At 41.9% G+C, this 72,089-nt stretch overlaps 2 protein-coding genes across 3 annotated transcripts; one reads left to right on the plus strand and one right to left on the minus strand.

Annotated features, from left to right (window-relative positions):
* The first annotated feature begins 6,483 nt into the window (after positions 1-6,483).
* On the plus strand, positions 6,484-11,014 carry klf5b (Kruppel like factor 5b). Its single transcript, XM_069706973.1, has 4 exons — positions 6,484-6,801; positions 7,673-8,585; positions 8,725-8,784; positions 9,157-11,014. The coding sequence occupies exons 1-4, from the start codon at positions 6,625-6,627 to the stop codon at positions 9,333-9,335; spliced, it is 1,329 nt and encodes a 442-aa protein (XP_069563074.1). The 5' UTR covers positions 6,484-6,624; the 3' UTR covers positions 9,336-11,014.
* Positions 11,015-12,507: 1,493 nt separating this feature from the next.
* klf12b (Kruppel like factor 12b) lies at positions 12,508-54,190 on the minus strand. Of its 2 annotated transcripts, none has more exons than XM_069707032.1 (6): positions 54,046-54,190; positions 36,391-36,473; positions 29,365-29,902; positions 25,749-25,884; positions 18,427-18,584; positions 12,508-16,983 (listed from the first exon to the last, which is right to left on the minus strand). In XM_069707032.1, exons 2-6 carry the CDS (start codon positions 36,454-36,456, stop codon positions 16,802-16,804), a joined length of 1,080 nt encoding a protein of 359 aa, XP_069563133.1. In that variant the 5' UTR covers positions 36,457-36,473; positions 54,046-54,190; the 3' UTR covers positions 12,508-16,801. The 2 variants fall into 2 exon arrangements, with proteins under 2 accessions (XP_069563133.1, XP_069563132.1); XM_069707031.1 differs by lacking the exon at positions 54,046-54,190 and adding an exon at positions 53,755-54,013.
* Between the last annotated feature and the right edge of the window lie 17,899 nt (positions 54,191-72,089).

Genomic DNA, 72,089 nt, shown 5'->3' on the forward strand with positions numbered 1-72,089 from the left:
GGGCTTGAGGAACAGTAGGTATCTTTAAAGCAAACGGATGTCCCAGTCGCTTGTTTGTCTTGATGACACTTTCAAGTGTGAATCAGCAGATCATTTTAAGTTGATTCACTAGGTGGCAGTGTCACATTTTGAACATATTAAGCTGTGTGCTGCAACACATTCAGTATGAAACAAGGAACACAACATGAAAGTGTCAAATTTGAGCTTTGATTTGAGTATGTTTCTATCAGTTTTGAATAACATGTTATGTTGGATATAGTTCGCAAGTAATGGGGCACTGCGCTGCTAAATATTTCTTGGGCAGCGGTGTGTTTTCTCAGTGTTGCAAAAGAGAGATCAGATGCGGGTTGGAGTTAATTCAGAGTTGGCATTTAGATTGGGGTTTGAAGGTGTCTGTTAAAATGAGGAGTAAAGAGATGACCATTCAAGTGGAGACGGGTGAGACTCACAAAAGCAAAAAATTATCAGAGATATTTATGGTCAAAAAGGCAGGTGCCTATAGGAAGAGTAGAAAATGCCAATTTAGTGTTGAACAGACAATGATCTGCATGGTGAAGATATTTTTATTTATTTTTTTCCCAGAGCAATTTATAAATTCTCTGCAGGATGCAGCAGTAGCTGTTTTCTGGCCAACAATCGAGAGAAGATTTAATAACCAAGACCTCAGAGGATTCCCTACAAGATACAAACCCCTGGTGAGCCTCAAAAAACAGAAAGGTTACTGTTTGCAAAGAAAACAGTAACAGTTAGGAGGACTGTAAAACGTTCTATGGACTCATGGAGCAAAAATCACCAATAACAAAATGATGAAAGAAGAAAGTGTGGAGAAAAAAACGGAGCACCTGATGACCCAAAACATTACCACCTCATCTGTCAAACGTGGTGATTCTGTTATGGCTCGGGCATGTATGGCTTTCAGCTGAACTGGCATTTATTGATGATCTCACTGCTGACAGAAGCAGCAGGATGAATCCAGAGTTAAGAAGGAGCATTCTATGTGCTGAGATTTGGACAAATGCATTAAAACTCGCTGGATGATATCATCTTTTCTGCCAGACAAGATCCGACACATACAGCCAAAAGCAGCTACATTTTTTTCTGTGCTGATGTAAACCGACTCAAGTCAATTCTATGCAGTATCGATTATTTTATTTCAAAATGAATGTGGTCAGTTAATTTGTTTAAAACATGACAAGAATCAAAAGTATGTCACTGTCCAAATACTAATAAGTTGGACTGTATGTCATTATGTGAGCTCTGGATTACTAAGATTTCTTTATTTGTGACAAGACAAACACAACTAAACAAATAAAAATGTGTAATAAATATCAAATTAGAGCCTACAGGTGTAACAGAAACTTCAGTTAGAAGTCTGTACCATTCACCCTATTAATTTCATGAAAGTTCTGCTTTCTGTAATGATGCAATGCAGAACCAGGATTTCTTACACAGCACAAAATACAAACATGGGTTATGCTGCGCTCTCTCTCTCTCTCTCTCTCTCTCTCTCTCTCTCTCTCTCTCTCTCTCTCTCTCTCTCTCTCTCTCTCAGCTAGTGAGATCTAGCAACTTTTAGCATAATGAATTTAGCAGGGATGCCTTCTCTACACAGTCCATCAGGCTTGCCATCTAGGAGATTAAATTATGTCTGTAAGCATTAAAGCTTTGATGCTGTATTTGGGCGGCATGCATGCATCCATTTGCAAAATTCTATATAACAAAATTAAAAACATGGACACCTATGGAAAATGGCTTGGCACTAGCACTTAAATCCAACCACTCCAAACAGTCTGCTGACTAATGCATTTCTAATCATTTCTGTGATCAATGTTAGCTACTGTGCAATAAGATTAATCAGCCATATGCAAAGCTAGGATCACCTTGAACAAGGCAAGACGAAAGGGGGAGAAAAAAAAAAAAAGGGAGATAAAAGGACTGAAAGTAGGTGTCTTGCTATTATGTATGATAAGCACACCGTACAGAAATAAAGCACACCTGCATTATTCAGGTTTTTCATGCCGCTGGTTTTGTGTGTGTTTCGGCGGCATTACACCGTTGTGCTTCCCTCAGCTGTGCTTTGGCATCTGTGCATGGCCATCTCACTGCTGAATAGCTGCCTGATTATTCCAAATCTAAGGGAATATTCAAACAAGGCCCGATAATGCATTCTTCCATATGATTCTCCAGAGCTGGGACAGCTGTTCAGCAGCTTTCAGTGCCATGTTCAGAGAGGGACAGATTTCTCTGCTCAATTAATAGGCCCTATTAAAAATCAGGGGGAAGTTTGACAAATGAAGCAGAGATTCAGTTTGTCTTCGAAAGATGCCTCCAAAACAGCTATCTTATGTAACTGATAAATAGCTACACTTTAACCAAAATGATTGGGAAATTAATGTTTAACTTCATAATCAATTGGCCACACAGGATCTCAATGGCAGATGTATGGACACACACACAAAGCCCTCACTATATGAGGAGTGTCGTTTACATTTCAAGACAATAACTGTCAGTAACTTTGTCACTACGCAGTCGTCCAAATTAAACAGATTACAAGCAGGTCAATTTCACAAACCAGCCCGACAACATGATAAAACTTTAATGACAAGAATTTGTCAGCTGTATCAGACAGGAGGAATTACTGGAGATCAGTGTCTCTTTGTTCGCTTCACTCTGGCCACACAGTGATGTGAGAATGCAGAGTGCTGCTGCTGCTCCGCCGGTGCCTTGTAAAGTTTCAACGGGCAGATGAATTCTTTCAGTCTGGCTCACTCCCCCTCTCTTTCTCCCTCTCGCTCTCTCCAGAACAACGGAGAGGTTGTCTGTCCAAGGACACACCTGTAAGGTGCAGACTCTCGACAGGCTTACCTCAGAGGCCTCTCCTGCTGTACTCAAAAGGCAATTATTCCTCCCAGAAGATAGAGCACTGTCAACTTCAAACAGAGGACATTCTTTAGGCAGATTAGACTAAAATTATGTTTTATTATTTGGGCCCTGAAGAATGAATTGGACTCTATTTGGCCGTCTTTGTGGTGAAATCTAAGACAGTTTAAATGGCAGAGGTATGTTTGGAGTCGGGGTAATACTCTGGTGTCTTTATGAAAGGGCAACAGAGAGGATCAGATTAGAAGCTGAACAGCGAGACTCTTTCAGTGCGGCTGTGCTATCATCTCTGTCTTCTTGTCTGTGCCTGTAGAGAGGTTAAATTAAATGGCTGTAATAAATGTTTTGGTCTTGCTGATGTGGTATGGCTGGCTATCAAACGAAAACACTGTGGAGAAACGGCATGGTGGAAGATCAGAGAGAGGAACAAATGGAGGGTGGGAGAACTATGTCAGCACATTACCAACATTAGAAACTGACTTGTTTTCACTTAAACCTCAATTATAATTGCGGCTCCAGAAACAATTATATTGATGAATGCTTTCTAAGTTACTGTAATTAAATTATTCCATTTAATTAACGAATTATATTGAATTTCTCCCCAGAGGACGGCATTAGCCTCATCTGCTGTTTTACAAACAGGAGTACTCTAATGTTGTGTGCTATATGGAAATGATTACTAATGCCTAATGAAACTGTGTCAGATCAGATAAATGCTGTCGAGAGTCAACAAGCCAAGCTTGTAACACAGCCAAACTTGAGACAGAACAATACAGCTAAAGACCAAATTATTGATTTAATATTTTTTCAAGAGCAGGCTTTGTAAAAATGACATCAAAAGAATTAATGCTGAGTGCATCCATGATATCTTAAAGAGAATATAGGAAGTCCAAGAAAATATGCATTATGCAGGTTTAAAAAAAAGAAGAAGATTATCCTGGTGTCATTTCATTAATCAAGTCTTTAATTTACAATGAAACTAATCAGCGTTTTAAAATGAACTTTCGTCATCCACAAGTTCACAGCAATGTAACAAAATCTTACTTTGAAAATTAGTGGCTCAAAATGATAGTGTCAATTTGTTGCATAAAATAGCATCTCATTGCTGTTTACACTCACTGGCTATATGGAGGGTAATTATACGCCACATAAAACTGGGAAGCTCACAAAACAGTTTTACTCTGATGGTTTAGGAGTACAGAGCGACACCGTGGAAATGCACAAATGAAGAAAGAAATTCAACTGCAGCTGACCATTGCCCTCTGGTGGGAGTGCCAAGCACCTGCTTGAAGATGACTAAATATAGAGCATAACTAAGATTTGTTTGTATTTCTTGTGTTACAAATGCCATAACATTTGAGATTATTCATAGGCAGGCAAAACTAAGAACACACACAATTACACACAGGTCATATGAATTTTACAAACAAAGCACACAAAGTAAGTTGTAAGTTATGTTGTGCTTTCAAAGAAAGAAAAAGAAAAAAAAAACCAGTGCCTACAGTGGCAACGTGGTGCATGTGTTTATTGTCCAATGCCCTCTTGGCTTGGCCATATTAGTCCATGTGAGAGGAGAGAGGAGTTGTGATGCTGTAAGCACATACCGTGCATTCTCTCTCCTCCGCTGTGCAGTTGTTGGGCATATTGTGAGGTTTTAATACGGGGGGATATGGAGGAGGGCTCGGCTCACATTCGCCGTACAGGAAGAGCCACGGCCAAGAATGACAGTTGCTCCTCTTGGAGCTGAGACATCCATGGATTTAAATTGCACTTTGAAAGGTCAGCACATGACAGGCAATCAGTCAGCTCCCAATTGGATGATCAGCAGTCATTTGAATATGTTTCTAAATTTTCTTTTTTCTTGTTCTTTTTTCTTTGTACTGCATCATGAGAAAATATGAGTGAACATTTTCCTGGGAAAGACTTATTCAGATTAGATGTATAAACGTTCTGGCATTCTTGATAACTTCCTCGCACAATCAAAATGTAACAAACATCAAATAATAACGAGGACATCAAAAAATACAACAGTTAAATGAGTTGATAATCAAAACAAATTACAGTTAATGGAAGGTCATAAGATTTTTTTTTAATTTTTTTTTTTTTGCAGATTTATAAAACCTTGGACTTTGCATGTCATCCTCAGTCATGAAAAAACACAGCTGAGGATCTTTGAAAACAGCAAATCTGAAATAAATTGTATAAGTGTCTCTGTAAAATGGGAAAATATTGTTTTATATAACTGCTGAACAGTTGTTGGTTTTTTTTCAATATGCTTAGTTTTCACATACTGTGACCTTATCTAACCTCAGTGATACTCAAATATAATGTTCATGTTCAGTCAAGCCTACAATATGGGTGTAGTTACAACATTTTAATAAGAGGACAAGAACTGCCTGAAGTCAGATGTGGATGGGAGTGGCAGTTAAATGTCACATAAAAAAAAGAAATCCATACACAAACACTGAGTTTTTTTAAATTTTTTTATTCAATTAAATGTCGCTTAGCCTTTTCTTCATCTGTGCCAATGTTGTGGCACGTATTTCCAGTTCCAACATGTTGCACTGGCACCGTCATTGACATAAAGCAAGCTAATGCATCATACACCTGTGTGGGAAAAAAGTAAAAAAGAAAACACTCCTGACAAGTCAATTCTGTTTTGTTAAGCTAAAGCTGCTGTCACTGCGAATTCAAGAGCGCTTGAGGTTGGGTTTGTGTTTATTCAAAGCCTGGTTAAATTTAAGGATATAAAGAACCAAAAAAACATCATATGTCAAAGTTAAGGTGACATCAAAAGGTGTGGAAAGAGGAAAAAGTGAGATGCAAATTGAATAGTTTTTAGGACAAAGCTCAAACACCTACGGGGAAGTTCACTAGATCATCCCATGTGAATGGAACTATATGTATTTGAATGAAATGCTGCGCTATTTTGATGGAAACATCCCCTGTCAGTATGTGTGTCTGTGCGCAGGCTTCGTTGCTGGCTCAGGAATGTTGGCATCAAGTATGCAGTCCTGACAGACAGCTGCACTGCAGTGGCGTTTTTAACATGCCAGACCAGGATCCAGGCGTGCCGGATTCTCCTAAAAAAAAAATAAAAAAAATCAGAACATGCTTCAGAAAAGGATAGGAAAAAAAAAATTGCACTAACATGACTCACAGTTCGCAGGTGACAGACAGAGAACTTATCAGTTTGAATAGATGTCTTAGAGCTAAAAAAGGACTGAATTGTCTTTGAAATTTGAAACTGGTTTGCATTGAATTCAAGTTGTTTTTTTTTTTTTTTTTTTTTTTCCAGTTTGAACAAATCACAAGTCTAAGAGAATTGAAGAAGCCACAGAGCCCGTTTAGCATGACCCTGATGAATACTGCACTGACTCAACCGGTGACTCACTTTATTTCTAAAGCTGTGAATTAACTGCTTATTTAAACACCTGACACCATCGACTCTTTGGTGCAATTTCTCCCCTCAGCCATTTTCACCTCATCCTACAACCACAGTATTCATAGGTGTATCCCGGCTCGCCTGCTTGTCCTGTTTATTTTGTGCATGTTCAGCCCCGCCCTGCAGACGCGCTGATATCACGCAGTTGCGTAATTTGACAAGCCAGCGCAAAATAGGGACTAGAATGAGCGTTTGACAGCTGCCGCTTTGCTCGTACAGATTGTATGGAAACAAAACAACACATATGCGGAATTTATTTGTCAAAGATTCCGGATAGTTAAGACAGTATCTCTGCTTTTATGGCCGCTGCCGTAAGGAATAATGTTTGGCTTGCTCCCGGGCAGGACGCGCAGTTTCTCCATAAAACCACCGCACCACTGACAGCCGACGGTCTGAGAGGTGAAGATCATGGACAAGTGCTCTGTAACACGAGGGATGCCATCCCGGGAACTTCCTCCTTTCATGATTATAATTTGGTAGGAGATTGCATTTCTCTTTTTGCTTCTGCCTCACAGCATCAGTGATGTCCTCGGGTTTTGACGTAGGAATATTGTATGTTGCGTGTTTAAATCAAAACATGCTGTTTGCATTTAAATATGTGAGCCTGATAATGAAAGTAAAGGCCTGGGATTACGGCTCCTGTCCCATTCTGAGCTCTGCACGTCTGTGTTGGTGCTGACATTCACAGTGGACCGTAGGGTGAATCGGAAAAGCAGGGCATGATTGGGATGTGAAGCGTTGCACCCGCTGCTGAAAAACTTGTGAGGAAGATGATGCATAGCGCTGCAGAGCAACTGGATGTTCTAATTTCAGCCATGTATTTCGAAACAGCTCAGGCTGGAGCGTTTCAGAAGGGCGTCTGCTGCTTGTCAAGGGGGAGGGGTGGGAGCGGGGGGGGGGTGTCTTTGATGTGGGGGTGCACACACACACACACACACACACACACACACACACACACACACACACACACACACGTAGGCCCCAAATGCATCCCCAAATGTATTCACCCCAGATAGTTTTGTTGTTGTCAGCCTTGTGAAGCCCTAGCATCAGCTCAGTGTTGATTAGTTCTGGTCGGGGTTTTGCATTAAGTAGCTGGTCCTGGAATTTTATGTTTTTACAAAGTCAAAGTGAAAATGCAACTAAAGCATTGAGTGCATAATAAAATCAGGGCTGACTTTGAATCTAAATACTGCTTTTTCATTGGAAAGATTTGAAAGAAATAATATCTCAGAATGAGGCTCTTTTAGGGGCTGAATCAATTACTGAACCTTTGTGATTTTCCATCATTCCATTAAAATCCAAAAACAGAGTGACCTGATCATTTCCCTCTCTTTTGCTTTCCAGGTTAAATCCGAGATGGACAACTACTTGTGTCCGCACCCACAAGACGTAGTAAACTGCAAAATGCTGTGCAGGGACAGCACGCTGGCGCTAGAGCCTCCTTACGCCGAGGACTTCGCCTCCCCTTACAGCGTCAACATGAGCCTGCTCCTTCCTGACGTCACATACCTGCACCCGGGCCTCTGCAGGACTATGAGACAGATCAAAACGGAGCCTCCGCACTCCCTGATGCAGCCCACCTGCCAGGCCAACGGAGCGCCACCAGCTGTCCCAGAATACCCAGGTGTTTTTAGCGCAGCCGACACTGCCAGCGGTAACTTTTTCATCAAACAGGAAGTGCCAGATTTTCAGGACGTTTCCCTCTTCCAGCTTTTGAACTCTGACTTGGAGCAGTTTGTTCATGGATCGCAGGTGAACTCTGTGCCCGTAGCCCCATTAAGTCTTCCCATTGGGAACATTCAGGTAGGCCCAGTGCAGAATTCCTCTAAACCCACAAGCAGCTCTCAGAATGAATCCTTTCCATTTAATCGACACGTAGGCCATCAGCTGAGACCAACCTATCTGCCACCGTCTCCGCCAAACTCTGAACCCCCAAGTCCAGACCGGGGCAAAGAGCTCCTCCACAACCTCTCCCCGCCTCCTTCCTACGAAGCCAGCATCGCCTCCAAGTTAACTTTTCACACCCATAATTCCATTGATCTCGGACAAACTTCCAGCATAGCTCCAATCCAAAACCAAGACCAAAATTCCACTGTCGGATTTGCGCAAAGCCCAGCGTTCAAGCCCGACGCCTGTCAGACGACACCGCGCATCGGCCCGCTGTCCCCAGTGTTGGCCCAGTCGGCTCCATTTAAGTACAATCGGCGGAATAATCCTGATCTGGAGAGACGGAGGATTCACCACTGTAACGTCCCAGGTAAGGCCTCTGTTGGTCTGCACAACAATGATAAAGTTGAGTTTAGCAACATTGAAATGAAAACATCCTTTTTTTTTTTTTTTTTTTTTTTAATATATATAACATGCAGGTACTTAATGAGTTCCCTCTCTTTTTTTAGGGTGCAAGAAAGTGTACACAAAGTCCTCTCATTTGAAAGCCCACCTGCGGACCCACACAGGTAAAATTGCTTGCGTTGCACTTCTTATTTTGGGGTGAAAGTGTTGCCAGGCAGAAACATGTACTTGGCATGCAGATGCATTCTGTCTGCTGACAGACCTGGCCCACATCTCACTGCTGTCAAATCGCATAAACCCTGCAGCTCTCGTAAAGGGAGACAGGACACGCTGTGATTTATGGCTCACAGTTGAGGCGCAGTATCCGTTTTTTTCATCGTCAAAACTTCTTAATTACTCATTTGATCTGTAATATATTCTGTATTCTGTTAAATAATGAGATTTATAGAGGGAAATTCATTAAAAAAAAAAAAAAAAAAAAGAAAAAAAAAATGTGTTGTGCGTCAGCTTCATTTTGAAATGTCTTTGTCCTGAAGGTGAGAAGCCGTACCAGTGCTCCTGGGAGGGTTGTGAGTGGCGCTTCGCTCGCTCTGATGAGCTGACGCGCCATTTCAGGAAACACACCGGGGCAAAGCCTTTCCAGTGCGGAGTGTGTAACCGCTGTTTCTCCCGCTCCGACCACCTGGCCCTGCACATGAAGAGACACCAGAGCTAGAAACCCCCTCCCACAAACAAATCTCTTTATTTTTCAGTAAACATGGACAAAGTACTGCCACATACATATCAGCAAAGAAACATATTAAAAACTGTGGATTATTCCACTCAATCACAAGTGGAGTTTTTTTTTTTTGGCAGTGCTGGCTCACCACTAGTTGTTTCTTTTATTCTGAAAAGATTAAATATTACTGTTGCCTTATTTGATTTCCACACAAATGCCTCAATACCGGGGCAAAAATGTTCAGCCACATGTAATAATGAAAGATCTTTTTAGGCCTTTATTTTCAGATATCAATTTTATATTTAAGTTCTGATTGTACAGATCATATCGACACTGTGTTGAAAGGCCATTTATTTCATATAGTGAAACAGCAAACGGATGTGCTGTAAGCGCAGATATAGTAAGTTTGTATACTATTAACTGGAAGGAAGTGAATGTTGTTTTAGCCAGCAGGTCAACGGATGGATTGAGTACGTGTTTAATATGAAAGGTAACAGCAGTTAGTTGAAGTTGCAGATTTCCTCGGAGGAACGATTTTTAGGATGAGCACTGTTTGCGACCCATGTGGTGAGTGACGTGCTCACAGCATGACTTTAACACTGCCAGATTTATGGGTTCCTTTAAAAATGAAATCTGGACCATTACAGTGAAATAAAAGGAGGACATCGGGAGTGAGGTATGAATGGACTATTCATTTGGACAGCAGCACTAAGAATGTCCTATGCTCCTATAGTTAAATATAGATATGGTCGTTACAGACAGTGTTAACTGTCCTTCAGGCAGGTGCTGGAGATCAATCCAAATGGTGCATTTTTATTTCAAGACTTCTAACACTGCATGATTTCATGCAGTTACTGAGCGGTTAGCTGGTTTTGTCCCCTGTTAACTTCAGTCCCGCAGCAATATCTCATTTTATAGAGAGGATGGAAAGTGCTCAAACATAATTTACAACAACTTTGAGAGCATGACATCACAGTTTCTTTTTCTCTTGATGTACAAGTTAAGACTTGGTCATCTCGTCTTTGTTCTGGTTGTAAATTAAGACTCTTAAGATTTTATTTAATATTTTTTTTCTGTCTGAACATCTGTGAAAGTTGATGGTTTCTTTGATGACTCTCCACATGTGCCTTTAACTGCTTGTTTGGGTAAATGAAAAACAAAGCTGCCCCGTTGGGACAATGTTCCTTTATCAGGTATTCTGCTGTAATGATGTTGGCTCTTCCTCTTCATTTCCACAATATATCAATCTCAATAACATGACCAAATTTATTTCTAATTTGAATATGAATGAACAAAATTGATTTTGAAAGTTTCTGTAATTTAAGATGTATATATTTTGTATCTGCTGTTTAAGGATACAATCAATTGATTGTTTTAGGGGTGTACAAAGATTTTAAACCTTTTTTAAAAAATTAAATTATTTGTGTTTTTCATTGACAAAGTCCAAGACGGACAGAATCACAGAATATTGTTACAGTCTACAATGTTTCCACTTTATCCAGCCAAAGCAGCAGCTCAGTGGAATATGTGCCAGTGAGTTATTGCTGTTAAATTATTGATGTGTATACAATATTTGGTGTCAAAGCTTAACAAAAAACATGTAGCCTATATTGATGATGTGTCCAATGGAGCCATGTGACCCTCACAGTGCGAATAAAAGTTTTGTGTTGAACATATCTTTTTGATTGTATGATTTTTTTGTGTGTGTGTGTGAGTATTCTTAAATATATAACTTTTGTTTCCATGTAATTTTTTTCTTGAATACATTTGCTTATATTGTAAAAGACAGTAATGTCCTGCATCAGTTCTATGCTTTGTAAAGGTTTCTTGAGCACGGTAGGAATCTCACTCCTTTGAGACATTTTATTATTTACATCTTGACACGATAATCTTTTGTTATAAGTGTTATTGATGTAGAGTTAATTACTGATCGCGAAACGATGCTTTTTTTTATATATGAAAATAGATTAAAAGGACAAAATACAGTAGATTAAAAAAAGATTTCAGATGTCAGGGCTCACTAATTTTTTTTTTTTTCTAGATTTGTAGTCACATTTTTAAGCTACACACTTCAAATCTTGTGAATAGATTTATTCATAAGCAGGTTCTGATTGAAAATGCTCATTTACAGGCATCACTCAGTCAATTCATTGAAACGGGGAATCAAGAGAACAGAACAGATATTTAAGAGGAATATCTGCAAAATTTCAAAGCGGCAGTTTTACATTCATATCTGATCCATGAAATGTATTCCTCCTCCACATCTCCCAGTGTTAGATCATCTTTTTGGTTCAAGTTCCTCAGCTTTCTTCTCTGGAATTCAGTATTTAGCCAGGAGCACACCCTTACTAAAGTAATTTCTCATTAACAATTCTGTGTCAAAACAAAACAGAATGTCTCTGTCTTGGTTTTCAGTCGTTGGAAAGTGTGCTCGACATGAGTCATAGCAAAGGTGCTGACGAGAGGTTCCAGGAGAAGCTTTCCACACCGCAGGAGAAGTCTGAGCTTGTCCTGAGTGCAGAGGAGCTTCTCTGTAGGGATCACACTTGCTTACTTAAATAAAAAAAAAAAAAAAAAAAAAAAAAAACCTTACTGTACGGAACAGGCTACACAGTCTAAACTCCAGTGAGTGATCAATCCTGCAGGTGATATACTGCACACTAAAATGCTTAGTGGGGTGGGGAATTGATTGTAATCATCTGAATCCTTTGCTGGCTGACAGAAACATTCATCCAGATCCAGTTATAATGGAGTACAGAACAGGATGTTCACGGTATTTTCTTCTAAGTGTAACATGTTCTCGGAACATGCTGAGTGCATACTAGGTCGTAAAATGCTACTCTCTGTTCGTACCGGATAACAACAACAAAGCAGTATGATACTGTGTTTCTTGTATGTCTGTGCAATGATATTCAGGTACCAATTATAGCATTTTAAATGAAGAAAATAGAAACATATTTCAAGATTTTGTTGTCTTCCTGTGGTGATCAGATGTACTTTGTGTACAAACTACTGTGTTGTACATGAGCCATGATTTAAAGTGACTTTCCTAATACCAAGATTGGGTTTCTGAATGCCTGTGAATGTGAGTACAGTACTCACATGTCTGAGCGACATCGAAACCACATACCATCCATCTCAGTCATAGATAGCAACTAGCTCCATCCCAGTCTGTTACATACAAAATGCAACTTTATTAACCTTCATGCCTCCATTCATATTAATATACATGTATATGTTTGAACTTATTTTAATTTCACAGCTCCATCCATATGAAAAATACAGAGAAAAAGGCAAAAACACTGACTGGATACTTAAACAACTCTTGGAGAAAAGAAAAGTGTAACAGAAAAAAAGGACACCTGTTCTTGAAGTTTTGAAAAATATCAGGATTAAAAATTTCTTTTACAGATGTGGAATTCCATGAGCAGAATCTCCCTTTTGAAGCGATGCTGAGCAATATCACATTTCTTTTTTCTTTTTTTTTTTTACGGTAAGAATGAAAAGATCTGAATATATTTACACTACACTCACTTTACATAAATACAGGAACAACGATTACTGTACGTAATATCAGCAAACTTGAAACATAGGCATTGGCTTCACTACTTAAATTTTCAAAACCAGGAAATCAAAAGCAGATGTTACACAGAAAGTAAAATATATATTGAACCGATAGAAAGTGTAAGATCAGTATTCATTAACAAAGGCGTCACTCAACTGAAGGAATCCCAGCCACAGAATTTGTTTTTCCTGTGAGTAGGATTACTTAATATCTTCCATGGAATCACTGTGTTGAATGATGTGCTGAAGCTGAAACATCCAGAGGCCTTTGTAACTCAGTTTTGTTCCCCTTGGAGGAGGTGACTTATTGCAAGCAAAGTAATAATGTGTGCTATAAACAGCCTGGTAAAGTGTTATGGGAGGATGCTGCATTTGACACAATGGTATAAGGCTCAGTGCGAAAAGAAAGTTCAACATTAGAGGTCTGACTTGCATAATGTTGTCTGTGCTTTGTTTGTTGTTTTTTTTCCCAAACTTCTTGGTTTCTCATTTGAAATTTATTAATTGAAGCACACGTGTTGAAATCGAAACTCTGCACAGAGCAGTTGGTATTACAAGTTTGTGATATGAGGCACTACATCATTATTATTGCATAACTTTGACCCTGGTTACCGTAACAAAATTATGCTTTAAAATGAGGAAAGAGATGCTGAAGGGAAATACAATACACCCTGTCCTGTGGAAACACCATCTTCAAGTCTAATTGAATTTTCCAAAAACTGGTGTATTAAGGCATGCAACATCATATACTGAATACAAGAGTACATGTGTTGTTGATATGTGCTTGATCGGTATAATTTCTTGTCCGGGTATAGCAAAATAGCAACACAGGGAATCGAGTACCTTAATACGGTCAATGTATATAAATAATTTGTTGATTATAGCAAACACTGGTTCAGCCTTGGGAATAAAAATGATTTGATCGTGAACTTGTTGAACCACAAACCAAAAAAAAAAAAGAAGCAAACATCACATATGATAATTTACATGATGAATACCATTAGCCCCATTTAACTGTATATCAAATTAGATAAATTACAGTCTCTGAAAAAGACTTTACATGTATAAATGTATTTCCTGCATCTACTCATCAAAAGCCCTATTTTTCCAATGTATATACAGGCTGTAGAACTTTGTAATAAGTTTTATCTTCACTATCACATATATTACAACATTTCAAAAGATCCTTTTTACAGAAGAGAAAGAGTTAAATGCAATGACGAAGTGCCCCTCAATCATAAAATGTTCTAATACATTATATGGATGATAAAATACGAGGATGATTATTCGTTTATAAATCGACATCTGAAATAAAATTATTTGAAAAATCCTCCTAACAAACAAACAAGGTGCTGATATGCTTTTTGCCAAAATGATAATACAAGTGGGCATAATGACATGTGCACAAACAAGATACATAAATAATGATAACAGAACATTACCATTCTCCGTTCCATAAAAAGGGATGTCACATACATTGAAGTGCATGTGTTGGAATTGCTTCCTGGACTTGGCTACTTTTACTGAAAGCGAGAATGTTGAATCCGAGTGCGAGTGCGCGTGTGTGTGTGTGTGTGTGTGTGTGTGTGTGTGTGTGTGTGTGTGTGTGTGTGTGTGTGTGTGTGTGTGTGTGTGTGTGTGTGTGTGTGTGTGTGTGTGTGTGTGTGTGTGCGCGTCTGTGTGTACATTAGTGTGTGAGGGTATGGATTTCAAGGTACCATAATCAAAAAGGTTACCGTTTCATTTTACTGGCTTCGGTCCAATAAATGCATTTGGCAGCACTATCGAATAACATCAGTTGGCCTGATACTCGGGGTTTATCTCTGAAGCTTTTACACAGCATAAAGAGCAGTGGAAATACTTGCAAAAATGTCTGGTATTACGACTATAAAAATATACTTTTAATTGAATTTCCTGATTAATGTTAAGTGATGTTCTCCAGGAGACATTTCTGCTTTTTACCGCATCTAAAATGTGCTGTCTCACTATGAAAACATAATATATCTGTCTAAGTATGTGTGTGTGTGTGTGTGTGTGTGTGTATTTTTAATATCTGTGTGTGTGCAACTTCTGCGTTTTTCAGCATTTAACTAACCAAATCACAAGTAAATCTGATAATAATCTTGACATATATCTAGTCTGAGGTGAGAACATTTCAAGTGACTTTCTGTGTTTGAGACAAGTAAAATAAAATATGGAGTAAATCCCCAGCTGAGACATAACAGATTAGAGCTTGGAGCTACAAAAAGCAGTCGGGGACAGAGGGAGCTGTGGTGCAGAGTGAGAAACTCAGATATTGACATCAGCAAACAGAACAAAGAGGAGGTGGAGGTTCCTTCTTGTCACTTTGTTCAGAATATATTGCTCTTCAGTATTGTATATCAGGTACCACACTATCCCTGTAACACTAATGTCAGCTTATGGTCATGTGCTGCTGCGCTGTGTCCTAAAACCACAGCACAATTTCCTTTTTTTCTGTTAAACACAGCTGAGAAAACACAGATTTGAATGGTGTAAAACAGATAGCTCGGGATAGAGTGAAAGCATGAGTCTGTAAGGTGCCTCTATTTTTTTTTTCTTCACATACTGGAAAATCTCCTCTGATTGTTTCAAAGTTCACTGTACATGAGGGGTTTGTATTTTTCTGAGTCAAACAGAAGCAATAAGCAGGCATAAAAAAAAGAAAAGAAAAGAAAGCAAGATTCAATAAACAAAACATTGTTATACTGAAAGTATATTTCTCCTTCAAGATTGCACTTTACTGATTGCTAATCACAGCTCAAAATCCACCAAAGATTTCTTTTTTTTAAGAAAATGCTTTCAAGAGGCTCAACATAAGGAGTAGTACTGATAAAATTTACGGGTTTTCCGGCCGTGTAAGTGAGATCCTAAGTGGTGTGTTTCTTTGCTGGTGTGATGATGTGAATGTCCAGTTTTCCATTATTTAAAATAAAGCGTTGTGTAACTGAAAGAGTGAAATGTGCTGATGAGGTTGATCCATTCAGGTTGTGGCTTTTTAAGTTCAAGTTGCTTCCTGTTTGCTGGCTGCAGGAAAGGTGAAAGTCCAGCCTTCTTTTTTAGCTTGGGATGCCTCCGGGAGGAAAAGGAAACCTTCTGTGATTAAACGGTGCCCTCTGCTGGTCACAAATTCGACTCACGGAGGCACAGTGAAACAAATACTGCCTGTAACTCAAACTACGTGCCGGTCCAGGCCTAACTTCTTCCTGCGCACACAGGAAATCCACTCCTTACAATGGGGTCTTTCACATTATGAATGCTGGAAAAGCAGCCATTTGAACAGTAATGAAAAGAAAGATACCAACAAAAAAAAAGACAGTTGCAATGGCATTATATATATATTTTTTTGTCCAAATAAAGAGTGCGAGTTCATCTTAAAAATCAAAGTGAAACATTTATGAACAGTGCTGTAAAAGACAGTTCCCTATTATACTCCAAACAATGACAATAAAAGATCCTGCCGTCTTTTCCTTCCAACCCAAAGAGGATCCAGAAGTGACCCTGTTTTGTGCTCTGCAGGCCCTGTGCACCTTCGTCCATCCTTTTTCTCAATCTCCGTCTTCTCTCCTTATGAAGGATGAGAGTGTGTGCGTTTATGTGTGCGTGTGGTGAGTGTGTGTGTGTGTGTGTGTGTGTGTGTGTGTGTGTGTGTGTGTGTGTGTGTGTGTGTGTGTGTGTGTGTGTGTGTGTGTGTGTGTGTGTGTGTGTGTGTGTGTGTGTGTGTGTGTGTGTGCGCGCGTCCAGGCCAGCTGAAAAACATTCACAGGGAGATCCCGCTCCCCCGGCTGCCTGTCTGTGAGTGTGTGTCAGTGTGTGTGTGTGTTTGTGTGTGCGTGTGTTTTTTTTCCATTGACCTCTCTCTTTATCGCTCTCCGTCTGATTCACACCAGCATGTGTCTCCGTCGGTGCAGGGCCAAGTGGTCAGATCTGGAGAAGCTGCGGTCACAGTCTGCACACTTGAAGGGCTTCACGCCCGTATGTTTTCTGTAATGCCTCGTCAGCTCATCAGAGCGGGCGAACTTCCAGGTGCAACCGTCCCAGGTGCATTTATATGGCTTTTCCCCTGCAGAGGAAGAAAACACACTCGGTCATTATTCTTCATTATCATATGTTGCAACATGTGGTAAACATGTGCCATACATGTGATCATATATATATATCCCGGGTGGAAAACATGGGAAACCCGTGTTTTGTTTCTGTGAGGGAAGTTATTGTCCACTTTGAAAATACAAGCAAGTTTTAAGAATATGCTAATATATTTAAATATTTTAATAAACTAGATGTATGGTTGACATGAAACAAAAAAATGCATTCATATCCGCAGCATGGTCTGCAAAATGATCAGCTGTGTTGTAAGGTGACATGAAAGTGCATGTAAAGTGCATGATTTGTTGCAAATTCGCTGAACCACTTGGTGTGGTCTTTTAAGACAATATGCCGCAGCGCAACAGCAGTACCCTGCATAAAATGTCTGTTTCACTTTTAATGATGCCAGAGGAAAAAAACAAGTGTGTGCTGACTGGCACCCCGGCTATTTCAATTTACTATAATAATAAGGCATTTCTTGTATGATAGGCTACTAAAATGTTGTGCCAGTGAGTTAACAGCTCACTGCACTTTTAGTTAGAGCAGACGACGAGCCATCAGAAAGGCCTCTGGGCAGCCGTAAATACAGTCTCTCTCCATAACAATTAGAGAAAGATGATTCCAGTAATCTTTTTAGCACTTCTCATGAAATAAACTCATGCTACAGACAATTCAGTCTTAATGAGGTGGCATCAAAATGTTTCTTTGTGTGTATCTGAGTTTGAGCTGGTGACAAAAAAGGACAGAAGTGATTACATGCCACAGTATCTGCTAAATGAGTGAGAGGGAGCATGAGAGCAATCTTGTGAGACTTTAGTGGATATTACTGATGATCAGATTATGACCACCCAGGGACAGTTGTAAATGGACTCTAACGAGAACTTTCTCACAATTTGGAGCTGTTTTGCTGTTTTGATTGAGATGCAGCTGATGTTAAATGATTGATCTTTCTCTTACACTCCTGATTTATGAAAATCATTCAATTTATTGACATTTTTATTACAGCTGAAATCAGTGTGTAAAATCATCTACATACTGTATGTCTGAATACAAATTAACCAATTCATAGGTATTGATCATAAGGGTGCTGAAAGATGCATGGTACGGTGAGGTTGTTTTTTTCCCTTTGCAATGAGTTATATGCTCTTTATTGTCTTTTTCTGATATTTGATTTGTTATTAAAATGTCTCTGGTCTTAGTCTTGTTTTAGCAGTCTTCAAAATCACTCTAAAGTGGTTTTCAATGTGGCCTAAGCACAATATTAGCTGGCTCACACATTTGCAAGCCCATGACACTGGGTCACACAAATAGAGAGACTTTCTGAGAATGTAAATGTCATCCTTTTTAGACCGGATCAGGCATCAAATTGTAGCAATTTACAATTAAAGCATGATAACATGCAAACTGAGACTTGACTGACCTGTATGCGTCCTCCGGTGTGCTTTTAAATGTGAGCTTTTGGTATACACCTTATTGCAGCCCTCAAAGTCACATCTGTGGATTCTTCTCTTTTTGGAATCAGGTGACTCTGACCTCCGGGGGCGCCGTATGCTGTCAATACTGAACGGGGACATGGAACTGCAGGAGAGAGGACGACAAGAATCCACATGAAAGCATTATTAGACTGTGGTGATTTTTTTCCCCCAACACCACTCTGTTATAAACCGATACGGAATAATACCTTAAGACAAAGGGTGTAGTGTTATTTGTTAGCACTTGTGTTGCAAGCGCACACATGGGCATGCACTGTTAAGTTTCGGCACATTTCTGAGATTGTGTAACCAGAGTGTTAGCAAGTTTACATACAAAAGACAAAATTGTAGCCTTGATATCTTAATCACTTTCATTGAATAAACTCAACAAGAGAATAATGTGAAGAAATGAAGGGTTTCTGAGTTTGTAATAATGCCAGTTGCAGTAACTTTAACAGGGCAAACGGTAGCGCCTCAAAACGAGGCTTTGAGTTGAAATTATGAATTAATCAATATGACAACTTTGACCATTTGTTTTTATTGTATGTATTGTACTCTTGCATGTTTTACACTTTGAGATGACTAAAGAGAGCTGTTAACATTTTATTTCCTCACTTGTAGTAAAAATGTTGGAGCATCCTTCTGGTTCTCTCCGGCAGCACTACACCTATGCCTAGCACGCCCATTTTTGAATTTGTAATGGTTAATTTCAAAATTACAGTATGCAGCTGATTTGGAAAACAAAGACCGCTGAAGCATCTGGTATAATTTTGGACGTATTTGTTTAACACACTGTATAATGTACCATAGCACAATCTGGGCACTAAAGCGATTCCATTGTTTCATTTATTTTGTTGCACAATATGAATTTATGCAAAAATAAAGGTAATTAAATAAAAAACGACTTCAAAACTACTTGACACATACTGTAATAACACCAGTTGTTAGAGTTATTGTGTTATGAGTGGCTGTTTTAGCTTTTGATGAAAGACAAATTAGTTGTTTTGGTCACATTGGTGTATTTAGGATGGAGATTAACCGTGCAGTGTTGAGAAAATGTGAACACTATAATGAGAAGTGTGTGTAACCAAATTCGATATTTTTTTTTTTTTAAAGAAAACACCACTGTATTTGACCTCAAACTGCATACGTATCATATAAGAATGTATTGTTGCCAAAAACCATTAAGTCTGTTGATGTCTTGTTTACTTTTAGAACTAACTGCAAAATATCAGTGACCTTTAAAGTAGATGGTAGAGTGTACAGACTGGTACCTTTCAAAGGTAGCAGAACAGTAGCCTTACCAGCAGGTGGCAGTACAACTCTGCTGTAAAATGCCTCTGAGGAAGTAGATGAGGTAAGAAGGCTGGTATTGTTATTGCTCCAATACTTTCATTAATCAAAAGTGGGGGGGGATAAAGGAGTTTTATTTTGTCAATGCTGCCCAGAGAGGTTAATGACTGCTCGGTTATTGTGGTCATCAATACATTTTGGCATGACATTTCCTCTCCAATAAGAAGTCAATATCACTGTTGATTATATAATTTGTCACTGCTAGAAGCGAAGCCCTGAGACTCAGGGTGTGTGTGTGTGTGTGTGTGTGTGTGTGTGTGTGTGTGTGTGTGTGTGTGTGTGTGTGTGTGTGTGTGTGTGTGTGTGTGTGTGTGTGTGTGTGTGTGTGTGTGTGTGTGCGTGTGTGTGTGTGTGTGTGCGTGCGTGTGCGTGTGTGCGTGCGTGTGTGTGTGTGTGTGTGTGCGTGTGGTTTTACATGCATGTCTGCCAGTGTTTGCGTGTGTAGTTGCATTGTAGTCATGCATGAGTTTTCAGACTATAATTTACACAAACACACAAACAAAAAAAGAAGTCCAAGAATGCCAAAGAAGAGTTGACAGGTTGTGGTACATGGTCAGAAATTCATGTCTCACCCCCGTGAGTGTTGACTGTGCAACACTGAGCACCTTTTTACGCAGGAATAAACACATGACTGCTGCACACACCCAGCAAATTGGCAAGAAAAGGGAGATATGGTAGAGACAGAAAACAAGAAGATCTCTGTTTACTGAAGGGGAGGAGTAATATCTGAGGGATATATTTAACGGGGCTCTCACAGCGATGGTGAAGTCTCTGCTGTGGATACTGAGAAACAGGTAAAGCGGGTGCAGAAGAAGAGGGGAAAGAGGAAGGAGGCGGAGCAGCCACGATCATGTTAGAGGGATTTGCAAGACAGGCCCCTCAGTGAACTGTCTCCACCACACACAAAACCACTTCCTCCCTCTCTGCCTTTTTACCAAAGCACAATTTGTCAGACTCAGATTTAGTATACGCTTACAATCAAGACACACAGGCACACACACACACACACACTGTAGCTACACACAGGCTACATAAATACACTGAAACACAGAAAAACACACAAACATACAGATCACCTGTTACTCTTGGCTTACTGCCAATCTGAAGCTGTACAGGAAATGAGCGCATGGGTCAGATATGAAGTGAACTTCAACTCCCCTCTCATTTCTCTCTCTGTAGCTCTCTCTCTGTCTCTGAGCTCAGAAAATACCGCACTGCAACATGATGTCAAAATTGAAATTTTAAACAAAGAGGTGTATTCAGAAAGTGATTGATGTAATTACTGGGCCATCTACTAATCTAAAAGAGAAATGTAGATGAGCATCTAGCGTCTGATGTACTGTAGGTTTGTGTGTGTGTGTGTGTGTGTGTGTGTGTGTGTGTGTGTGTGTGTGTGCGTGCATGCGTGCGTGAGTGCGTGCGTGCGTGCGTGTGTGTGTGTGTTTAGGAAAGTGAAGAGGAGAGCCAGTGGAAAGACTCTGAGCTCAGACATCGAGCAGATGAGGCGGATGTTTACATTCTGACTTCATCCATGAAGTGACTTCATGATTATGATATAATTTAGGAAGGTCTGAGTACAACAGCTTCTAAAACAAAGAACAAGCAGCATCATAAATTAATTTCTTTAATTCTGTCTAGCTGCTTTTCCACCGCTGGTGATAAGTTTGTCGTCATTACGGCTCCGTTTCAAGAGCTCAGTGACAGATTTCTGGTTAATCAATTAGCGGTATTTATAGGCATTGTGGGTATTCGTAAAAATGCTGCGGCCCTCACGGAAGAGCAGTCGTTACACACCAGCGCTCACCACTGAAACAAAGGGAAACAGTGGTAAACTTGTGAGTCCACCCAGAGGAAATCAGGTCGTAGCACAAAAGTAAGAGTCATTGAAATATAACCATAAAAGTAAAAGAATACAACAGGATGAATGATGAAATATGGCAAATAAAATCAAGTAACTGAACGCCTGAACGACTGCAAGCTTTAATGAAGGTAAGTAGGGTTGGAATGATTGATTATTCAGCACCAAAATAACCAAAACAAATTCCTTACAGGTGACAATTTACTTGGCAGTGAATCTAATCCTGATTCTGAAGTTTTATCCAACTAATCCACTTGTGACTGCCAAAAAGCTATTACTGACTATTTAGATAATCAAGTAATTGTTAGTTGTTTATCAAGAAAAAAATGCTTCATATTTGCTGGTGTTCACATTCACCAAAGTGAGAATTTTCAGTCTTTTATATCACTTTCAACAGGGAATTATTGGGTTCAAACACATGAATATGTCAGTTTAGGCTCTAGAAAACTGAGATGGACATTTTTCACTACACACTAATGTATGAATAAAAATAATCATTAGTTATACTTCTAAATGCAAGCATCAGTTTTAACATTTACCATGTTGCTGATGTCATGTGAAACATCTTTACACATCTTCATCATTTTCATGTTTTTTTTAACTGCAGTTTAAAGATGTTCTTGCTCCTCTTTGGCTCTGCTTAGCTCCAGAAAGATGCAACGTGCAATATAAGTTGCCATTTAGTGTGTATATATATATATATATATATGCACTCACAGCTGTTTACACGACAACACATTAAGGAGCTCTTTGAATATTTATGACATAAATGTTGAGTTAAGGAGTTTTCCTCCTATCAAAGTGGAATATCTTCATGGTGTTATAACACAATACAAAAAGATCTCTTTAGGTTTTTCATGCCATATCTTGGCTTTACTGTAGTTTCTGTATGACAATGGATTTGTTCTATATTGTCATATAGAGCCCAGAGTTAAGCTCAGTCATTCTGCCTTGAACCCTGAGTCACCACAGCAGTATGGCTGTACTGACATGAATGTGTCTGTTAGTGTATCCCAAAGCAGCTCAGAGAAATAGGAAGTACAGCTGAGAACAATTTCAAACAGAGTTGACCTGCTTTAGTTCCTTTGTTTCCCCTTTTTTCCCTGCTCGTAAGCAAAGACAGAAAGACAGAGAGCAGGGGGGGAGGGTGTGTATGTTGGGGGGGGGGGGGGGGGCATTTTAATGTGTGTCACCTGCAACAGGGATTTCCCACCAAACAAACACAATCACAATACATATTTTTCTAACTTCTCAACCGGCAGCGGGGTCGTAACATCGGCCTCGGCGCAGCAACAGCGCTGCCTGCTTCTTAAACAGACCCGCGGTAATGGTGGAATTATCAAGAAAACAGGAAAAGGGGATGTGTGAGCTTCTGTGTGCACTGGAAGACTGCCCACTGGGCATTCCTGTACCTGTCCGAGGATACTACCCCTCACCTCTCCCACCCTCCCCCTCCCCCTCCACCTGCTCTGCTCCGTGGCCCCCAGGTCCTTGGGGACCAGCCAGACTTCAGCAGAGACAACCCTTCCAACATAAGCCCCTGCCCCCAGCACGCACACGCACACGCACGCACACGCACACGCACACACACACACACACACACACACACACACACACACACACACACACACACACACACACACACACACACACACACACACACACACACACACTCCTCTCTCTCTCTCTCAGTCTTCCTCTCTTTCACCCGTACTCACCCACAATAGCCTATCCACCGGTCCCCAGGGAAACGCATGAATATGGAGGAGGCTGCCCAAGAAGCACATGATACACACACGCGCACACACACACACACACACACACACACACACACACACACACACACACACACACACACACACACACACACACACACACACACACACACACACACACACACACACACACACACACAATCTAACTCTCTCCTTTCACTCATTTATTTATATATGGATACCTGGATTGGAAGCTGCAGGCAGTCCCATCCTCCGCCCTTCTCCTCTCTGAGGCTCTCTAGATGACTGCTTGTGGAAATGTGGTGCCAAATTATATAAAGCCGCTCCTCCTCACAGAGTACACATTTAAATGAAAAGAAAAGAAACATAGCAACACAGTGGACCGGCATGTTTATGAGTCGGCTTCTGTTGCACTGCAGATGTCCATAGAGTGCATGTGTTGTGTCAATACAGGATGCACATTCTCCCTCTCTGTGGCCAAATCGGCGTGTAACTCAAGAAGACTACAGACTGCTTTGTTTTTCACAGACAAACATGCAAGTCTGTGTGCCTGTTGACAATGGCTGACCTCCTTCTGGAACCAGCTGTTCTGTCCACTGTGCAGAAACACGTGCATGCATACAGTACCAAACAACACATACACCGGAGGATGAATACTTAAGAGATGTGCACGAATACTTTTTTTCCCCACGTGCACAATCACATACACGGAGTGCACAGTTTCCACACAGCACAGTCTGCACTTTGCACACAGAGAAGTGAGTGTGTGGGCAGGCCCTGGCAGGGCATTGCTAAGCCTGGCTGGTGATTTATCGCCATAGTGAAAGCTTGGGCAGTGAAAGGTTGGGTCCTGCCAACCTCTGTTCTCCTCTGACCACCCGGTGCCCACGTGTGGCACTCAGGGGCACGCCTGTCCCTTTCAATAACCTGCACCGAAACCCGAATCCTCCAGTGAGTGTGTGTCTTTGTGTGTGTGTGTTTCTGAAACATGGCAACCTCTACTTGTACGGCTGAAGAAGCAGAGCAATATTTTTCTTTTACCATACTGTGTTGCACAGTGCCACTACAACAACTCATTTAGTTTAATTGCTGTAGACGTTCACACAGCCAACAGTGCACAAACAAACAACACAATGTCTTGTACACAATGTCAACCCTGGAGATTTAGCACCAAAACACAAGTGTGTTGAGGTTGGGCCACTGTCAGTGTCGGCCTTGTTAATGTCGCTACATCATTAGCAGGATTCTCACAGAGTCCTGGAATACTTTTCTCACAGTTAGTTTAAATACAAGTCATATGGGTATTAACTTGAGTCTGGCCTGGCTGGTAGTTATGACTGCCCTGGGTTTATGGGCAACAGAGAAGGAAGGTAGGGCCGAGCCAAATGCTTCTCTGCATCTGATTTCCTGCTTCTCATCAAAACACTATAAGCTGTCATCCACTGGAGAGGAAGCCTTTTCATTTCAACACAGATGGACTGGCACCACAGGGGTTGATGTCTGCAGGTCGAACAGGGCATAAAGTATGTCTGAGCAATATGCATACAGGCATATAGATGCACACCCACGCTCATACATGCGCATGTGGAAGAGATGTTACAAAAACGCACAGAAATGCACAACGCTGAGCCTTACAGTAGGTTTTATAATGATGCTCAGGTCCAGGGGAATCAGGAGAATCGTTTTAGACCTCTGTACTCTGTAGCTCTTCTTTACGTTTAAAATGTTAGGAGTGGAAATCTTGCTGGTATGATAGATAATGATTTGTAGTGAAAGGAAATTGTTCCTGAAAGCCACCCTGACTAGAACTAAGTCCACTAAAGCAGATTAGATCTTCAAAATAAAAGCCCCTAATTGAGATCTCCACATATCCTGAGGTGTTGGAATATTTTTCTAAATAAACTCCTTCCATTGTTTTTATGAACACGGATATTATATTCTCCTTTCATGTTCATGTTTTTTTTTTTTTTTTTTCATTTTTGGTTGCCGAGTAACTGCGAGGTGCTACTCATTTTGATAAACCACAACACTTTGATGTAATTATTTACTATTAGATTGAGTAATGATGTGAAGCAAAGTTTGTTTGCAAAAATTCACTTTCTCCAATTCTGATTATATGATATCAGTGGAACAAATTGAAACTCAGCCAGTCAAGAGTAAGGAACGTAAAGATCAAAGCCACAATTTCTGAACATGTTCTTGTTGTAAGGATGAACCAAATTAAAACTCTAGACAGAAATAGGTTTACTTTTAAGCTTTCAGAGAGAAGAAAAAGTCAGTGTGCAGATTTCCTGCACACACACGTAAAAATAGTGATACTCACTCTTGTACGGCGCGGGCTATAGACAGCGCAGTGGAGCCGGTCTCATTAACACTGTCCAAGGTCACGTTTGGCAGGTCATCGTCATCGCTGTCACTTTTGATCTGCCGTGGTGACAGGCCGTTGGGGTCTGTGTATGCTGTGAGGATGGGACATAGACACGGGAGTCAGACACATGACACATGAGCTGGCCCTGTAAACTTATAAGGCCTATCACATTGTGTGTGTGGAAAGCGTTTCTAACCGTAATGAAGAGAACACCTTCACATGTTATAATTATCCTACAAAGTCCTTTTTTTTTTTAAACATTTAACATGTATTTGGTTTTGTATATAGTTGTGTGTGTGTGTGTGTGTGTGTGTGTGTGTGTGTGTGTGTGTGTGTGTGTGTGTGTGTGTGTGTGTGCGTGTGTGTAAAGATGGCCTCAGGATTTGTGTTTTCACCCAGGAGCTGTCAATCAAACAGAATTGTCAACTTGAGGACAGAAGAGTCAGCCATGACACCGTACCCAGCAGTTGCACAGTCACAGAAGAGAATGCAAAAGGACACCCATGCACGTGCACACGCACACACACACACACACACACACACACACACACACACACACACACATTATCTTTATCAGTCTCCACCCATAGTGATAAGAAGCTGGGTGGAGCACTGTTTGTTGTTGTTGTTGTTGTTGTTGTTGTTGTCTCTGAGCATTGTGTGAGAACATTTGTGCATTTGTTATTGTGTACTGTGTGTACTGTGTACTGAATATCTCCAACGCAAAAGTAAATGTTCATGCATAAGTGCAACTGTGCCGAGCATCTGGTCCCCTACATTTGCAACTGATAGAGCATCATATTCATACTTAGGACAAACCCTCACATTAAATGCACATCTCAATAATTGCAAGCAAGATCTGTCTCTTTTTTGATTCTTTCCTGTCACACAGTAACCAAGAAAAAACATGAATATTGAATATTTGATGGGCAAGGATGCTACCATGACCCTCTGAGCCAGTGACCTCACTCGTTTCTGTCTCTTTAGCTCCACAACAGAGTTATACTATTCCACAAATTGAGACAACTTGCCCCTTGGACAACTCAGAGGGTGGATTGTCAGAGCCTGCAGCCATTCTGTCCTTGCTGTCTCCATGGACACAGGCTGCCAACATCTTGGATAACTCAAGGAATGAATGTCTAAGACCTATTTGTCAAAGAAAAGGTGCTGAAAATCTACAGCATGAGTTTAACCATTAATTATGTTTTATAGTATTTCAGAAAGAAAAAAAAAAAGATACTAAAGAATATGGAACATGGAAACACCATGGCTAAGATTTTATAATGGTGATTCTTTTTTCTGAAGATGAAATTATCACAAACACGGAATATATTGAGACGTACGATATTTCCACTGAGGTTCTGCAACATCCCAATCTACTGTAAGCTGGGTGCTTTTATAAGCTATCAGGACTTCACCTCCTCTGCCCTCTCAGCTGAGACTGTGGCCATAATGGCCCATAATAATGGTCTACAGTTAGGATCAGACATGGTGTTATTACTGAGGAGGGGAGGGGGGGGGGTCCACAGAAATAATGCTGGAACTCGGTTGGAGCTCTCGCTTTTAAAGGTTTTCACTGTTGTTGTAGACCAAGACATGCAGAGTGGTCACCAGCTCGCCTACCCTATGGAAAACCTGTAATTAGTTCGAAATGCATCATGTGTTAGAAAAGGGGCATTTTGAACGAGGGACACAAAGGAGGAGTGGTGGAGAGGTGGGCAGAGCACCGGATTTCTTTCTTTTCTCTCCTGTTGTTTCCACTCAAGCCCTGTTTCCATGGCAACCTCCTGCCAGAGACAGCGAGACAGCAGTGAAAGAAAAGGGTACCCACCCTCTCTTAAAGAGGATGGCCGCCAACCTGTTTGTGTGCATATGAGTGTGTGTGTGTGTGTGTGTGTGTGTGTGTGTGTGTGTGTGTGTGTGTGTGTGTGTGTGTGTGTGTGTGTGTGTGTGTGTGTGTGTGTGTGTGTGTGTGTGTGTGTTATGAGCGCCTGCAAGTGTTTTGCATCTATGTTGAGAACTTCAATAATCACATTAAACTTCTCAGGGGAGGAAGAGGATTTAGTTTGGGATTTGCCTGTTGTCGACAACTTATTCATTTAACCACCAACCAATAGCGACACCTGCAAGAGAAAACTACAGATATGACGAAAGGAAAAAAAAACATATCCAAAGAGATATTAAATATGTTGCAGCCCTTCATTATTTTTGATCTAATTTGAACTGTGTGAATTTCCATGTCAAGGTCACATTAAGTGCAATAAATAATCAAATTTACTGGTTGCTCTCTCAATAAAAGTCACTGCATCCACCACACCCAACACTCAGCATTAATCCACCCTATTTCCTTTGTGTTTGGTGCCTTCAGTGCTGTGCAGAGCTAATGTTGGACTGCGTACATGCACGTGTTTGTTTAAGTGCCACCCATCTTCCATATCCATCCACACCCTCTTATGCAAGTCTTGTTTTTCCTGTCCTTCCTTCTTTCCTCTCCTCTCCTCTCCATGGGTGTTTAAAACGCCCATCTCCGAGGACCACCCCACCCAACCGGCCAAGAGTCTGCCTGAGCACATGTACAGTATGCTCTAATTACACATCTCTGTTGTTTGCTTGTAAAAAAAAAAAAAATGTACAGTGGCGAATGCACCAGTGCGAGTGTGAGGCTAAATGTGTGTATCCATTCTGCAAGGAGTGACAAGACGCTGCCTCTTTTACGACCAACAGTTGCCCTGTGTGCAGCTCAGACTTGGACAGAAACACCTACTGTCGGCTCTCTTCCAGTGGTTGGCAGTAAAACCACACCCAGAGAGAAAACCAATAACACAGTCGAGGCGAGGCCAGAGAGGTCTAATGCTGAAACCGCCCCAGATGTTTGCTCCTCGATAGAGAGAAAAACTACCTGCACTACAGGCTATTAAAAAAAAAAAAAAATGGGAGAGGCGTTCAGTCTGTAAACCTTATCCTCACTTTGAAGGGGGCGACATTTTTTGCCTAAGGGGACATTTCTGAAAGCATGTTCCCCGACCGTCAGCCTTCACAGCACTGCGTCTGCAAATTGTTTGACAAGAGACAGTACGGGCAGACAATAAACCACTCCACACTGCTTGTCATTGAGATATCTCATATAACATCACACAGGTAATGCAGCTAGTTCTTCACTCCTTAACGCCTGCATGCGTCGTCACTTGTTTTTTTAACCCAGAAACAATTAATTAATTTTTTTGGGAGGCTTTTATAACCTCATTAGCAAGAGTACAGTTGAAGTGCATTGTGATGGCTGACAAGTGATAACTAAAATATCTTCTTTGATTGGGGAGATTGTTTTATGTGAGATAATTCATTTCCAATTGATATTTCTCAAAAGGTGGAGCAACTGCCAATGGGAGGCACATCTCATCTGCTTTATTTTGCGAGTGCGTCATCATTTCCTTTAACCTGATCACTGCTTTTTGCTGGAGCGCCTTTGGAATGATGTTTCTTACTGAGAATAATGAAAGAAGTTTGACAGAAATCCCACAGGAACAAAGTCAGCCGTATGAATATGAAGTAAATTCCGAGAGCGGTTTCTCACCTTTGCCATGGCTTTTGGCCTCATCCAGAAGAGGTAGCATGATGGCGTTGTTGAGGCTGGAGGGGGATCGAACGGCAGTGGTGTACATGAGGGGCAGTGACTGTACCACAACTGGGATGCGGTGAACATGGCTGGCCAGCTTCCCTGCTCCCTGCAGGCTCAGAGGGCTGGATGGGGGCGGCGGCACAGAGTGCAGGATGTGCAAATACGGCTGACCTCTCACCCCGCTTCCGGGGGCAACCAGAGGGCCCGGTGTGAGCAGCGATGAGGCTGAGGTGATAACCGACGGAGAGGACGAGGAGGAGGATGACGATGATAAAGAAGACGGGGAGAAGGCAGATCTGAGGGGGGATAATGATGAGGTCGTGGTGATGGACGACGAGGAGGGGCGGGGTTTGTTGATTGACAGGTCGACGGGCTCGGTCTGTGTGTGGAAGTGCAGGTCGTGAGCTAGCAGGTCTTCCGGGGGCTCGGGTTTAACTCTGCTGAGGAAGAAGGGGACGCCGTCCATCGCAGAATAAGGGCGCACTCTGGGCGACTGTGGGAGGAGAAGAAACACTGAAGTTAGATTTTTGTCATTTTGTTGCCATAGAAATGCATTAACCTGAGACACACAGGGGGAAAACAAATAAGTAGAGCCATGAGCCTGAAATTCCTTTATTCATGACAATAAAATATAAACTCTCACTAACCACTCAGGCAAAAAAAAAAAGTGACATATTTAGCAATTGCAGTCTAGGATGATTGTTTTTGTGGAAATATTCAGCCTCAGAAACAATAAAAATGCATGAAAAGAGAAATGTCAGAAAGATATATGCGGTGGTAATTGTACAGAAAGGAGCAGCTAATTTCCTCATGTTCATTCAGGCATTTAACTCCCACTGCGAAGTCCCCTCAGTTAGCGTGATGTCATACGCAGATGAAACGCAGGAATAAAGATAGTGTCTCTCACACTCGCCTCCTGTCACTCCTTGTTTCTTTCCTCTTGGCGTGGGTTGCACACGCTCTCTCTTTTCCTGCTGTTTTCCATGACTCCCACACGAAAGCGGCTCCCTTGGCTCCCCCTCGTATCTCTCCTAAATCTCCTTTGTGACGGTGGAAAAACATCATATGGGCTCAATTTCCTGACCGTCTCTCGGTCTCTCAGCGATGGGCCTCCTAAGGCCAACGCTGGTGGCTCAGTGTATCCCTCAACACATCTTTCACTTAACACCAAGCAGACTGTAACACAACCGCTCCATCTGTCTGCGTACGTTTTAGGAACCTGTTTACTTGGAAAACGATAATAGGGAACATGCACAGTAGAAAAACGACCCTCACCCTGCTACTATTTCTTACGGACTGCCAAACTTTGACCCGTCTTTGATCTCACAATCGTTGTTATAATGTCAGATTAACTAAGCTTCATGGGATGTAGCCGATTTCAACATCAGTGTGGGAGGGGTGCTACAGTGTGTGGTGAGCGGTGTTGATCCTCACAGTGGAGCCTTTCAGAGGCTGAGTCACAGTTAGGGCAATCGGGGAGTAAGAGTATCCAGGATTTTTACTAATCAAACAGGGAAAGCTCATTAAAGTTAAAGGAAAACATTGCAGTCCAACAGCAGGCTGAAGCAGAAATGAAAAAAATGCTCTGGACTGTGGATTTCCAGCCTCACTTTTGTTTTTAAGACTTGCATTTTTTTCCCCTTATGTAATGCGGAGAGAGAGTCGATCTGTGGTGAATTACACATTTTTCTGACTGGTGTGTGAGTGTGTGCTCTTTTATGTAGTAGCCTACTATTTTTACTCCAGACTTGTGTGCTCGTTTTCAGCCTACAGGAAATGTTTTGACCCCGTGAGTAAAAAAATATATATTTTTTTAGTGTATAACTCCTCCTCAGTTGGAAAACAAACTCTGCCCCTTGAAATATGCCCTCCGATGACCTCTGGACTTCAGTGAGGTTCAGCTCGGGGTCCCTGGTGTCAGGTCAAGATTCACAGTGCAATATGGTCTGGTTCATGAGTACCACCCACGTGCATTTTCAGTGGCGGTCTTCAAGTGTGTAACCGTTCTTTGGGGGGAAAAACATTTTAAGGGGTTTTATTAAAGTTTTTTGTATGCGGTGAACAATATAAATAGACCAAAAAAAAAATGCTGAGTCCTGGTCCTTGTGGAGAAAATAGATGAGATGATCATCCTTCAAGGGAATTCAGTTTTCATTTAGCAGCACAGTTCAGTCGGAGACATTTCCCTGAAGGGATTGGCCATTTATAGCCAACAGTTATTAAGTTATATTGAGGGAAAAATACTGCCTTTTTGACATTATTCTCAAAGAATCAGAGCAACAATAAGGATTCTGCTGGGAAGACTAATCCCCTTTAATAAAGACACATGTCTACAATTATTACATCGACTAAAATCAATAATAGAACAAGCTTCAGTAGGAGGTGTTTGGAGGTAATGGGAATGGTAAATGGCATAAAGGTGTCAGGAGGGTGAAAGCAGGAGGTGTCAGGTGATGAAGGTCACCTTCTACACCTGAACGATTGGATTTTAGTGGTCAGCTGGTTGCCAAGCAGCTAATGAATGAGTGTCTAATGTCAAAGCATGAATGAAATGGCGGATGTCGGTCCATCTTTTGATTGTGTTATTTGGAGTTATTTGTCCACTCGTACAGTAAACGCAGTAGTATGAGAGGAAGCCCGTTCGCACAGCAGCCTCAGTGATCTGTGTGTCTACACATGATGTGATCAGGCGTAGGTGACCCGTGTTTCGGGAATACTCAGAGTCCAACACATAATCACTGTTCTTACCATCAAAAAACAGAAATAAATAGACTTGAAGTGTAAAAACCTGTGTCAGGTCACATTTAGGCAAATAAAGTTAGACACCGTCTGTACAAACAAGTGGAATAATTAAAATCGAATCATATCAAACGCACGGGAGACAGACGACCAAAAAAATGTGGATAAAATGTTTTTTAAAGCAGCAGTGCAGTCTCAGGGTGATTGTTGAGTTAAATCTTCAGTGGATGTTCATGTAAACATGATCATGTGACGCTGACTTTGACTTCACCATAAAGGAATCCTTGATATGGTCACAACACACAGAGTCAGTAATGCATAGCTTTACATTTTACTTTGAATTTTAGTTTTTAGTTCATCTGTTGAACCTCTTTGTTGGAAGACTCGAGGTTTGACAAGTTGTATATCTGCTATCTGGTGGCTGTACCAAACATCAACCTATGGAGAACCATTTCATAAGAAATATCACATACAGCAGTTGTCAATACATATATTTGTGATGTTGAGTGTCCTCTCCGCTCCTCTTGCATCAACTCCCAACCTCGCCTTTCTTGACAGAGCCTCAGGCTACCATCCAGCTGCTTTCACACATGATCTGTATAGGAAGAGTGTGTCACAGTCAGCCTGGAACTATACTGCCTGAAGGCTTTGAAGCCAATAGATCCTCTGAAGCTCATCTCAATGTTGTGGAAATATTGTCTTTCTCAGTAAGAACGTGTAGCTGACTGGTAATGTTGTGGAGTATTAATAGCTCTTCTTTCAAGTTAAAGTCAAGAAAATATACCATGTGTCAACCACAAGTGTAGTCTGATTGATGTTCAGTAATATTCTGTGATTAACAAAACTGCTGTTGCAGCCCTAAACTCCAATGGGCTGAGCCATGTTTGAAGCTGTAGTGACAAGTACATGACTTTCACAGAGTTTTATATTACAGCCCAAGGACGAGATTTGTTTATTGAAGATATATTTGTATCAACACAATAAATAAGAATTAAATAAAAGTACAGAGAAATCATAAATTTGTCGAGGGGACTTAGGAAGTGTCCTCATGGCATTGTTTGTCTACTAGCAATCATAAATTTAGTTTTCAAACTTTTTCCTAAAATTACAAATTCAACATTTAACCTGATTTTTGTTTACCTTAAGTATTTATGTTTAAATATAGTTAATAGTAGAAGTAACTTCAGTTGCTAAGAAGCAAGTTTTACTGAAAAAGAACCAAAATGACTACAAAAAGTAATTATGAGACAAAGAGTAAGTTAATTACAAGACGTGCCCTTTAATACCGATTTACAGTATCCTTTGTTGAAATTTTCAAATTGGTTTCAGTAATTTTTTCAAACAAATTTGCTTTCTATGGTTGAACCCACAGAGTTCTCACTTTTTATTTGACATGTTAATAATCATTTGAAAATGGGGGAAACAATTTTTGTATCTGTTATGATCTGTACAAATTTAAAAAGCACCTTACTGTACCTACCGCCAGTCTGTTCTCATTCTCAGGGGGTCAAACACTGGCCGTTTTGTCAAAGTTGTTGGCATCAGAGAGATACGAACAAGGTGCGCTTTGGCATCGGCACCGTGACCACCCGGGTGGAAGAAGGAGGTCATGTGATGGAGTACAAAGAGTGACAAAGTCAGCAAAGGGTGGAAGTCTGGGGTGGCCGGAAGGAACAAACGCAGGTGTTTCACCCGGGAGACCGGTGTTCGGGTCCATGAGAATGCAAAAGTCAACGTGGACTTCTTTGAAGTAACATATAAGTTACTTAGGTAACATCAAACGTAAAATTACTCATTTTGAAGATATTTTCCGAACCCTTACCAAGTGTTTTCTGTCCCTAAACCTTTGGCATCTTGTGCATGTAAATGAGATGCCAGCAGATTGTGACAAAACAACAGTATTGGATGCCCTGAGATGAGAACAGGTCGGTACTGCAGATCTCCCCAACCAACTGCAGGCTTTGCTGCCATATGTGTGAACTAGTTTAGGGTTGTTTTGCTGGCATGAAATTCAAATAACAAGCAAACTCTGGCAATTAATCATGAAGCAAAAGGTCTGAGAAGTGATGTACAGAAACACTTTGGATTTAACACCATGGATGGAACAATGAAGAATGGTTGTAAGGCTGTTTTTATGCAAGTTTTGTTCAGGTCACACTGTGTTCAAATGAGTTCAAATACATTACATGAGAGTGAAACTTGATTTTATGAAAAAGTGACAGCCGTGGAAAGCCAATCAAGACTTTTGAAGCAAAGCACCTCAGCGAATAAAATGGTTGGCTAATTGTTTTGGCTTATACATTTTCATTTCAATCAAAAAAGAAATGTGCTACCTCTTTATTCAATTTCATATTAACACTATGATAGTAAGAGTTATAGTCACCTGCTAAAAGTGTCCAATCATCTTATGTAAAAAAAAAAAAAAAAAAAAACACGTGTGAAAAGGTCAAAACAACAGAAGCTTTGCACAAAAATGCAAAACAGAAACTTTGCTGCATTTTGGGGTCAGGCTTTCAAACTCATCTCAACCAGCAGAAATGGAAAACTTTAAGCCACCCCCACTCTCATTTTGACAGATACAAACACACGTATGCGCTCAAACCTACACATATTAAGGTTGGCTCGACCCGCCCGCCTGCCTCTGTCCTCATGCCATTGTCTTTATTAGGGGATACTGGTTAGCGGGGCAGATTTTCCAGCCCCTTGCAGGCGATTTGTCTAACGAGGCAGACCATTTCCAGCAAGCCCTTGGCCCTACGCCACCCAAATGAAGACCACATTTCTGCAGCAGCCTAAACTGTCTGTCTGCCATCTAAAAGGGAAGCTCAAGCGAGATTGGATCTTTGTGCACTTCAAAGCTGTGTGGGCTGCAGTGCTCACATCCTGACTGTGACTGACATCACGACGTAGGGAATGATCTCAAACCCCCAGGTATTAGGCAGCAGTGCAAGGGCACAGCTCTCAAACCCTTGAGCCACAGCTGATAGCAGAACACCCAGAAAGTAAACCACCTGCTGCCTCTCTGCTAAATCCTCTGATGTAGAGAGATAGATTCAACTCTTATCGACACTGAGCACCTCCACAGCTCAACAATTCTCTACAGGACCTAAGATAACCTGATGGATTATCAGCAGCTGGTATTTTTCTCATCCATCATGGGTTAATGCTCTCGGGTTCATCTCAGCAGAAATACTGTTCTCCCACAAAGTGCTCTGGGTGATATATCAGGGGGGTAAAGATATTATTGATGTGTTATCAATGGTAATCGATAATAACTGAACACTAATTCGGCATGATTACAAATATTAAGTGGCCTGCACCTACTGCACACACAGCTGTGGCGGCAAACACAGAGGCCTTGTAACCTAGCAACAGCTTCACCATAACAAGACCACTTTATTTCTAGGTACGTCAGACCAGAGCAGACCAGCACTGATACTGTATGTGGGCCATGAAAACGTTGCATGAGGTAGCTCCGTTACACCCAACATGGTCAACACACACAGTTTAATTGGACCTCAGGCTCAAAGATGACATCAAATTGTACGATGCAGCCTGAGGAGTAGAACAAACAGAACATCCGGGTGGAAATGAAACAGCACTCACGAAAGGCTTGTAGTGACAAGCTCTTCTTCTGTGTGACAAATTCATATTGAGTGACAGAAACAACAGAGAGGTGACATAAGAGCACTGTGTGAGGTACAGTCGATGAAGAGATGCAGCAGCGAGAGGAAGAGCATTGGCCTGGTGTGTTGTGTTTGTGCGGATGCGAGAGGGAGATTATTCATGTGTGTTTGTAAGAAAGCCAGGCAAGGGAGGATAAAGAGGAATATAGAGACATAAAGAGGCAGGAACAGACACACAGAGAGAGAGAGAGAGAGAGAGATAAGATTTAGAGTTTCCCATGCAACCCTCCTCCCCAGAGCAGTGACTACATGTGCGCAATCACCCCCAGCCAACATGGACTCTCTGCTGGCCCCAGTCACCTCCCCAAAAGACCCCGATGCATTCCTGCTCCAGCTGTGGCTCTCCTCCTCTTCTTGGTTCTTCTCCTCTTTCTGATTACTACCATGCTCTCCGACCACTCCTCTTAGCCCCCACACTCACTCTCTCAGTCACTCACTTGCTCGGGCCTGGGAGTGATTATCGGCCCATTGCCGGGAGGAGGAAAGAAGGAAAGGAAAGCAGGAAAAAAAAAAAGGAGGAGGGGGGGGATTGTCTGGAAAACAACTGCTCTCTTACCCCTTGTTCCGATTCCAGGGGCTCAGCTTTGACTCGGACTGCAGGCATTCCGTCAAGCATTAACATCCTGTTTCTTCGGCTGCCTGTGAAGGAACACAGAGGAGGTGTAAGACGAGTGTTTTAGCATGACTAAGCAGGTCCCACACTCAGTTATTCACACATGGACATCTACAATGTTGTGCTGGCACTCCCTGAGAAATAAACACATTTTAAATAGATGTGGATTCATGTTTTTCGAAGTCATCAGGAGCTGATAGACAAAAGATGCGCATAAACTGTGTAAACTCAGTTAGAGCACAGCATGACACAGAGTCCCTCGTCTCGATAATAACGATTTTCAATTGCCTGGTGGGCTGCTGCGGGGTTAATAACACTTCATAACACTGAATAAAATCCTCTTAAGACTTCAATGGAATACAAACACACACTCTGATACATACACATAGTCACTCAACAGCAGTCGCAACAGCACAAACACACACCAGAGTTTCCTCTCCCAACACAGATATAAAGAAAATAATAAATGTCACTTGAAAATCATGAAACTAGACGCTTCTGTTGATCATATTTTATACTCATGATGATATACAAACACACTTTCAGTACTACTTAACATTCATCCGTGCCTCTGCCTCTGAGCGCTGTGTGTCTGTAAAGTGGGCAGCAGTGCCCGTCTCCTCAGCTCCGCGCTGTGGCTTTAAGAGGGATACTCAGATGGAGCCAATGACAACAATGCATGTTCCGTATCCCTCAGCTGGGGCCGACCTGAGGTAACCCTCCCTCTTATTATTTTAGCAGCAGTACATGGAGGAATGCAAGCAAGGCAAATAGACTCTAAACATCTCTATTACTCTCCACCGCTGGCACCAGCAGCGGGGTTTGTGGCCCAGTGCTTTGCAGTCAGCAGCACCGGGGCCATCGTGATCACCATTAGTCGGAGTAAAAAAAAAAGAAAGAAAGAAAGAAAGAAAGAAAAAGCTGAGCCAGTGATGGATGACATATATTTTCTCTATGTAAATGCCCATCTGACTATGTCTAACATCTTACACAGCATCCATGTTAGCCTGTCAAATGATGACGATTTTTTTTTTTACACACCAGAAAATCCACTCAAGACAATTACCAGAAAACATTTCTTTAAAAAATGTTTTGGTCAAAATCATTTAATGCCATGTATTTGTCCTGCACCTTTTAGATTCTGAAGTAAAAAGGCTAATCCTGACTGTGTGTGTTTATGTGTGAGGGAGGTAGAGAAAGAGGGAGGATTTACTCCCTCAATCTGCAACCCCCCAGATCTCGCCTCTCAGGTCTAAGTCCCTCAGGTACCCTGGCTGTGCTGCTATTGTATTGTTGTCCAGGATGTCCTTCGGCTTCAGGTCTTGGTAGGCCCAGATAGCGTTGCCATAGTAACGACTGGGCGGGTGGAGCTGCAGCCTCAGTCCAGCCTCGAGCCATGTGTTGAGGATTGGAAGAGAGAAGAGTGCACGAAGAGAAGCAGAAAGTGAGGTATGTTTTCCTCCAGGATGACCATCATTCTACACAGGCATCGAAAAAAAGCCAAAATACCCAGAGGGAGTCACCTCAGATAAAATCTTGTTTTTTCTTTGGAGTAAGCTGTCAAAATGTCCTTTTTTGAGCCTGAAAAAGTTTCCCTTTTCCAAGCGTATTTGTTCTCTATGCAAAATGTGCACCCTGATGCTACTGGACAAAAACAAATCTAAACACCATTCAATTTGGTACAGCCAATCAGATCTGAACATTTCTTGAAAGCAACAACCTTTGTCCATGTGCCTTAAGTCCAGCTAATCCAGTGGTTTGTGAGCACCCACCTCATGAACTGGCCAGCAGAAGGCTATTCATAGGAAATCAATGGCCACTGCACACTTCTGCTTGTGACTGTAATGACCGTAGAGCTAACAGCAGTGAGAGGGACCTAACACTGAGTAATGAGCTAAAACAGGGGCGCTGTGTATCGAGGAGTGCATGTCAAAATACTTTGAAGTCAACTCCCATGAAAGGATCATCTCTTTCTGAACATGAAGATCAGAAATCTCAAAGATTAGAAATAAGAACAAAGATTGAGCCTGAAACGAAGAGAATTTCTTCATGACAGTAAAGCAAGGCGTACCCAGTATTTTCTATCACTAAATTTGGTCTGCTGGCGGCAGGCTCAGGCAACCAGCAGTACGCTGTCCATCAGCAGTATGAGGCACTGTGTGTGGGAGATAGAGGGAGGGAAGGAGGGGGTGGGAGGGGGGGGGGGTAGAAGGAAACAGGGTAGATTAAGATCACCTTTCCATTTGCTGCACTCTGAAATGAAATGGCCATCCCAGGTGTGTGGGGGAGCTGGATGGAGAGGAGAGGAGGGCAGTGGAGTGTTGAGGCATCTCATTTCTCCCTCCTACAAGCCCTCCCATCCCCACCAAAATCCCTCGAAAAAAACACACAAAAAAAACAAGGTAAAGGGAGCAGGTGAATATCGAGGCCAGCTCTGGCAGCAAAAATGCTCTAAATATACATATATCCATGTTTTCTGTTCTCTTTGTTTTTCTGTTTGCACTCATTTCTGTCTGTTAATGCTTTTCAGAGTATAAACTGAAACACCCCCACATATCCACTTCTATGACCTCAGATCCAACATCTCCCAGTTTGCTGATGGCTATTGACTCTGTGCTGACTGAGGCAATAGCTGTAGTCACACTGAACGGGTGAAGGCTGTGGCCGAAACCAAAACTGAACACACCAGACTAGGCAAACCTCTGATCTGTGACTTTTCGCCTGCCTTTTAGCTTTATACCTGTGCTGCAGTACGCTGACGACACTGGGATTTAAATGAAGATGGATTTTATTTAATTACTGCGATTCAACAAGAAATGACTTCGATTGGCAAAAAACAACTGAAAGGTGTGTGTTGGTGTAGTGGGTGGTGAACATCACTGTGACTGCATGTGAGTGTGAAGACAGATCCTGTCTCTGAATGTTCGCTCGCAAAGCAATGAAACACTTTTTTGTTCCAATGAAACTTAGGTTTAAACAACCTCACAAACCAGATTTAGTGTGCACCATCTCTGCTTTCTCCCTCATCTTTGTCCCTCATGTGGACATACTTGCACGCATGCACACACACACACACACACACACACACACACACACACACACACACACACACACACACACACACACACACACACACACACACACACACACACACACACACACACACACACACACACACACACACACACACACACACACACACACACACACGCGCACACTCACAGAGAAAAAACACACACCCCGAAACACACTGCAACAGACGGGCTCCGCCAATGCTTTGTTCCTATGTCGAGCGCCCAGAGCAACTGGGTGCATCTGTGTCACAGAGGCTGGACCTGCTGCCACGGGCTGGGATGGAGGAGGGATGGGGAAAAAGGTGAGAGGAAGTGAAGGGTGCAAAGAATTATGGGAGATACACGAGGAAGGATTAGGGAAGGTGATAGCAGAAGAAGTGAATGAGGGTGGGGGGCTCGTTGAAGAGCGCAGAGTTGCTGGCAAGAGCAGTGGTTAGGGAAGTAATCAAGGGGAGTTGAAGGGGTTGGGAGGTGTGTGTGTGTGTGTGTGTGTGTGTGTGTGTGTGTGTGTGTGTGTGTGTGTGTGTGTGTGTGTGTGTGTGTGTGTGTGTGTGTGTGTGTGGAGGGGGATGTGGGGTTGTGGGGAGGAGGAGGGGCAGGAGTCAGAGAAGCGAGAGAGGGTAGAGAGGGGATATGGACCCGAGCCAAGGCCCGGTCGAGCGCAAAGCACACGGTGCAAGAATGCCAACAGACCCCCTCCCACCCAGTCCTCTACCAAAGAGAAGAGAGGAGAAAAAAAGGAAAGCAAGAGAGGAAAGCAGCGAGGAAAACCATTTTTAAAATGCTACAAATGAGAAACAAATGACGAACTTGTGCTATAAGTGTGGATGCGTACAAAGGGCAGGGCTGTAGGTGATGTGAGATGAGCATTTCCTGTGTTTTGCCTGTCTGCCACTGGCCTCTTTGCTGCGGCTCACTTCCCTCTTCTGTGCCCCTGGACACCCCAATGTGACACATTAGCCTGATAAGCAGCCTACAACTGCAAACTCACCAGCACACTACTCCACTTCCTCTCTTCAGAGTCACTCAGGGCAGGAACTTTTTGAAAAGCAGTAAAAGCTGAGTACAATCTCATTTAAATGGGAATAGAAAACACTTGCTAGACAAAGACAAATGGCTGAGTGGCACTTTTGTAGACCTTGGAAAATAAAAGGTTTAATATAAATTAAATAAAAGCCATATAGATTTATTTTTTTGGTGGCGGTGTAGTCACGAAAGAGCCTCAGCTGAATCACAGCTGATTTTCAATCTCACCGTCCGCCTGCTTCATATTAGGCTGTGTCTGTTCATGACCTCATCTTGTTGGCCTAATTCTGGTCTTGAGAGCCATTCAAATAGCTCCCTGCAGAGTTAATACTTAAAGTGTAACTACATCCAGGCGAATAACGGCACTCGGTGTGGTCAAAGGTTCAGCAGACTTGAATCTTCAAACCACTCCTGTCAGTTCGACCCTTAAGCCAAAGATTAGGTTATGATGCAATAAAGAAATGTAATCAGAATTAAGACAAATTGCATACTTTCCTGGTAAAAAACATAGATTATCAGAGCATATTAGGTGATAATAATCATCATTATCAAAGTTTTAGAGCTTATATAGCTGCCAAGTCAAGTATACTTCAAATTCCCAGTTTGTAGTTATTGCTGCAATGCATTTTCTACAAGCTTTGATGGGGAGGCACTCAATGTGAGGAGAGAGTGAAAACTCCAAATATGGCTGACTTCAGCTGCCACTGTGTGTTTTTTGTTTTCTTTTATTAGGACAAAATTTAGGATGAACTTAAGGTGAAAAGAACGCTCATAATTAAAGCAAAGGCTATAAGATATCCTCACTTTAAGTCTGATACGCGATAAATTACAAAACAATGGGAGCCTGCATTTCCCATCATGCAACCAATAATTTTTTTGCTAGATCCTCCCAGCCTGGTCTATGCCCACGTCTTTCATACTGATGTCCCTGATTTATAACTATTTCTTATACATTTGCCTCCAGCCTCTAAAACCATCGCGGGGGTGCTCATGTTGCCAGGCGTGACTGAACTCCCTTCAGAGCCATAGAAAGCACATAGCTATTGTTTTCACAGGCTGAGTGGTCCTCCCCATGACGAGGTAATGGCCTCTGTGTATAAAACTGGCAGAGCTCCCCTTTAATGACTTTCTACCCCCAAACAGCAAATACCTAGTAAACAGCGCTGATATGTGTGCATCTGTGTGAGCACGGTGGAGCCGGGTGCTTTCCCTCAGAGTCCACTCCTGGATGTACCGACATGGACATAGTCTTTTTTAATCATTCCTGGCACAGATTGAATGGTCTCAAAATTTCCATTTCATAAGCCGTATTTTCCTTGGCGAGAGACCGGCAAGCAAAGTCTTTTGGATGCTTCTGGGACATTTTTGAACAGGGCTCTGTAGCAGTGTAGAGTGCAGCTACCTCTCTGCTCATAAAAGCATGGCATTCTCTAACCGCCAACCAGCACAATGGCATCAAACCGCAACTTATGTGCGCTCCCCCTTCAAAAAAAAAAAAGAGAGCGAAAAAAGTTCCCTTTAGGGTTAAAAGCCCCTTAAAGATGCACTCAACTGACGCTGTTTTTATACCTCAAGACCCTGTCCATTTCCTCTGAGAATAAACCCGTCACACAGCGGGAGGACACAGCTTTCTTTATGACCACAGTTATTAATAGACAGAATACACTATCGTGTGTTGGGTTATTTAATCTCGGCCACATACAACACATCAGGTTCCATCAATTTAAACTGAAATTCTGTCAACACATTATAATTTTATAAATTGGAAGTAAATACTGAGTCTGTCACCAGCAAGAAAATACAACTGTGACAATCTTACTGAGTCATCACCTAATGGACATGCTTAGTATGACCATTGTAGTTGTGAAGAGGATATTATCGGCCAATCGCTTGTCAAAAAAATGCCACATACAAGAAAAAATAAGCATTCATAGAACCAATGAGACGCTGTGGACTGGGCTGAAGCAGCTTCAACGATGGACACCAAAACCATTTGCAAAGGTTGAATGCAGATGGCAAAGGATGAGTATTGATTTCATTGAGCCATGTGTCAGAACACACATCAAGCAGGACTGTGGTGAGACCCAGCTTCATAAATATCTAATGGACTTTTGTGACACTGTTGAATTATTGTTTGTCAGTAAAGTTTCATATACTACACTCTGTAATAGTGGACAATGGATTATTTTCAATAAAATAGAGCCTTTTGTGCAATGCCGGAATAATGTAATGCAAGGTTAAAGGAGCCTGGGTTCAGCGGGTCTGATACAGTATCTGATGTGGAAATGGGCTCAGCAACAATGTGCGGTGCCAATTTTTTTTTTTTTTTTTACCCCTACACAATGACCTCATTATGTAAGTTCCTGTAGACATCTAATGCCAAAAAGTGCCCCTTTATATACAGTATACAGCTCGATATAAACTTTCCCTAAAGCAGGAGAAACAAGTGAAAAGTCAGATAAGTAAGTACAATGTGTTTGCGTATGTGTGTACATGTTTTTCTCATGTTGTGGGCACATGAATCTGTTTACACAGTCACATTGTGGGCACTCACTTCCCTTTCTGCGAAAAAAAAAAAAAAAAAAGCAAATCCCAATGTCATAAACCATGTGAAGACTTGGTTAGGTTTCCATGAAATGAATGTAAGTCAGTGTAATGTCCTCTGAAGTGATGGAAACACGACTGTGTGTGTGTGTGTGTGTGTGTGTGTGTGTGTGTGTGTGTGTGTGTGTGTGTGTGTGTGTGTGTGTGTGTGTGTGTGTGTGTGTGTGTGTGTGTGTGTGTGTGTGTGTGTGTGTGTGTGTGTGTGTGTGTGTGTGAGACAGTGAGAGAAGGAGAGAAGGAGAGCGAGAGAAAGAGCAGTGAACTCATGTTGTTCTTGCCTGAGCCAGGGAGCTCAGCACCTGAGAGGAAACCAGCTCCATTTATAGAGTTGATGCCCATGTAAATACACAGACCACACAAAACACACACACACACACACACACACACACACACACACACACACACACACACACACACACACACACACACACACACACACACACACACACACACACACACACACACACAAACAACACACGTTTGCACACTAGCAAGGCCCACGGAAGTTCCCATATTCTGGTGGATTGCCCTTGGGTCCTTGCTATTTCTGCCAGGGGCAGGGGGATCCTGTGTCAGTAATCCTGTCAGGATGAGGGGGATGAGGTCGCCGGATGCAGCTCAAGTCCACTGCCTTCACGAGCACACATACATATACACGCGCACACACACACACACACACACACAAATGAAAATAATTTGTGGGAACACTTAATTAACCGCAAAAGTCTTGAAGAGAGTCTTAAATCAGATTTAGTTTGCAAATTGACAGCAAACTAAAGAATTTTGGTACTAAATTAAGTAAGAAGAAAAATAAACTGTTTTACAAAAATGTAATAAATGTAACTAAACGTGGTAGTAAACAATTATGGAATACTATGAATTATTCATTGAGACAAAATAAGTCAGCCTCATCTTATTCAGAGAAAATTTGGACAGGAATATTTAAAGAGACCGAGCAAATCCGTTATGTCATCAGAGTGCCAACACTAACAAATACAAATTTCCAATCGTCGACTTATCAGTTTATCACCAATTTGGACAGATAACGGACAGAATTGTCCATAAACAGATTCAGTCTGGTTTTCCGACAATAATTTAACCACTAACTTCCAAAAAGTTGGCTGTTGGTTTTGAGTAAATGTGAAAAAATAAAAGGTCATGTTTGTTCTGAGTCGGCCTTATTATGGATAAATTGTTACTTAAGCGACAGAAGGTAAATGGTGAACTTCCATGGAAGCTATTCAGATGTTAAACATGTCAAAGTGCCTCAACGAGATGGCCTGGGACCACTCTTGAGCATTATTTTCATGAATGATCTTCCTTCAGTATTAAAAGAAGGTTCGTATCTCAATGTATGATGATGATTAGACGGTATTTAACAGAAACAACTATTATTGATTTTAATACAAATTTGGACTTGAAAATGGATGTAGATTGGATCAACAGTAATAAACGTATGTTGAATGTGTTTAAAATAACTACTGTTGTAAGAAAAAAAACCTATTATTTATGTTCAAAACCACATTTTTAACAAAGTTATCTCAAATGGGAATAATTTTTACTTGTAAAGTGGGAAGTAATTGACACAACAAACTATCAAACAAGTAATTCAAGTTTTGATTTCGTCCCACCTAGATTATAGTCCAGTACAGAATAATAATACAGTACAGATACACACAATCATTCAACAAGGCACACTGTTGGGAGGTTGTGTCACACACACACACACACACACACACACACACACACACACACACACACACACACACACACACACACACACACACACACACACACACACACACACACACACACACACACGCTAAAAGAGCTGTACTTAAGAGGAGACTTTAGTAAATACTATATATACTTTGATGTTTAAGGGTTCCATTGGCATTCATTAAATTCTATTAATCTACTAGATCATTATAGATTCAGTCCAATCTTCTCTATTTGTGTGTGTTTACGTATACTTAAATTGCATCAACAATTGTTTTATTTACAGCAGACGTGCATCGCGATGTGTTATGTTATTGTATTGAAATGAGTAGTGTGAATGTGTATTTTTGTAGTGTCACCATGTAAACTGTGTGGACTCCAGGAAAAATAGCTGCTCCTACGCAAACGCTAATGGGGATTTTAATGAACAAACAAACAAACAAACTTGGCTGTGTGGAGACTACATGCAAAACACATCAACTGTAGAAAAAAAAAAAAAAATTTCTCCTTGGGGATTAATAAAGTATCTATCTATCTATCTATCTATCTATCTATCTATCTATCTATCTATCTATCTATCTATCTATCTATCTATCTATCTATCTATCTATCTATCTATCTATCTATCTATCTATCTATCTATCTATCTATCTATCTATCTATCTATCTATCTATCTATCTATCTATCTATCTATCTATCTATCTATCTATCTATCTATCTATCTATCTATCTATCTATCTATCTATCTATCAATGTGTTCACACAAGGTAACAAATGTATAGTTTTAAATAAAACGCGGTCAAACAGTGAAAAAAATGCAACATATTGGCATCGTCACACACTTTAATGATGAGCTCAAACACATGAATTTAAACCAAGAAGACGAGAGTCTTTAAAAAAAAAAAAATTGTGCAAGTAATAATACTTTAACAAAACATGTATCTACTGTGTCTTGTTAAGTGTGTCAAATGATAAAAACCTCAACATTTATGTTAGCCTTTCCAATCTGTTTTCAACAGACAGGGGGAAATCTTTTATGGTTGTTTTTTGTGTGACTTTTTGCCATTGTAAAAGATCCCCACCTCCACCAATACCACCTCCGTCCTTTCTATGTCTTGTGAAACTGTGGGAAATGAAGAAGCTGTTTATTCCGAGAGGAAACACTCAAAGCGAAAAGAAGAGTCGGTCGCTGTCTGGTTTGTCTGTGTCTCCAACTGTGTGTCAAATGCACTTCTTCTAAAGCTGACTTCCTGAGCCCCGGCTCTGTTCTACTGTCTGGCTACCGCACGCACGCACACACACACACACACACACACACACACACACACACACACACACACACACACACACACACACACACACACACACACACACACACACACACACACACACACACACACACCTTATGACCTCTGCCTGCACCCACAATGAACCATATTTATCTTAGATTCAGAGACAGACACACTCATACACTATAAACTCTCTCTCAATATCACAGCTCAGCCCATTAAAGAAGAATATAGATGCCCATTCAACACAAACAGCCACCCACACACACACCTACAGTTTGCACACACACAAGCCATGCGCAAATACAGACACACACACACACACACACACACACACACACACACACACACACACACACACACACACACACACACACACACACACACACACACACACACACTCCTCCACAGTGCTCCAGAGAGAGGTAAACAGAAGAGTCTGACATCCTCTTGCATCATGTGCCTCAAATGCAGCAGAGAAACGGCTAAACAAGCTGTGACCGTGACAGTTCTAAAGTGAGGTGGCATTACTCAAGAGAGCTTCGACATCGAAGTCAAAGCAATTTGTGACACCATTCAAGACTATTTACGTCCGATTGAAGATCATTTTGATGTAATCATGAGAAAGAATAAGTTAAATATTCCACATGAGGGCTTGGACTGAGGAAACCACAAAAAAAAATAGATGCTGCAATACAACTCCTGAAACGCCAGTTAACTATGAAGTCTTCTTGCTCCAACATAATCTACTGACCTCTCAGGGACACCGCACACACTCAGTCACCTCTGTAAATGCAGTAGGGTCAGTGGCTGTGCATCTAAAATAGCCTCTGACACAAAAACCTCACTTGTACCAAAGGAGGGGGAGGTGGAGCCGAGGCGAACCGGGATAATCGTGAGGAGGACTTGTCACAGGCTTTCAGGAAGATACTGTAATATTCTTGGCAAGTTTAAAGCAACGTTTACACGGCATAAGACTATACTGTACATAAGAGAGAGAAAGACAGAACGGAAGAGGTTAACTGAAGTGGATCAATAAAAATAAAAAAAAACACTGTGACTGCAGCAGTCTCTTATTTACTCTCAGTTCACAGGTCTTCAGTTGAGGTGGCCACACTGCAGCGCTTAGAAAACCCTCTCAAGCTGACGAAGCGGCATCGTGGGAACAATTCTGCATTCAATTCACCATGAATGAAATAACATAGAAAATATTAGCTATGGTGGGAAACCACTAAAAACAGAGAGAGATGCTATATGTTGCGGACAGTCTGTGTTAAGAATAAAAGCCCATGAGAACATGTAGCGGAGGTTTGAGCGAGTCAATCGCAGTATCCAGCCCTCTTCTCCTGTGGAGGTTAGAGCTGCTTTTTATATACTGAAAATGAGGGTCAGATTGAAAGCCTGCACTTGTCTCCCGCCCTGACGATTAGCATCCTCGCAATAACCTGCATCCTTCCCACCAACCACCCACCCACCTACATACTCTCTCTCTTACTCCCCTCCACCCAGACCCCACCCCTCAAGGGATGACAGTACACTCCTGCCCTAATGGGGAATTCTTCGAGTAGGCTACTGCCTTTTACCCCCCCCTTAAGCTCCGGTAGCGTATGTGTATGTGCGCTCGTGTTCTAACGTGTACGCCCGTATGCGCTGCCCCTTCCCCCAACATATACACTCTGTACATACCACTCACAATAGCTTGTCTTCCGAATGCATCACAGCACATGTGCACTCTCAAAGATCGACCTAGATGTTTTACAATAACTCTACAATGCACGCATGCAGAGGCACCAATACGTTGACTCATCTACAGCATCTAATGTAAACACCTCGGCACAGAAATAATACCAGCTCAAACACTTAAACGCGCACTCTTCCTTCGCCCCCCCCTTTTTTTTTTCTCCACTCGCTATGTCTTGTGACACAAACACAAGCACATTTTCATCCGTGTGTAATAGTCATGCACAGTCCTTTGCATGCAGCATCACGAAGGGCCTACCCTATCTAACCTAACTTTGCGCTGAGACAACCAAATCGAGCCCGACGCACAGCATATGGAAATTAGACAATAACGGACCAACCAAAACATTCCAATAGGCTGACACTTATTACATCAAAAGTGCAGTTATTTTCGCTCGCCGAGTTTTTCCCCTTGGTTTGACCCATTCCAGCTCTCCAACACCACTCAATAAAAGCCAGCAGCTGTGTTTACCTCTATTACTCATCTACTCACGCCTTCACTTCGATTATTTTTCCTCTCGTTGTTGAGCTGATGCTGTGCCGTGTTGGTACCTGGGTAAAGCGGCTAATTGTCACAGCCCCGTAGCATGAACCTGAATTTGGCTGTGCGGAAAAAAAGCACTGCGGCCCTCTCAAATGGATTCCACATGCTGTTTGCATAATTTTCTCTCCTAACAGTTGACCTACAGTACAACTGGAAACAAAAGTTCACAGTGATCCACACAGCATCCTCACACAGGTCTGCTGAAACCATCTGCCATGAGGCTACTGAGAAGCAGCTCCCCAAAGATTCTGTAAAGGGATACTCTCTCTGTAAAAACAGACCAGAAATGGTCCTAAACACTCTGAAAGTGCTGACTTCGAATGCTCTTCCATCCTCTTTTCTTGGCTTCCTTCCTTTTCTCCTTCCTTCTTTTAACCAACCATATTTGGCTACAGTCAATTACACACTTGGTTGACAGAGGAAAACGTCATCAGAGATAGACAGGCCTTCCTTTTGACATACCTTTCCATCCGAGCCATGGAAACATGTCAGGCAACCTTAAATCAGAGTCTGGGGGCTAAGCTCTGCCAAATGAGTCACTTCCAGTAAGCACTTAGTGTGCTACTCTAGAGATGGTGTCATCATTTTTTATTTTTTTTTAAACAAAAAAAAACTAGATCAATGTGTGGGTCAGGCATCATTGTAAAACCTGACTTTACTTAAATCTGTTTGTTGTTTGATTAGTTTTTTGTTTTTTTTCTTTCTTTCAAAATAAAAGCTCAGTTGCTCTGCAGCAGCTTTAACAGTCGACTTCAGATTAGTATTCAACAAAGTAAAGCACCAACAATTCAAAATACTTACATTGATGTTTGACAAGCTGTAATCACTCTTGTTAGATTGTAGTTCTTTCTGGGTTTTTTTTCTTTCTTCACTATCAACCCTCCAGTCACTGGCTGTTGCACAATACTTTCCATGCTCTCTCTCTCTCTCTCTCTCTCTCTCTCTCTCTCTCTCTCTCTCTCTCTCTCTCTCTCTCTCTCTCTCTCTCTCTCTCTCTCTCTCTTTTTCTTTCACTCAGTCACTGAACACACATGCTCTGGCACTCTGTGTACACCCTTAACTCAATTTGGTAAACAAACCTGGGCTGGACACTCGGGGTCAAAGGTTGAATCCACAAGAGAAAAACACGAGGGGGAGAGAACATTTTGTCATTTTCTGACATGATGAAATACCAGCAAAGGGACTTCAACTCAGATCCCCTGCAAATATTATTATTAGTATTATGTCTTATTTCACCCAAAGGAACACGGCTACCACTGCATGTCTCGCTTATCAGGATGAGTCAACGGCAAAGCAACCGCAAGACCCCACAACCTTTCTGTCTCATCGATTTAGTCAGCTTTTGTGACCATCTATCAATATACCAAGTCATCTTTCTGGCTGCTTCCACACATGATAATGACATGTTAGTCTATTGTAAGAACGTGCGGGTGTGTGTGCGCGCGGCACAGAAAGTGTCTCCTGTGGCTGAATATCCTGGTTTGAAAGCTCTGGAGACGGGAAGCCACCTTTATGAGCAAAGCCCGCAGGCATATATCGTGAGCATACTCATTTTCCTCTCTTCCCTTTTGGCCTCGGCTTACAGTTAGGGACCCACATCAATCCATCCATATAGTGCACTGCAGTCTATCTGCAATCAATGATGATACACTCCATAACACCCACTTGGATCAATGAGCAGTCAGTCAATATGCCAGCAGTTAGCCCAGCTGATTGGGGGTAATGCAGGGGATTGCAAATCCCCAAATTCGAATTTGAGTCTACATGTTGTTAGAGTGACCAAACCGGAGCCCGACGCCTCCATCTGTCAACATCCGCCCAATTTGTGCGTTGTGATCTGTGGCTGACAGAGGATGCCTTCAGTGGGGGAATCCTGCTGGGCAATTAAATGTCCTGGGCAGAGGGGTGTTGATGGACAGATAAGAGTCTGTTCGTTGGTGATTGGCTTTTTAATTGAGTCCCCCCTCCCCACCTGTACTGATCTCTATCATAAGCCCTTGGATCATGTCTTGGGGTGGGGGTTGAGACATTGAAGGCATCAAAGTGGCAGCAGCAGCCTGGTGCAGTCGTGGGGGGAAACAACCAGGGGTGTGATGCATTATTTTGGCCACAATAACAGCATTAGTCATTTCAGTAAATACACAAAAACAACAAACAGTAACTGAAAAAGCTCTGTAATGGTCGTAAGAGATACGCCTGTAGCCCTTTAGGAGCAAATGAGGGGAAAGTGTGATGTTATTTTAAAGTGATAAAGTCTATAGAGGAGAAAAAGTTGGGGTGGATGGATGGATGAGTCAAGAAAATGTGAAGACTTTTAGACGTTAGGTGGCATTTAATCTACCGACATTCAACATGGATTTCATTTAACAATGACCACGACTCTTCTGTAACAAAAACAAACATCAGAATACCTCGAAACCGCAACAATATTGTCGGGACGGCTCTTGGTGCCTCAACAAAATATATATACAATGGGAATTTTTATAAATAATCATCAGTAATGGTGACCTGATGACTGAGTGGGTAAAAGCAGTCTGGTAAATTCAGAAAATAACACCAGTTTTCTGAAATGCAGCCTTTAAAATCTAAGACAATATCTAGAATCATATCAGGATATTGATATAATATTAATATAGAGGACAGGCAGTGTCATACCCATTTAATTACCAAAGTCATGAAGTCTTGTTTTAGCTAAAGAAGATATATTAAAACAACTCCTTAAAAACCAGTACTATGAGAAGATAGTTTGAGGGGGAAATTAAGAATCATAAAGATTGTTTTGTTAAGTTCAGTTCAAAGGTTTGTGGTTACTGAGTAGGTAGTTCATCTTTATCTTAGTGAAACAACTATGTGATTATTCATATTAAAATGCACTTTGTTCACACATCACTACGTAAACACATACCACTCATACTTCATAATCTGCACTGTTGTTAGTTCAATAGATCATTCAGACTGTCACTGTTTCAAGCTGTTACGTAAAGTAAAATAGTAAAAAAAAAAAAAACTTTAAAAAACTATGCCAATTAGAGTTAATGAAGTTAACAGTTCAGCAGACTGTGAGAGAATGATCACATACAAATATTGCCTCTGTTGCTTTCACTGTCTTTTAATAAGCTTTTAATGAAGTAACTGTAACACAGCTGAGGTGTCGGTGGTGCTCCCAGTCCAGATGATCATTCAGTGTAGTCCATTCAGATTAAAGATTCAGTATTAAAGAAGTATTTGCACATATTATGAAGGCCCTAAGGTCAGGTACTGTATGTGTTCTATCACTGACAGCACTTTGACAGCAGACTTGGTTCAATGTTGCAGGAATTAACAATTACGTTTTGGTTTTTTTATATTTTGTCAAATTAATATTATAATCTAAAAAATAGTCATCATTTACAGCCTTCACTGATTTGGTGTCCAGTGCTTGCAAGTATTAGTGGGATGTAAAGAGGGCCAGTTTCAGAGCTCCAGTGTGATTCTCCTCCAATGTTCATGCACAGCAGAGAGCGTCTACTCTACATGTGGGATAATATCTGCCTGCTTATTCATGCACAGGCAGAAGACCCCTTTGTACATGGATTTTAAGTGAGACTTTAAATGGGCACTAATCTCCCTCACTGAACATCCATGAGCTGCAGGGGGTCTCGTACACACACACACACACACACACACACACACACACACACACACACACACACACACACACACACACACACACACACACACACACACACACACACACACACACACACACTCATAACCCCACCCCCACCTCTCTACATACAATATACTGTGTATTTTTTGTGTTTTTATATATATATATATGTATATATATATATACATTATACACATTATACATATATATACACACATTATACATATATATTTATGGATGACACCCCCACTTAAACCAAAACAAACACCCTGGGGCTGACAGCGAAAGGAGGGCCTCTCCACATCACGAGGGTAAAGTCACAGAGGTCAGTGTAGTTTCCACATCAAACCCAGGAGCAGAGGCCAGAGTCTCATCCCCCTTCCCACCTTTCTCTCTCCTTCCCTCCCACTCTCTTTTGGCCCCTCCATCCCCCTCCACACCCCCACACACACACACACACACACACACACACACACACACACACACACACACACACACACACACACACACACACACACACACACACACACACACACACACACACACACACACACACACACACACAGTCACTCTGCGCCTCCTCCTCCACCCCCTCGCTGGATGTACAAATGCCTTTGCTGTCAGCTCTGCCCTGGTCCCCTGTAATTGAAAATAACAGCCAAGGGCCAGCCCCCGGCCACTCTCCCCAGCCTGGTGGCTCTCTGCCTCGGTGACAGCCACCCATCAATACCAATGACTATTACCCTGGAAGTGAGAGCGCTGCCGATGACATCCAAGACACCACCCCTGCAACACTCCCACACACACACACACATACACACACCCCAGTGTCCTTCCTCCGCTACCCGAGCCTCCTAATGTTTAACCCGTTGCTAACAGCCTCGTCTCTCTGTCTCTAAGCTGCTACAGTAGGCTATGGTAGGCAAACAACACACACACACACACACACACACACACACACACACACACACACACACACACACACACACACACACACACACACACACACACACACACACACACACACACACACACACACACACACAAACACCACAACGCTTCACAAAAATGCACACCCACTCTACCACCCACCCACCCACACAACTCCTAAGACTTGCACAAAACTATGACAAGCAGCAAACTTTTTTCCAATGAGAAGTGTTGAGAGAGTTTTTGCAGTGCCGTCACACTCTCATATCCCCCACCAAGACATTTAGTCAGTAATATTCTCCTGCACTCACTTCACTTCTGGGCTGACGTGTTTTGAAGTTGCTTTGGACTTGTGAGAGAGAAGAGATTTGAAACACAACCGGTGCTAGTGGCAATGTAAAGTCCGGATGCTGCCACAGTCACTCAGTGTGATCACTTTTTTTTTTTTTTTTCTCCTGTTGTCATGTTTGGAATTGAATTATGAATCTACATTGAGGATAGGTGTTAAATGTCCAGTCAGCACCATGCAGGGTCTCTTGTTTCCCGCACTGACGGCCACCAAAACACAATGCCATAGGTGATCTGAGTTGTCATCTGCTTTGACAGAGCAATGACAGCTGAACGAAACGCACTGAACACAAGCACAAAGCCCAGCAACGTGACAAATGAAGCACACAGCAGCAGCAGCAGCAGCAGCCAGCAGAGGAACAGGACTAGAAAAATGCACAGACCTTGTCAGAAGCTGCAGAGCCGTGGAGACTAGGAGACTGTTTTCCTTTCTACAGTCCTCTCTGTCTCGTCTCCTCCTCTCCCTCTCCTCTCCTCTTCTCTCTCCTCTCACTCTGCGTGTATGTACGTGTGTATGTGTGTGTGATAATGTGTGTGAGTGAGTGTGAGTGTGTGTGTGTGTGTGTGTGAGTGAGCAGCTCCCTCCCCTTCTGCCTCTCAGCTGCTCGGCTCAGGCAGTTCTCAGGAAATGAATGGGAGCGCACAGAGAACTGTTGTACTTGCAAATGACTTACCCCGAGTCACATGATCCGCTAAATGTAGGGTGGGCCGGTGGGTGGAGGCTTCATAAGCAAAAGGGAAGACAATATACTCTAAGCTTTAACAGCATGCATCGAATTACATGGGGCCCCTCCGGGGAGGTTTCCGACGCGTCCGCTCTCCACCAGCCCAAAGTCCCTCTCCACCCCTCCCGGAGCGCAGCACAGAGCCCCGGGCTGGGGGTGAACACCGGAGCACCTCCCCGTTTAAAGGGGACAGAGGAGGAAGGGGAAACGGAGAATTAGTTCAACTTGTTTGATTTCCTCATCATTGAGAATTAATTTGAGATGTTTTATTCGGTGTGTTTACTATATAAACGTGCTGTGAAAACAGTGACTAGACAGTTACTGTAAATACATTAAAAAGTATATATTTTAAAAATATACTCTATATTGTATTTTAACGGCAGTCCTATTAGCACGGAAATGACTAGTCAATTAACCGTTTAGTGGATAAGAAAATGAATTGATTTTGATAGATGATTGATCATTTAAGTCATATTTTAAAACAAAGCCGTCCAAAGTGTGATGTTCCCAGCTTCTCACAGGAAAGGATTTGCTTAGGGAATTGGATACGTTTTGATTTTCTACTGTCAGCAAAGAATTATTTTATTACAATCACAGGCGTTTTCGCACTGTTTTTTTTTTAAAATTTTTATTTAAAGAGGAAACAATTCAGCAATTAAGCAATTAATCAAGGAAATAATTACTCATTGAAATTATTGAAAACAATTCCAAGTTGCAACCTTGAGTCAGATTTGTGGGTTAAATCTAATTACATTTATAAATAATAATAGTTTTAGCGTCATAATATATAGGTCTAGTCATTTGTTTACACACTTTATGTACAAGCATCACATGAAAACAAACCGTCAATGGCACAACAAACTAATTGATACATACACATAAATTATGTGTATAATAGATTATTTTTCTTCACTGATTTAATTGATCATTTATATAGATTACTTAAATTCATTAACAGTTTGTGCTAATTAATATCAGAAAATATTATGCTACAAATAATACATTTAAATGTATGTAGTTTATTGTAATTTCTTGTTCTGTGTGACATTAGACCAAAAGTCAAATATATCATTATATACATTACTATCATAGATGTCTAAAAAAGAACTGTAAATATTCATGTTTGAAAAGGTGCAAACCGTGACGTTTTCACCTTTATGCTGAAAGAAAATTACCCAAATGAGTAACTAATTATCCAAAATTGTTTAGCTTTTCTGTTGGTTGTATCAACAGTTAATCAAGTAGTTGTTTTCTCTTTAACTGACTAAATTCATAAATTCTAACCTGATGTTCAGTTTACAGGTAATAATACTACTTTATCTCTTTGGGATGTTTCTGCTCCTACAATAAAATGTTACATTTCTGCCTTCTGTTAAATGACTAATTTGAATAACATGCAGGAAGATTTTCCCATAACGGCAGTTTTTAAATTGTCTTCTTTAAAGTGCCCGAACCATAGTGCCCATGTCAGTTTTCCTCCTGGTGTTTCAGGCTTAGAGTCTCTGTGGTATGAGAAGCTGATGCTGATGCTGCTCAGACCCGCTCCCCTGGGAGCTCTAATTAAGGTAAAGGAAGCAGGACTCATCTGCATGGCTGATGGCACTCGTACCACTTTACATGTTGCCAGCTTTATCGTGGAACTGATTGAGAGAGCCAGAGATGATAGAGAGAGAGAGAGACGGAGACCGAGAAGAGAAAAAAGACTATATACAGTAGCACACAGTTAGGCAGATCCAACTGCTACCCACTTAATATTCATTCTGTTTCACTCCAGATACTGTACGTCTTCTGTTTGCAATCAATGGAGGATAAAATGGCTGGGTGGAGACAAGAGGGTGGAACGGAACGGATGGAGGGAAAGAAAGACAAGATTAATAAGGTTGAATATGCTGGACAGAAGGATGGCAGGGTGATTGTATTGAGGTGGATTTTGTGGCTGCCTGGATGGGAGGGGCTCTAGGTGTCCAGTTGGGAGAAAAGGTTGAATGAATGGATGGATGGATGTAGAGGAGGGATCATCTAGCCCGTAATGTAGCATGTAACTGCAAACTATGGACCTGCTTGGCTGTATGGGTGTGAGTGCTGCTTTAAATGTGTTTTTAAAGCTCTTCGATAAAGAGTTGTATGATGGGCAGTGATTATTACCTGAAGATCAGATTGTATGTTTGAATGCATTTTTGAAACTTTGTTACATTCAAAGATATTTTAAATGAGAGGTCAGGTCTGCTTATTCAATTTCTATCACGTGTAATCGTCTTAAAAGGCTTTTTTTCAGTTTTGTGTCATGACACCAACTGCAATACCCATAAGCATATCCACCTCCCAAACAATTACATCATAGGAACAGCCCTTAGGGTGAATAAAACAAACAAATTCAATTGAAAATGGCTTTTACATAATTCTTTTAATTGGCTGGAGACCTGAAATAGTCGGTATGCAAATTATTCCATAATAAGATGACACTCTTGAAACCTGAGTAGATGAGAGAAAAACAACATACACATGTGCACATATTTAACTAACATGCAACTGAAGCTCTGTAAGAACATGAATTCAGAGGACATTGGAGCATTTGAAGCCAATGCAACATGTTTTGGTTGGAAAACTCTGTCACTCTCCTGCCAATATAATTTGACATAGTGTAACATGATAACCTGTCAAGCACTTGGTGACTTTGCACAGTCTTGTACAACTTCATAGAAACCTCAGACCCATCAAATTACAGACATATGGTTCTTTATCTTAAGGGCGTCAATGCGCTGATACACGAGATCGGTCCATTACAGATTAATTTGACGTTCTCAATGTCAGAGAAAATTTCTGATTTGTGTGATGAGATTGCTGGCTAGTTATTAGGTGCTTTGAAGGCGTGTGTGATGGAACACTAATGTAACATCAGCCTTGAGGCCCAGTGATGATCCTTATAATGACGTCCTGAGGAGCTCTTTCAAATGAAATCCTCGCTGTGTAACTGGTGCCCGGGGAGTGCTGGCATGTATTGGAAGGCAGGCAGGCAGGCAGAGTGGAGCGCAAACAGGCGTTTCGAAGGAGGTGGAAGGAGGAGGAGTGTGGACTGACAAGGGGGAGAAAGCTATAGAGAGCAAGAAGAGGAGGGAAAAATGATAGAGGATGATGGAAGATGGTCTGAGAGACAGAGGTAAGGGGTCACCGTATGGATGGATCTGATAGAAGGGGGGGGGGCATTCGAGCCGTGGCTCTCTGCTTCCTCCTGGAGCCCCAGCAGGGCTTATTAAACACCTGAGACACAAGCACCTCTTCCAAGGCTACGCCGGCTCCAGACAGGTTGCCAATGTGTCACCCCAGGGTGGGAGCAGTTCAAAGATGGCGTGGGTGTCTGGGGGATCATTTGTGGATCTGCATAATAAGCTGTAAGACATCAAGAAGAGTATTATCATTACACTCCTCTCCCTTGCATCATCTGACCCAATCTCATCAAATTATTGTAACACCATTCATCATTTAGTCACACGCTACAAAATGTCTACACTGAGGGGGCGGGCATTCTCACTGTGCAAAGGAGGCCTGAAAAATAAATGTGTGCATGTGCGTGTGCGTGTGTGCGTGCGTGTGTGTGTGTGTGTGTTTTGAAATGCTGTGAGTGAGAGATGTGATGCTCCCCTCCTGTTGTCTCTGGCTGAACTTTAGACTCTGGACTCAAAGAACAGTCCTGCCAGACGAGGAAGTAGGGAGCAGAGAAGCTAAACACAACCTGTTACTGCAGTCAGGAGGGAGAGAGTAGGAGGGAGAGTTTGGGGAGAGAGGGAGGGGGGCGCAGAAACCAAGGCCATTCTGTTATTGTTGGTTGAATTAGAGGATATCACGACAATCAATACAAAGCCATGGAAATACAGAACTTTTCCTTTCCTTTCCTTTCCTTTCCTTTCCTTTCCTTTCCTTTCCTTTCCTTTCCTTTCCTTTCCTTTCCTTTCCTTTCCTTTCCTTCCCTTTCCCCTCTTTTCAAGTGAGTGGAAACATTGTCAAAAGTAATTTCTAGCTCATTTTCAAACATTTCACACAGGCTTTAAAAGTGAATGCAATGAATTTAATGAAAAAGTTATAAAACTGACAGGACATGGATAGAAATTAGAAAATTTAAATTAAAAAAAAATTTAAAAAACAGAGGAAGAAGAAGAAGAACTCAAAGAGTCAAGTTGAAACCTTTAAAACTGGGATGGCCCAGAATATATATTTATAGTGTCAGACAGTCCCGGTTTGTAGGCAATAAACTGTTCACCTCTGCAGACCTACTCTGTTCCCACTGTGAATACACACCACGAACAGGCTACATACAGAAAATGAGAAGCATTCGCTCTCATTCAAGGTTTCCCAGCCTCCAAAATGAAATCTGAGATGTACAATGGATTCCCTGTCACAATATCAGCACTATCTCCATTCATTTTGCGAAAAGTTTGGGGAAAGATGCATGCATGCTCAAAATTACACATCTGAGTTTGGTACTATTACTCTATTTTTAACACAAAGCTCCAGTTTGGCATTGTGTACAGTTGCACTGGCAATGTTTGCTCGACTTTGCTGAAACCTGTACCTTGTTGTTGACTGAATCTTTTTCCAAAAAGCAGAGTAAATTCTGCATTTCACAGCTACACACCACCCCATCCACAATTCACCTATAATTACATTTCACAACAAGGTGTCATGTTTGCTCCTGCCTTGCTTGGACAGGAAATAACATGTTTAATGTCACTTTTCTTCTCACAGTACAATATCGTGTGTCACAATATAGAACCATTTGAAGCTGTCACTCAAGAAAAAGACACATGCTACGGTCAGAGATGTTCAGCAGCCCATATCATTAGCATGGTAGATTTTCTTTCGTGTCAAAAGGAGCAAAAAAGAGAAACATATGTGGTTAGTGGCCTTAGCGTAATTGTTATAGACATAATTTAAAAAATATAAAAATGTGAGGCAACTTCTGCAGCTGAAAAGGTTAAAAATTTGGTATTATGCATACTTCATATTTAATTGATGCTGCAATAAGAGAAAAACAATCATCAAGTGTTTTAAGCAAATAGTCATCTAGAAAAAAAAAGTACAAGGTTTTCAGTTACCTGGTTACAAATTCTAAGAATTACATCTTTCTCCAAAAGAGAATCAACCAACGTGCAAATATCTTTCATTTTAAAATTTACAATGGAGGTCTGGAGGTCCTCATCCCACTGCTGGATGGTGCACATTTGAGCGTGAGTGGCTTCCAAACTTGTTGAAGATGTTCCAAAATCACTTAACGCATATCTGATCTTTAACTCAGATTGCAGGAGAGCTCAAAGGCACTAAACTCTGCACATGCATCATTCTGCAAAGTGAAGGTCAATGATCCAAGTGAAGAAACAATGAGAGAGATACATTTTAAATGGAGGGGAATGTTTAAAGACCTCCTGGCACATACCGAAGGCTTCATCAGCTTTTTATTTATATAAATCAGTTGGTGGGTGACTTTCTTTGCCTTAGATAATGCATTTGTAATATAATTATTTTATGTGACTGTAATCTTTACTAGTTTGATGCACAGTAATTTTTCATACGTTGATACATTCTTGGGATTGACCCTGAGTTTCCATGACCCTGCCTGCTAATTACTTAGCTGTCCTCACTTCATATTAAAAGCAAAATGTTTATATTCCTGAATTTGATAAAGAATGTTGACTTGTCCTTTTGCACACTGATAAAGTCATAAAAACTAAACATGTTTGGATTCTAATAAAGACACCAATGTTTGCTCTGGTCCTTTAATATTCTTTTTTTTATTATTATTATGCTGTTCTCAGTCCCGCAGCTGATAAAAAGGAGCCTTCTTTCATATGATGCAACACCTTGGTGTCTTTGAAATTATTCCATGTAATTTTGTTGATTTGTTTCAACAGATTGCTGAATTTCCACAGTGAATGATGCCAACTGAGGGGTTTAGACATGGACATAGATGTGGTGCGTATAACTCAAGAGCCTGCACAGTGCTGAACGGCATCAGTGTGCAGCTGAGCGGCGATTCATGACTACACTGGGCACTCCACGTCAGATGTATCCAAGCTCTTAAGTCAAAGAGTGCTCTGCTACACTGGATGTTGTTATAATGAACTCTGGTGAAAGAGAGCAAGAAGGAGTGAATTATTGATTCCACATACATTTTGACATCATCGACTGATGGATTCCTTTAAAGCATGTAGCACTGTTGGTCGGTTCTTTAAACGGACAGAAAAGAAAGCTAAATATTTGAAATGATTGAAATGATTTCATCTAAGACACAGTTTGGAAATTTTATTTTCCAGTGTGTATCATTACAGTAAGTGGAGCAAGCATAGTAGAAGCCATGAACCCAGTAAGATCACTGAAAAGAAGACAGAGGAGAAGATGAGAAAAATGCAAATGAACAATAAAAGGAGAACAACCAGGAGAAACCCAGAAGAAAGGTAACTCAGAGAAATGGAGCATTCGGACATCTGCTTGCTCAGGGGCCTTTGCCTGAGCTTGTGGCTATGCATGCAAGGATGCATGTGTGTGTGTGTGTGTGTGTGTGTGTGTGTGTGTGTGTGTGTGTGTGTGTGTGTGTGTGTGTGTGTGTGTGTGTGTGTGTGTGTGTGTGTGTGTGTGTGTGCACACGTGTGCGTGTGTTTGTCCAGGCGTCCGTACACCTGCACAGACTGAGTGGGTTGGCTCAGTGGGCTGGCGTGGAGCTCCGTGGATCCCCCTCCAGGCCAGTTCTCTGTCAGGCCCTGCCAAGGTCAGCTGCCTGCCAGTGGGGGTGGGTGGGTGGGGGGGGGGGTGGCCGTGGCAGGGGAGGGGAGGGGAGGGGAGGGGAGCGGAGAGGAGAGGAGCAGGAGCGGAGGTGGGGGACACTTCAGCAGCATGGCCACCGGGGCCTCAGCATGTTGTATCTAATAGCAACCACCAAGCTCACACACACACACACACACACACACACACACACACACACACACACACACACACACACACACACACACACACACACACACACACACACACGCACACCCCTAGGATGAACTTTAACACCAATACAGACACACTTGCAGAAAACAAGTGTTGATAGGGACACATTTGAGGAAGTGGGTGCCTGTGGAATGCCACTGGCATTTCTTATTCTGCAAATAAGATAAAACAAAAGAAAAATAAGTGAGGGAAATAGATTGGATTAGTTGACAAAGTGACTATGTCTGCCTGAGCTGAAGAGAATGAAAGGGTAGCTAGGAAAGTAACAAGGAGACCTGTGTGTTTTAAAACTGCGAGCTCTGTATTATGTCCATTCCTCAGCTATCCATTACCTGGATCGGCTTACTGGGTGGCTAGAGCCAGGGTGGAGCCTGTGATACCGAAGCCTTCCTGAAATACCTGACTCACTTATGTGCACACAAAAGGTTCCGTGAGGAGTACCATCAAGAGGTTGTAATTAAAATATGAGGCATCGACCAAACCACCAAGAGAAATCGCAACACTTCGACACCTGGGAGGAGAAGGAGGAGGAGGAGGAGGGATACATTGATGATGAGTGTACAGTAAACTTCTGAACTGAGTTTTTAAAGATACAGTGAGTGGTTGCAGAAAGATTAGCCTCCTCATACAGCTATGGAGACACCTGAATTGTACGGCAGCACTGAAGCAATTATCCACTGCCACACCTCCACATCCCCCGAGTGTGTGCGTGTGTGTGTGTGTGTGTGTGTGTGTGCCGTGTGTGTGTGTGTGTGTGTGTGTGTGTGTGTGTGTGTGTGTGTGTGTGTGTGTGTGTGTGTGTGTGTGTGTGTGTGTGTGTGTGTGTGTGTGTGTGTGTTACTAGCAGGGGCTGATGAGCCACCAGAGCCCTCAGTGTTGCTCTTTTGTTGCTCTTTTCCCAGCCAGTAGCCCTTTGGTTTTGTGGCAGTGAGACCTTGTGTTGTTCCCCTTTGGCAGCTGGACCCCTCCCAGACTCTCTCTCTCTCTCTCTCTCTCTCTCTCTCTCTCTCTCTCTCTCTCTCACACACACACACACACACACACACACACACACACACACACACACACACCTCCTTACTCCCCTCACCTCCTATTCCCTCACCTCCCTCCCCTCCCCTCCCTCCCAGGCGTTGGTGAGAGAGGGAACAGCCAGTGCTCTCCAAACACAAGGACAGAAGCTGCCAGCAGGTAGCCATGGCAACAGTTTCTCTCTCACCCGCCACTTCCCCGCTCGGTAAAAGGGAGTGTGGAGAATCGCAGGGCCCCTCTCTCCTCTCTACGCTCTCTCACAGCCCAAATTAGACGGGTCACAGTGTTTTTCTGGCACCCGTTTAAATAATCATAGAGATGGATGTGCGTAGAGAGAGAGAAGGAGGAAGAAAGAGAGGTGAAGCGGGGGCACGCCAAGGAAGTAGAATGGGGGTGTTAATCAAAAACAGGCAGATTGCTGCACAACAAATGATTTTTTTTTCTCCAGACATAAGACTGTGGTGGGTGGAGACAAGGATGCTTGAGATATTTGCGAGCCATGGTGCAGAACTTATCTCGCTAATGCATGCGCAGGGGAGAGGGCTCAAGTTGTAATAATTGTAAATGCAGCATCTTGGTGAGAGGATGTAAATGTCTGGGAGACAAATCAATTCCTTGTTCCAAGCCCGCTGTTAATGTGATTTCGAAGGTTAATTTCCAGATCTATCTCTGTAACTCACGAAAGTACATGAACAGTAGTACTTATCCAGACCTCCAACTCTCATTTGCTCCTACATTGCCCCTGGCAGATATACTGTACTGCAGGTCTCGCACACTATAAAGTGCAAAAACTCCTGCAGCAGCCTGATGCAAAGCTCGTGGTGTCCTTCTGAAAGTTTGTGTATCAACGACGAGGTGCTGATATTCAGGAGAAATCGTACTATGGAAAAGCCTGAAATGTTTTCTTTTCATGAGCTGCTACCACGAGCCGCTCCAGCTTAATAGCATGCCGGCTTTTGAAAATAATTCAACCCTGCTTATTTTCTACTTGATTTACTCTGTGCGAGCCTTCCCTCATCAGGTCAGGGTCTTGATATTAAGCCAAAATAAATCAAGTTTCCCTTTTCAGCGATACGTCGAGCCTGCACAGACAGCAGAAAGAACAACTTTAGGATACAGTCACGGGATTACATCACAGCCAAACAATGTCTATTTTTACCCTTGCTAAAGTTTTTCTTACTTCCAGGAATTTCCAAAACAGGAGAAATCTGAGAGATTGAGTGCACTGACGCAAAAATTGAATTAAACTGCAGTCATCAAAGCAGAGGTCAAAACAGGGATTAAACATTTTCCAGGGGTGTGTGAAATTTAGATCTGTAGGGATAAGGAATCCTTGTAAAGGTAACTCGTTCCAGGTTTTTGTCCCAGAGGTTCAAAAGCTGCAACACGTTTATAACAAAATAACTTGAAATATATATTGATACTGACTTAGTTTAATTTAATTTCGGTTGTTGAATCCCGCCTTTTAATGAAAGCTTTTTCTTTAACATTTGGTAAGTTTGACTTTTTATGTATTCAAACATGAGTTTTGAATACTGAATGTGGGGCAAAGAGTTTGTGTGGGACAATGTGGGACACGTTACCAAGGGAGATTGAGAGGTCATCAAAAACTTTCATATGTATACCCAATTTAGAGAATAAGCACACACAATAGACTATGGAGGCTCCGGGTTAAACCTTTAGCATGTTAAACTAGTTTAATTTATTTGATCGCAACTTTTACAAATCCAAGACCATGGAATTACTCGTACGGTAAGGATAAAAGAAAGCTAGTGTTGGCATCAAAGATAGTGACAGATTAACCAGCACTTGACCCATGTATGCCAGTTTGATTGACATTAAACTCAGCTGATAACAGTGTTTCATGCTTTCTTCACAGACTTTAGAAAAAGAATGCGTCTGTCCTGCAGTGTTGAAAATGTCCCCCAATCAAATTGTGGGACATTTTCTCAATATGTGAGTTAAACTCTATTTTGACTCACCCTAACTATAAATAAAAATTGACTTTCTATCCTCATAATCTGTATTGTATCACATTAGATTTAAGAGAATGGAAATGCCATGGTAGTGGGTGCATTAATGAAGACAAAGTAATGTTACCCTAACATATATCATTCATTCAGCAATTTGTTGGTGCTGATATTTGATTTAATCTTTATTGAATTTATTTTGGCTTTACGTTTTTCATGCATAGAAAAAAAATCATCCATCCCTCCATTTATTCATCCATCCATCTTCAATGGAAATAAATTGTTGGAATGTCTTTCTGTATCCGATGTTTAAATGTTCGCACCACATCAGATGTTGTGTGTGCCAATGCCGCCACCTTCACTGTAGTTTTTTTTAAGTCACTTTTTTGACTGTTTTACAGAATAGTTAACAGACAAGTCAAATATGTATATGCATTGTAAGTATATTTCTATCCTGTCTAAATGATGTTTGCATTAGTAAAGCTACAGACAGCCTCATGTTTGATTTATCTATCCACGTTACTGCTCCTAATGATGAAAGGCTGCCACACTGTTAGGAGCATTGCATCTGGGACTCTCAATGAGAGGTCGCTGACATGATGTTCAGGTTCTGCCATGAATCTCTTGTACATAAAACAAAGTCATGTCTGCTGTGTGTGTGGCTGTGAATGTGAATGTGTGCGCATTCACAAGCTCGCTTGACTTCGCCACATTGATACCAGATGGCCCTTCCCATCATGGCCAATGGAGGAATTCACTTGGCAGGACCCCTTCTTGTTCATGGTCAGTGTGCGTGTGTGTGTGTGTGTGTGTGTGTGTGTGTGTGTGTGTGTGTGTGTGTGTGTGTGTGTGTGTGTGTGTGTGTGTGTGTGTGTGTGTGTGTGTGTGTGTGTGTGTGTGTGTGTGTGTGTGTGTCTCCCCGTGCCCCTCCTCTCCCACCACACACTGACCTATTTGTATTCTGGGCAGAGCAGATGAGGCTCCAGGCCCACTGCCCTGCTCTCCTATAGCCCGTCCCCTCGGGAGGGCATCTGTGGGTCTGCACTGGGCAGATAGGGCAGACCCATCATGGCAGCACTTTAAAGACCACCTCACTGGTCCGCAGAGAGGCAATGTGTTTGGATTTGGGCGTGGGGGCCTCTGTGCTTGCCTTCTGAGATGTCTCTCCTTCTATTTCTTTGTCTCAAGCTCTCGTTTCTTTTTCTGACCATTATTCTGATGACAAAAGAAATCACCAGACACCAGTATGAATCTAAACACATAGAGTCAAGTGATAATGCCATTGTATTAAAACAGTAATTTAGATCTTCAAGCCAAACCAATAATTGAAAGACAATGAGATTTGTTGAGACAATCCATCTCACACTGAAAAGTCAGTCAGAAGGAGCACGTCTCCATCCTCTCTGAGATCACGCGTGGTCAGCCCATATCTGTTGAGTGAGTGTGTCTGTGCGTATTTCAATTCAACCTTAGATGGGCTCATTTGAAATCACCCAAGCATCTCTGATAGACCCCCATTTTTTAACCCCAACCTCCACTCAGCATCCTTTCACCCTACAAACATTATTTGTTGATTTGCAGTTACACACAAACACTCGGAAACGCACGCACACACACACACACACACACACACACACACACACACACACACACACACACACACACACACACGCACACGCACACGCACACGCACACGCACACGCACAGACAGAGGGTGCCGAGCCATAGAGGAATGCAGAGCGGTATAATCACAGCATCATCAGCCCCGTCCTCTGAGAGAGCGGGCCAATAATGCCCCTCTAATTGAATAACTTATCCACAGCTATTTCCCAGGGGGCCGAGCTGCAAGGCACTGTCACCGAGAGAGGGGGGCAGATGGTGCTGAACAGACCAGATCAGCATCCTCCAAGTACCACAATGAAAAGGTGGAGTTAGACAAACACACATAATCACTCGGTGATTATGGCAGCAACTTTTTAGTCCTTTTTAATTTTGTATTTTCAACAAATAAAGCAAGGTAAATTATTAAACACACACAGATCTACTGTATCTGATGAATAATCAAGGAACTGAAAGTCCTCTATCTATTAAAGGGCATTGCTCTGTCTTTGTCTCCCTTTTTCTTTCAGCATTGTTAAATCTCACCGTGTATACCGATGAGAGCTGGGCTGTTCTCTTATGTGATGCTGAAAAGCTCACTATATCCCCAAGCCTGAGGCTGAGGATAATTCCCCTTAAGACCTCCCAAATTCTGGCTCCTTGTTAAGTCACCCTTGGGCTCACTGCAGGGGGTAACTATACATTCTGTTTCCTTTTCTCCCATCAGACGTCTTACCTCCATGGGAGAGAACACACACATGCTGTACATAGTACTTCAAGCACTGCTGTGTTTCGATCATCGCCTCCCACTGATATTCAGCCACTGTGGGAAGAAATCGCATCTCCAGGCCGATGGGAGTGTATTTTTTGATCATACAGCACTACAACCTTACAGTATGAGCTGTAACGCAGCGCTCAGTAGGAACAATGCCACATGTCGACACCGCATAGTACAAGTTGGACTGAGCAGAGATCTTGCATCCTTACGATTCAGTATTTTTTTTTTTCCCCAGTTAACTAGCTGAACTGTTCTATGGTGAGATGTACCTCATCAGCAGGCATGATACCTACCCAGGTCGATACTTCTATGCCCACAAGCATAGTTGGAGTCAATGTAATTTTTATCAGGAAACAATAATGTGGGGGGAAGAAGGGTTGGAGGAAAAGAGAAAGCGAGGTGTAGAGCGAGGTAGTACATTGATTTACCCTTCATAGTTCGTTGCACTACATTTACCCAGCAGAGTGCTCAAATTAGTGCCCTCCAGCTCTCTCCCAATTAGTTTCCACAGAGACGAGGTGTAAAGCCAGTCACTGGCCTCATTACCTCTCCTCTCTTCCCCATCTCGGTCTCCCCTCTCTCCCTCTCCAACTAAAAAACCTTCCTCCAACTCTTTCGCTCTGTGTTTTTTCTCTTTTCCGCCCTCTCTCTGTCTCCACTTCAGCCTCTCTCATCTCCTTCACTTTTTTTTTTTTTGTTTTCCATTTCAGTCCTCACTCCCCAGCCTTCATTTGTGCTCTCTCTGGCTGTCTCTCTGTTTTGACTTTTGTGTATTTTTTCTCCTGTTAAACTGCAGAGCAGACTGAGGAGAGTGTATTTATCTGCAGGAACATGATGTGGGGTTGACTAAGAGACTCAGCCACCTGATGAAGAATAGATGATGTTTCTCTTTAGTCACTTTGACTCTATAGTTCATCACAGTCAAGGATATGTGTAATACAAAAAAGAAATCATCCTTTCCACATTTCTTTTAGCCTTATTCAGACATTTCAGGAAACATGCACTTCAAAATTCATTATCTGTGGACAACAATGAAGAATGTCAATGGTTTCATTAAATTATACATTTGTTGGCACTTTTATGCCTCTGGGCTTTAACAATTTATTTCCTGTTATCCAACTATAGAGCACCCAGTTTGAGTTTGACTATCTATTGTTCTTCTCCACACTGGGATTACATGTCCGGGGTCACATATCCTCAGGGGCCCCAAATTCCCCAGGTGCCCTCTCTGATAATAATGTTGTGTTTATTTTAACCTAATCCTGTCTTAAAATGTTGCTCCTGTTATATGAATTATTTCTGTTTATATGCTGCATATTTCTAAATAAATGTGTGTCAAAGTAACTGACACACAAGCTGCTTCTAAAATCACTCTTGGTGACTTATTTAATAGTCTCCTGTGATACACATTCAATAGTGTAAAGTGAGCGGTATATTGTATCATTTACTCATCTTTAAATTGCATTGCATTGTGGCAACATAATATAGTCTACACAGAGAGAGTTAGGAAAACTTCCAAGACCTGGTTTCATCTTGGCTCAAGGTCTCCTCGCGGGTTAATCCAACTCTGGTCTATTTCACCACAGTTTATTATCACCGCTCACTGCAGCTACCCAACTTTGAAACTACATAATCGTTTTATTCAAAGAGGAATCAACAACGGAAGAGCATTAGTTCACTCTGGATGAGTTGCAAAAACAAACAATGATCAGGTCAACCATACGTCTGCCTGTGTTAACTTAGCAAATGTTTGCGTGGTAACACTCTAAAGTAAGATGCTGCACATGGTCACCTTAACCTCAGTACATCAGCAAGTGAGCATTTTTACTGTGATTATGTCAGCATGCCAATGTTAGCATTTAGCTCAAAGGACCGCTGTATCTTTTCACAATCCGACAGACCCCTATCATCACAGTAAACTCTGTTTGTCTCATTTGTCGGAATAGGAAACACGTGAATATTTCTCCTGGAAATATTAATGAAATACAAGGCTTGAAAATGCTAGCTGCGCTGTGACATTTGCTGTTTGAGCTCCCATTATGCAGTTACATCAGCTAACTGCTACCTTAACATAACATTTGAAGAAATGATCCATCATGATATTTGCTTGACGTATCACAAAGAGGTGCAATTCTTGTGTCATTATATTCGTCGAAAATAGAAAGTACTGAGGCGCATTCCCATATGAAAGTACAGTGGCTCATTTCTGCTTAAAAATAGAATTCATTTTCTCACAAATACAATGGTCGGAGCGCGCCTGGTAATATATCCTCCTCGTCCTTGGAACAGACAAATTTTGCTTGCAGAAAAGCAAACACCTTTCCCTCCCCAGTTGCACCCCCAGCAATTTCTCCTCACCCCCCCCCCCCCCTGTGTAGAAACCCACAGAGAATCTGGGTGAGGTGTCAGGCCAATGTACTGGCTGCAAACAAAAGCCGCCCTGTCCACCCCAGACCCAGATGTTCCCTATTGATCCCCCTGTGGATTGACTGAATGTAACCGCTCAAAAAAAAAAATTTCTCTCTCTCTGTCTCTGTCTCTCTTTCTCCCTCGTGCTCACACAGCGTGCATATGTGTTTCTCCCTGCTTATGTGTATGGTCATGCATGTCCAGTCACGCATGTCCAAGTCAAAGCTGGAAGTGCTGTTTCCCCCTGTGAAGTTTACACCGCAGCAACCACCAGTTTGGGGACTTGTAACCCACTCTCATTCTCTCCCTCCTGTACACGATCCACTCCTCGACAGCCCCTCTTGGCTGTTTCTGGTTAATAATGTAGCACGTCTCGCTGTCTGATGTTGCATTGGGTTGCTGTGGCACCGCAGAGAGGCTGTCTACCTTTCCGGGAGACGCTGCAACTGGTTGCCAAGGAGTTGGTTTCAGGGAGGAGGCGAGGAAGAGGAGGGAGTGTAAAGTAAAGGTCTGGCAGAGTAAAAGAAAACGGCAAAGACAAAGAGAGTGAGATGGAAACAGACCGGGAGTGAGAGAGGGTGAAAAAGGAGCAGAAGAGAGAGCGCTTAGGAGTTGGAGAAAAATGAAAAGCGGCTGCGGCTCACACTCAGGCATTTACTCTGTATAAATCTTCTGTATCATAATGACAAAAAAAAAAAAAAAAAAAAAGAGGTAAAATATCACTGAGAGACAGCGTAAGATTGGTGGTGGGGTTTGTCAACTGTTTGGTGTGATGTGGGTGGCACCGTGGAGATATTTTCATTGTGTGGATTATACAGATGATATAGAAATTTGACTGAACCAACCAGTTGGGGGGAAAAAAAACATCCCTTGAAATCCTGAAAGAGATGCTCAGGTTTATATTCTAACTTTCTTTGTAAATGCTAATGTTTTTATATCACAAAAGAAATCCCATAATAAGATGTGTAGTTTGCAGATTGCATTGTGGGTAGAACAGGCTCCACAGTGCATACTTCTGCCATTACAAGCATAGACATGGTTCCTGAAGGGATTGATGGATTGAGCTACTTGTCAGTGTTTCAGTTAAAGGTATTTCTCTCCAACCACCAGGTTTATGGCAATGTGCACACACATATTCACATACACAGACACACCATCGCTGCTTAAAATGTATGTAAAAGCTGACTCTACGCCTTCAAGCCTTAGCACAATATTTTTTGCGGTCGTTAATCTGATTCTGCAGCAAGGGTAACGCAAGAAGGGTTGTGTCAGAGATGTCTCTTTTTACCAGTGAGCTGCTCCTACATCAATGAGATTGTCTTTATCTGCCTGCTTGCAGCTTGGGCTCAGATTCTGCCCTCTATATACGGGTGCCTGGTTGTGGGAGGCATGTGGGCGAAGGTGCGTGGCATCCGGCCTAATGCACAGCCTGGAGAGAAATACTAACACTTCATATTCACTGTGACTTCAACACTGCCACAGTTGAGGCTCTCACATTTGGATAGAGATTTTCAGTGAATGAGTCACATGTTTGAAAGATATTCCATGGGACACGGTCTTTCAATTTGGTGTGAAATGAAAAGAGTCAAATGAATGCCGATTGCAGACATCCATGTTGATTTAAAAAAATGACACGAGTGAAAGGGTCGGGTGTCATCTCTCTTAATATAAAAAACACAGTTTATAAAAGTGTTGCCGCAGAGTGCTCCTCCTCAGACCCCAGGACTGGCTTGTGTTTGACTCAGGATATTCCCCGCCGCACCACATTCCACTGTTGCTCCGTTATTCTGGACAGGGTCCCTGCCTCTTCCTGCCAAAAACCCTCCCATAAACACACATCCAACCCTGAAGTCCTCGCTCTGCAGGGGGCATTCCAGAAGTGTTCGTTTTCCGAGCCTTCCTCCACATTCAAAGACGCACATATACAGTACTTCCAGACACACTGGGCTGTTACCATTGCCCTATAAATAGGAAAGGAAAAACTCACTTGTGCTTTTGAGACTGCAACAGACGATACACCAAAAGTCATTATCACTCAAATTCGGTTGCTTTTCTGCTGTATGATACCAGTAGTACTCAAAGGAATTTCAATTGTTTCCTGCTCAGTGACACAAGTGTCACTTCCTGTCTTGAGTGGAGATCCATAATCCATCAATATTTTTGATATTTGTATCTAAGAGAAGTTATAATCTAAAGAATATGCTAGTCTCACTGGAAACGTTGTCCCACAGTCCATGATGACAAGAAGTCTCAGTGTTATTCATGCTCTCGTTGCAATGACACAACACATACTAAGGAGTGCAAGCATCCCCCGTTCAGGACACACTGTTTATGTTAAGGGATGTTTTTCCTTGTGCCATGAGGGAGGTTGATTAATATGCCAAAATGCTTGTGTGGCTTGTGTGTAGGGAGGACAAAGTAAAAATTTAACTTTGGCATTTCAGAACACAAAAGCACTGCCAGGACACATTTAACTTCTCCTGTAGCAAAATATTTCCCAGGTCTTGCTCACACAAATATCTAGTCTACACTTTCAATGCAATGAGGAATTAAATTGCAGAATTCTGGATCTATTGCTTTTGGATACTTAATTTAAACACATTATGTGGCACACAGTTTAGCTATAATTATTGAAGTTTAGTTCAATAAGAGGAGATCATTAGAAGTAAATACCAATATTTATTGAAGCAAAAACAGTTTGACCCTTATGTTTTCCACATGGGACACGTGATCACATGGATGACACGTTTACCACATGTCACAACATATGATAACATGGGGGAAATACAGGGACAAGTTTTCACATATGAAAATGTTTCGAAACCACATGTGTATGTGGTCTCGTGATCACATGATTTTTGCACGTGACATTTCGTGTGTTTTTTCTGGATGGGGAGTAATTCATTTTTTGGTGATTAGACTCCGATGATGACAGGCCACTTCATAGAGCGATGTCCCAAACGAAGGAGCTAGGACAGAAGCCTAGGCGCTGGAGGTGGTGGAGCGGAGTAAGCGGATTTCAATTTTATTTATATAACAGCATATTACAACACAAATCATCTCAGGACACTTCACACTGTAAAGATTCTTACCCACAGGAGCTACAGCCGGAAGGAAAAACTCTCTTTTGACAGGAAGAAACCTTTGACAGAGCCCGACTCAGAGGTGGACGGCTGTTTTCATCGACCCTTTGGGGTGAGGTGAGAGCAGAGATGACTGGTGTA

This window comes from Brachyistius frenatus, unplaced genomic scaffold (assembly GCF_029030835.1).
Source record: "Brachyistius frenatus isolate BFR_SWC_R1_liver_20210118 unplaced genomic scaffold, ASM2903083v1 Contig_66, whole genome shotgun sequence".
Lineage (NCBI taxonomy): Eukaryota > Metazoa > Chordata > Actinopteri > Embiotocidae > Brachyistius > Brachyistius frenatus.

What these genes read in the sequence shown, in the direction of transcription:
- klf5b (XM_069706973.1), top strand. Translation starts at nt 6,625, where the DNA reads ATGGCCGCTGCCGTAAGGAATAATGTTTGGCTTGCTCCCGGGCAGGAC. An exon ending in TCACCACTGTAACGTCCCAG is followed by an intron (nt 8,586 to 8,724) that starts GTAAGGCCTCTG and finishes CTCTTTTTTTAG; the next exon opens with GGTGCAAGAAAGTGTACACA. An exon ending in CCACCTGCGGACCCACACAG is followed by an intron (nt 8,785 to 9,156) that starts GTAAAATTGCTT and finishes TTTGTCCTGAAG; the next exon opens with GTGAGAAGCCGTACCAGTGC.
- klf12b (XM_069707032.1), bottom strand. Translation starts at nt 36,456, where the DNA reads ATGTTAATGCTTGACGGAATGCCTGCAGTCCGAGTCAAAGCTGAGCCC. An exon ending in CCCTGGAATCGGAACAAGGG is followed by an intron (nt 29,903 to 36,390) that starts GTAAGAGAGCAG and finishes CTCCTCCCACAG; the next exon opens with TCGCCCAGAGTGCGCCCTTA. An exon ending in ACACCGGAGGACGCATACAG is followed by an intron (nt 16,984 to 18,426) that starts GTCAGTCAAGTC and finishes CTTCCTCTGCAG; the next exon opens with GGGAAAAGCCATATAAATGC.